The sequence below is a fragment of the Eleutherodactylus coqui genome, chromosome 2, assembly GCF_035609145.1.
Source record: "Eleutherodactylus coqui strain aEleCoq1 chromosome 2, aEleCoq1.hap1, whole genome shotgun sequence".
In the NCBI taxonomy this organism is placed as follows: domain Eukaryota; kingdom Metazoa; phylum Chordata; class Amphibia; order Anura; family Eleutherodactylidae; genus Eleutherodactylus; species Eleutherodactylus coqui.
Genome location: NC_089838.1, coordinates 296,327,585 through 296,399,673, shown reverse-complemented (window position 1 = coordinate 296,399,673; position 72,089 = coordinate 296,327,585). Strand labels below are relative to the sequence as shown.

The 72,089-nt window shown below is 45.1% G+C and overlaps 1 pseudogene; it reads left to right on the top strand.

The window, feature by feature from the left end:
- Positions 1 to 27,908: 27,908 nt before the first annotated feature.
- LOC136610214 (nodal homolog 2-A-like) lies at positions 27,909 to 46,236 on the top strand (annotated as a pseudogene).
- The last annotated feature ends 25,853 nt before the right edge of the window (positions 46,237 to 72,089 follow it).

Genomic DNA, 72,089 nt, shown 5'->3' with positions numbered 1-72,089 from the left:
ACGACCTCGCATACCTGTTTTCTCCTGTATTGCGGATGACTGTGGCGGCTCGTCAGTCATGTGTAGTACACTTTTTAAAATCTTTGTTTTTTTCCCCCGCCGTCGCTAGGCGATGACACAGGTACCTGCGGCATATCCGCACTGTCAATTGTGGATGGGCCACTGATCGGTCATCGTTCATTGACTTCAATGGAAGCAGTTTGTGCAAAAAAATAAAACATGCTGCGATTTTAAGTCCATTTATGTGAGCAGATATGCAAATGTTCAATTTTTTCAATGTGTGCGGGATACCGTGGATTATCTGCGCGGGTGACGTTCGAGGATTCTACAATTCAAATACAGTCGTGTAAAGCCGGCCTTAAGAGGGCTTTATGTCTGCAATCCAAAAAAGAGGATGAGATATACAGAAGGAGTGTAAACATGGCGTTAGACGGGGCTCACCCGAGCGTGTGATAAACCACACATGTACAAGCGGTAAAATACAACATGCTGCATTCCCTTTTACATGCGTATGATACACAATGAATATACGCAAGTGTGAATGGATCCGTGGAAATCAATGTACTTTCAATACACTCCATTCACCGTGTATTATGGGCACATATATTGCACAAGTAATGCGCAGTGAAAATACGCTTGTGTGAGCCGGCCATTATAACTATCACTGAGGAAATCTGCAGTACTAGAAAAAAAGACAAAACATTTTCTCCTTTCATCTTCCCACCTTTCTGTCACAAAAAATATATAATAGTTCACTTATATGATTCATACCCTCTGGATATCTCTAAGTTTCACTGAGGCCTGTACAAAACATGCCTCACTGAACCGGGAACTATACTATCACAGAGAGCGCAGCCTAAAACAAAACTTTATTCAGTTGGTTAAAATATAATCTCCAGCTCAGGGTGTGTGTTCACGGATGAGTTATGTGCGATTGGGATGTGGAAGAAACTCACGTGCAAAGAACACAATTTACAAGGGTTAATTCACACGAACATTTTTTTTCTAGGACTGAGGGCGCCTTCACACCTGCAAGAAAATCGCGCGATGTGAGTGGAAACATGGAATTATGAAACCCGTGCTTTTCAATGGCTTCATTCCCATCTGCGGTGCTTTCTGTCCTGCGGTGTTGCGAGATTCGTAAATCGCAGCATGTCCTATCTTTCTGCATGTAGCTCTTTTTGTTATCATCCATGTTTCCCTATGGAGTCTTTGTTTTAATGCATTGCAACACACCAACTTACGATTTTTGTGCAATGCGTTTTTGACATTAGAAACTACTATTGCCTATCGAGAGAAAACACACAGGCGGCAGCGATTTTTTTTTTTGCAAGAAAAAGCATTGATGGCACTCAGACCTCTCAAAGCAAAATTAGGATTTTGCAGCGGTTCTCACAGCGATATAGCGATCACCAGTGTGAAGGAGCCCTGAGAGTCTAGATTAGAGGTCCCCAACTCCAGTCCTCGCCGCCCCTTTAGGTCATGTTTTTAGGATATCCTATGGTTAGAACCCCTGTGGCAATGTCTAAGGACTGACAATAATTACATCACCTGTGCAATACTGAGGAAATCCTGAAAACATGACCTGTTGGCGGTCCCTGAGGATGGGAGTTGGGAAACTCCGATCTAGATAGAAAAATTGCAGCATGTCCTATTTTCACGTGATATTACGCAGGATTTTCTATGGTAGGGGGTGAAAAATGCCCCTGCATGTAGAAGAGTTTTCATGCAAGTGTAATGCAATAGAAAAAAAATTTTTCCTATTGAGACATGCGATGTGTTTTTACCACAAAACATCTCACTCACATAAAACTGCCCCAAAAACAGGTTGAAGAGTGCTATACGGTTCTGAGTTTCTATGAGCGATCTCACACTTGCCCATGTGAATGCACCTTCAGGAACAGATATGCATTTGCATGCACCGAATACTACAAGATAGTTTGTGTTGATAGTTACACCAACAGCCTTAGTTCAGTCTGACAGCCACCATCTGGTGTATCATGTATTCATCTGTTTCACTTATTTAAAACACTATTTTCCTTCTGCAGATTAATAGTTTGCTATCTGACCTATCCAAGGATTGAACCGGCAACCTTCAGGTCATGAGCGAGAGCTTAGGACTGTATACTGCTGCCTTAAAGGGGTTGTCCCGAGGCAGCAAGTGGGTCTGTACACTTCTGCATGGCCATAATAATGCACTTTGTAATGTACATTGTGCATTAATTATGAGCCATGCAGAAGTTATAAAAAGTTTTATACTTACCTGTTCCGTTGCTGGCGTCCTCGTCTCCATGGTGCCGACTAATTTTCGCCCTCCGATGGCCAAATTAGCCGCGCTTGCGCAGTCCGGGTCTTCTGCAGTCTTCTATGGGGCTCCGTGTAGCTCCGTGTAGCTCCGCCCCGTCACGTGCCGATTCCAGCCAATCAGGAGGCTGGAATCGGCAATGGACCGCACAGAAGAGCTGCGGTCCACGGAGGAAGAGGCCATCTTCAGCGGTGAGTAGAGAAGTCACCGGAGCGCGGGGATTCAGGTAAGCGCTCCGGTGAGCTTTCTTTACCTCCCTGCATCGGGGTTGTCTCGCGCCGAACGGGGGGGGGGGTTGAAAAAAAAAAAAACCCGTTTCGGCGCGGGACAACCCCTTTAAAACTCTGCCCCACACGAGGCTCAGTACACAGGTGTGTACATCTACTAGAGCTCACTTTCTCTGTACACTCGTTTGGCAAAGCTTTGCCATAACTTTCCTTCTCTGGCCAGAGCCCGTGCGACGATCACCTGCCTGCAAATGTGCTTATGTTGTAATGCACTCTGTGGTTTAATAATAGTGCAGTCACTGATGAGAGCGATACATTATTATTGACTCCATGCCTTCCTAGAACTGATATCACCCGGCATTATGGATCATTACCCTGTGAGCATGCTGTGCCACCTCTGATGATTGGTATAGCATGCAGTAATTGCCTCTAATCTCCCAACCTCACATGTTTCTTTCTACCAATGCTGTTAGCTATGAGGTGCCACACCCAGTGTGGGGTTTATATAACCCAGTGCCCGCCCCCTTGTCAGCCTATCATTATTTGCCACCTGGCTAGTGCTTGTTTTGGAGAAGAGGCGATCTCTCTCTGTTTTCAGGGTTAAACTCCACTATTGTTTATCCCCCATGTCCGCATCCTCTAGATATCGGGCGCCAAGATGAAGAATCCAAGAGGCTGCTGCATTGATGTAAATGGAATTGGTGATTTATTTTTGTACGAAAACTTACAATCTGGATAAGCTGGAGGTTTGGGCAGAAAAGGGGCACATGAGGTTTAGGCCGGCTTCACATGGCCGTATTTGCATGTACAAAAAACGCAGTGAATTGAATCTATTGATTTCAAAGGGTTCGTTCACATGGGCACTTTTTTTTTTATTTACGCATTTTCGTTGCACAAAAAAAAACCAAAAAGCAGGACGCTCTATTTTCCTGGGCATTTGTGCACTAAAAGTACCCGTAGGAATCAATAGGGATACGTGAAACGCTGTCATTGCGCAGGAAAAAGAAAACGTCTTGAACTCATTAAGACTAATAAGCCATTTCATTGGGCAGATCAGCGCTTTTTTTGGCGCGCACAAATGCACGTGTCTTGCAAGTGCAGTTAGTACAGTAAAAAAAAGGTTGCACGCTCACAAAAAAGCAATGTTCATTCCGCAAAAATGCGGCACTCCTACACGCAAAAAAACCCCACATGCGCTCATATAAAACCGGCCTAAGGGTGGATTCAGGCGACCGTATATATCAGCTCGGTTTTCACGCCGAGCCGATATATGGTGTCCTCATCTGCAGGGGGGGTGCACGGCTTGCCATAATATGGTCAAGGGCAATAGCTTTACACACCCCAGATCTGGCAAACGTTTTACCATACGAGGCTGGTACAGCTGTTGGTCCACATTTGTTATATATATGATGATTAGCTGTCCATGCGGACTTCAGTATGTTGGTGAAACCACCACTGAGGTTCCTAAGAGGATAGCTAACCATAAGAGCAATATTAGAACAAAAAACCGGGATTTACCAATCCCGAAACACTTTGAGGACTACAATCACTCTGTTAGCCAGATGCGCTTCAGGGTTATCAACTCGGTTGATAAAGATGCAAGAGGTGGTGACGGAGCGCAGGCTAAAACTCCTTGAAGCAAAATGGATTTTTACTCTTGATGCGTTGGCCCCTAATGGCCTTAACCTCGATTACAATCCATTACCATATTTGATATGATTGGTTGCTACTAGAGATGAGCGAACGTACTCGTCCGAGCTTGATGCTCGGGCGAATATTAGGGTGTTCGGGATGCTCGTTACTCGTAACGAGTACCACGCGGTGTTCGGGTTACTCTCTGAGACGTTAGCGCGCTTTTCTGGCCAATTGAAAGACAGGGAAGGCATTACAACTTCCCTCTGCGAAATTCAAGCCCTATACCACCCCCCTGCTGTGAGTGGCTGGGGAGATCAGATGTCACCCGAGTATAAAAGTCGGCCCCTCCCGCGGCTCGCCTCAGATGCCTTCTGAGTTAGCTGAGGGACAGTGCTGCTGGTGCCGAAGCTGCTGTAGGGAGAGTGTTAGTAGTAAGTGTAGGCTTCAAGAACCCCAACGGTCCTTCTTAGGGCCACATCTATCCGTGTGCAGGCTGCTGTTAGCAGTGTTGCCCTTTTTTTTTTTTTTCAAAATCGGCTGTGCAGAGCATTGTGCCCTGCAGTAATACTACAGGGACAGAAGTGGTGGTTAGGCAGGGAGAGTGTTAGGAGTGAGTGTAGGCTTCAAGAACCTCAACGGTCCTTCTTAGGGCCACATTTAACCGTGTGCAGAACTGTGCAGGCTGCTGTTAGCAGTGTTGCATTTTTATTTTATTTTTTTAAATCGGCTGTGCAGAGCATTGCGCCCTGCAGTAATACTACAGGGACAGAATTGTGTAGGCAGGGCCAGAAGACATATATTATTGATTGAATATACGCAGTGGGCCTTTTCTTTAACAAAAAAAAGGGAAACATTCTATTTGGCCTGCCTCTGACAGTCCTCAGCGTTCTGGGTACGTGTGTGGTGGGTGCAGAACGTAAACAAAAATCATACGCAGCCAGCTACGTTTAACAGCAGGCTTGCGCCAATTTATTTCCTGCCTGGGAAATCAAATCACTGGTAATACAGCATGCTGAGGGGTAGGGGTAGGCCTAGAGGACGTGGACGCGGCCGAGGACGCGGAGGGCCAAGTGAGGGTGTGGGCACAGGCCGAACTCCTGATCCAGGTGTATCGCAGCCGACTGCTGCGCGATTACGAGAGAGGCACGTTTCTGGCGTCCCCACATTCATCGCACAATTAATGGGTCCACGCGGGAGACCTTTATTAGAAAATGAGCAGTGTGAGCAGGTCCTGTCGTGGATGGCAGAAAGTGCTTCGAGCAACCTATCGTCCACCCACAGTTCTGCGCCGTCCACTGCTGCAAATCGGAATCCTCTGTCTGCTGCTCCTCCTTCCTCCCAGCCTCCTCACTCCACTACAATGACACATGCTCAGGAGCGGGAACACTCCCAGGAACTGTTCTCGGGCCCCTGCTCAGATTGGGCAGCAGTGGTTCCTCTCCCACCAGAGGAGTTTATCGTCACTGATGCCCAACCATTGGAAAGTTCCGGGGGTCCGGGGGATGAGGCTGGGGACTTCCGGCAACTGTCTCAAGACCTTTCAGTGGGTGAGGAGGACGATGACGATGAGACACAGTTGTCTATCGGTGAGGTAGTAGTAAGGGCAGTAAGTCCGAAAGAGGAGCGCACAGAGGATTCGGAGGAAGAGCAGCAGGACGATGAGGTGACTGACCCCACCTGGTTTGCAACGCCTACTGAGGACAGGTCTTCAGAGGGGGAGGCAAGGGCAGCAGCAGGGCAGGTTGGAAGAGGCAGTGCGGTGGCCAGGGGTAGAGGCAGGGCCAGACCGAATAATCCACCAACTGTTTCCCAAAGCCCACCCTCGCGCCATGCCACCCTGCAGAGGCCAAGGTGCTCTAAGGTCTGGCAGTTTTTCACAGAGACGCCTGACGACCGACGAACAGTGGTGTGCAACCTTTGTCGCGCCAAGATCAGCCGGGGAGCCACCACCAACAGCCTCACCATCACCAGCATGCGCAGACATATGATGGCCAAGCACCCCACAAGGTGGGACGAAGGCCGTTCACCGCCTCCGGTTTGCACCGCTGCCTCTCCCCCTGTGCCCCAACCTGCCACTGAGATCCAACCCCGCTCTGAGGACACAGGCACTACCGTCTCCTGGCCTGCACCCACACCCTCACCTCCGCTGTCCTCGGCCCAATCCAGCAATGTCTCGCACCGCACCGTCCAGCTGTCGCTAGCGCAAGTGTTTGAGCGCAAGTACGCCGCCACGCACCCGCACGCTCAAGCGTTAACCGTCCACATAGCCAAATTTATCAGCCTTGAGATGCTGCCGTATAGGGTTGTGGAAACGGAGTCATTCAAAAGTATGATGGCGGAGGCCCCGCGCTACTCAGTTCCCAGTCGCCACTACTTTTCCCGATGTGCCGTCCCAGCCCTGCACGACCACGTCTCCCGCAACATTGTACGCGCCCTCACCAACGCGGTTACTGCCAAGGTCCACTTAACAACGGACACGTGGACAAGCACAGGCGGGCAGGGCCACTATATCTCCCTGACGGCACATTGGGTGAATTTAGTGGAGGCTGGGACAGAGTCAGAGCCTGGGACCGCTCACGTCCTACCCACCCCCAGAATTGCGGGCCCCAGCTCGGTGGTGGTATGTTCGGCGGTGTATGCTTCCTCCACTAAACCACCCTCCTCCTCCTCCAACGCAACCTCTGTCTCGCAATCAAGATGTGTCAGCAGCAGCAGCGCGTCGCCAGCAGTCGGTGTCGCGCGTCGTGGCAGCACAGCGGTGGGCAAGCGTCAGCAGGCCGTGCTGAAACTACTCAGCTTAGGAGATAAGAGGCACACGGCCCACGAACTGCTGCAGGGTCTGACAGAGCAGACCGACCACTGGCTTGCGCCGCTGAGCCTCCAACCGGGCATGGTCGTGTGTGACAACGGCCATAACCTGGTGCCGGCTCTGCAGCTCGGCAGCCTCACGCACGTGCCATGCCTGGCCCACGTCTTTAATTTGATGGTTCAGCGCTTTCTGAAAAGCTACCCACGCTTGTCAGACCTGCTCGGAAAGGTGCGCCGTCCCACACGGACGCTGCCACCCTGCGGACCCTGCAACATCGGTTTAATCTGCCAGTGCGCCGACTGCTGTGCGACGTGCCCACACGGTGGAACTCTACGCTCCACATGTTGGCCAGGCTCTATGAGCAGCGTTGAGCTATAGTGGAATACCAACTCCAACATGGGCGGCGCAGTGGGAGTCAGCCTCCTCAATTCTTTTCAGAAGAGTGGGCCTGGTTGGCAGACATCTGCCAGGTCCTTCGAAACTTTGAGCAGTCTACCCAGGTGGTGAGCGGCGATGCTGCAATCATTAGCGTCACCATTCCTCTGCTATGCATCTTGAGAAGTTCCCTGCAAAGCATAAAGGCAGACGCTTTGCGCTCGGAAACAGAGCCGGGGGAAGACAGTATGTCGCTGGATAGTCAGAGCACCCTCCTGTCTATATCTCAGCGGGTTCAAGAGGAGGAGGAGGAGCATGAGGAGGATGAGGAGGAGGGGGAAGAGACAGCTTGGCCCACTGCTGACGGTACCCATGCTGCTTGCCTGTCATCCTTTCAGCGTGTATGGCCTGAGGAGGAGGATCCTGAAAGTGATCTTCCTAGTGAAGACAGCCATGTGTTGCGTACAGGTACCCTGGCACACATGGCTGACTTCATGTTAGGATGCCTTTCTCGTGACCCTCGCGTTGCACGCATTCTGGCCACTACGGATTACTGGGTGTACACACTGCTCGACCCACGGTATAAGGAGAACCTTTCCACTCTCATTCCCGAAGAGGAAAGGGGTTCGAGAGTGTTGCTATACCACAGGACCCTGGCGGACAAGCTGATGGTAAAATTCCCATCCGACAGCGCTAGTGGCAGAAGGCGCACTTCCGAGGGCCAGGTAGCAGGGGAGGTGCGGAGATCGAGCAGCATGTACAGCACAGGCAATACAACAGTCTTTAAGGCCCTGGACAGCTTTATGGCTCCCCAGCAAGACTGTGTCACCGCTCCCCAGTCAAGGCTGAGTCGGCGGGAGCACTGTAAAAGGATGGTGAGGGAGTACGTAGCCGATCGCAAGACCGTCCTCCCTGACGCCTCTGCCACCTACAACTACTGGGTGTCGGAGCTGGACACGTGGCCTGAACTTGCGCTGTATGCCCTGGAGGTGCTTGCTTGTCCTGCGGCTAGCGTCTTGTCAGAGAGGGTGTTTAGTGCGGCTGGGGGAATCATCACGGATAAGCGTACCCGCCTGTCAACCGACAGTGCCGACAGGCTTACACTCATCAAGATGAACAAAGCCTGGATTTCCCCACACTTCTCTTCTCCACTAGCGGACAGCAGCGATACCTAAGCAATACGTAGGCTGCACCCGCGGATGGAAGCATCGTTCTCTCTCACCATCCAAAACGGGGACATTTCTGCTTCATCAATCTGTGTATAATATTCCTCCTCCTGCTCCTCCTCCTGAAACCTCACGTAATGACGCCGAACGGGCAATTTTTCTTAGGGCCACAAGGCTCACTCATATAATTTTTCTTAAAAGTTTTTAGACGTTTCAATTCTTAAAAGCGTTGAAACTTTAACTTGAACCAATTTTTCGTTAAACTGGGCTGCCTCCAGGCCTAGTTTCCACTTAAGCCACATTAACCAAAGCGATTAATGGGTTTCACCTGCCCTCTTGGTTGGCCATGGCCAATTTTTCTGATGTACATTAGTACTGTTGATACAGCAATTTTTGTGGGCCCTCGCCTACAGTGTAATCAAATGAATTTTTAGCCCACCTGCATTACAGCTGACGTTACATCCGCTGTGTTGGGCAATGCAATGGGATATTTTTATGTACCGCCGGTGGCTTCCTGGCACCCACCCATGCTGTGGGTCCACAGGGAATTATAAATGCATCTGTTTCCACTTCTAAAGAACCCCAGTCTAACTGGGGCATGCAGTGTGGGCCGAAGCCCACCTGTATTAAGCACGACATTACTACCTCAGCTGTGTTGTGCAATGCAATGGGATATTTTTATGTACCGCCGGTGGGTTCCAGGGAGCCACCCATGCTGTGGGTCCACAGGGAATTATAAATGCATCTGTTTCCACTTCTAAAGAACCCCAGTCTGACTGGGGCATGCAGTGTGGGCCGAAGCCCACCTGCATTAAGCACAACATTACTACCTCAGCTGTGTTGGGCAATGCAATGGGATATTTTTATGTACCGCCGGTGGCTTCCTGGCACCCACCCATGCTGTGGGTCCACAGGGAGTTCACAATAGGGAGTTGTACCTGCCTGTCTCTATGAATTAAAAACCGCCGTCTGACTGGGGCATGCAGACACCTTGACAGAATGAATAGTGTGTGGCACATAGGTTCCCATTGCTATGCCCACGTGTGCAGCTCCTGATGGCGGTGGCACAGGATTATATTTCTCATTGCTTCTGTACAGCATTGTGGGCTATCGCCCCGCCCCTTTTAAAGAGGGTCACTGCCTAGCCGTGCCAACTCTCTGCAGTGTGTGTCTGCGGTTCCTCGTCATGGCAGACGCACTTATAAATAGACATGAGGGTGGTGTGGCATGAGGGCAGCTGAAGGCTGCGCAGGGACACTTTTGTGTACGCTGTGGACACTGCGTCGTGCGGGGGGGGGGGGGGGGGGGGTTGGGCAGCATGTAACCCAGGAGAAGTGGCAGCGGAGTGTCATGCAGGCAGTGATTGTGCTTTGTTGGAGGTAGTGTGTTGCTTAGCTAAGGTATGCATTGCTAATTAGGGCTTTTCAGAAGTAAAAGTTGTTGGGAGGGGGGTGGGCCCACTCTTGCCGGTATTGTGGCTTAATAGTGGGACCTGTGAACTTGAGATGCAGCCCAACATGTAGCCCCTCGCCTGCCCTATCCGTTGCTGTGTCGTTCCCATCACTTTCTTGAATTGCCCAGATTTTCACACATGAAAACCTTAGCGAGCATCGGCGAAATACAAAAATGCTCGGGTCGCCCATTGACTTCAATGGGGTTCGTTACTCGAAACGAACCCTCGAGCATCGCGATAATTTCGTCCCGAGTAACGAGCACCCGAGCATTTTGGTGCTCGCTCATCTCTAGTTGCTACATTGATTTTTCTGTATATATAATGGATGCTTAAACTCGTGTTTTCATACTATGCTTCATGATCATTGATTTAAATTTTTCTCTTTTTCTTTGTATAGATCACCTTGGGTGGCGCAGTGGATGTCTACGCAGTTTATATTTTTGAAAGCCCACATGGGACCTTTATGTGTACATATGATTATTTTGAATAAATGCATTAGCACTATAAATTACGATCCGTGTGTGTGTCATACATATGCTGGAGTATCATATCCATGTATATGGGATTAATACAGGACCGATAGTATAGAGTAATTTCTACGAGTGGTCTATCTATTAATCATTTGCGATTCCATTTGGCCTCATTGTATGGTGGATAACATCCAGAGATTTAGATATGAATGGTTGTAAATTGATGCTAATAGAATAGCTTGGTTATGTAAAGTATGTGTTCCTGCAGTGATTGCGGCTAGATTTACTATACACATATGATGTGCACTGACTAGATTACTAAAGGCTTTGGTAACTGGTGTAAATAGACTCACTGTTTTATCAGCGGTGTATTGGGCTTTATGATTGGAATACTGTATGCCCAAGATATCTGATGCGCTGGAGACATATGCAAACTTAATACATTGACATACAGCAGAGATAGACCAAATGGTTAGTAGTGCAGTACAGGAACATAATAGTGCTCGCACCCTATACGCTTCTGACGTACATTTACGCTGATTACGTAGTGGGTACATGATCAATCACGCGAGATCACTGAATTCTCACGCATGCGCAGTAGCAGAATATGGGGACTTAACCTAAATAGAGATTACAAGCAGTACCTATGTGAGATTACACACAGAGCTTTTTTTTTTTCTCTCTGGGTTCACAGCATGAGGTATGACACCACAATGCTTATGCAATTAATTATGCATTCATTATCTGCGTCTCCACACTGACCCACCCAATGGTTTGTGATCTTTTTTAATTGTTTAATGACACATTGTTTGTGATTGGTGAAGGTGGAACTATGGGTACTATTTATGTCAGTAGTTTGTATACGGCACTTAGGACTTGACAAAGACCCTTGTGCTTAGGGTTGAAACGTTGTATGGGCACAATAAAGACATCGCTTTAGCTTAATTCCCTGGAGTGCTGCTCTTCTCTATTTCGTTTGGCTGATGTACATCTGATCCAGGGTCCAGGATCGTGCTGAGCGTGCACCTTACATTTGAGATCATCCTTCCTTTCAAGTTAAGGTGTTGTGAGTGCTGTGGCAAATTGACTATCTTTAATTGGTACTCAAGAAGAACATATCAGAGCTTGAGTGGGCACAAAGGTGGGCAATTAAGGGAATAAATGGAATGGGCGGACTACAATGCCCAGAGAGGTTATCAAAATTGGGGTTATTTAGTATAGAAAAAAGACGGCTGAGGGGCGACCTCATAACTATGTATAATATATCAGGGGACAATGCAGAAATCTCTCGCCATCATCTATCTATTTATCTGTTTATCCATGCCTGAAAGCGCTGCGGAATAAGTTGGCGCTATACAAATAAAGATTATTATTATCTATACCCAGGACTGTGACTGTAACAAGGGGGTGCCCTCTACGTCCAGATCAGACCTACAGTATACAACTTGGCAGTAGGTGGGGGACAAAATTAAAACTAACAAAGGGGCTGCAGATAGGTTTGTGGCAGCTAACTTTATTAGTAAGCCACTAATAACTGATCATCTCTTATTGTAAATGTAAGGTCACAGACTGTCCTGTTTATATATATATATAAAAAAATTTTTTTATCAAGTTATATATACATTTTTATATCCTGTCTAATATATACATATATTTGCAATATTAACCCCTTAATGACACGGCCCCTTTTTTCTTTTTCCATTTTCGTCCCCCCCCCCCCCCCTTTAAAAAAAAAAAACATAACTCCTTAATTTATCCATCGACGTCTCTGTATGGGAGCTTGTTTTTTGCGGGACGAGTTGTTGTTTTCAATGGTGCTATTTAAAGTACCATAGAATTTTTTTTAAGTTTTTCAGTACATTATAAGTGGAGTAAAAAGAAGAAAAAAACGACATTTCGCCATCTTTTTGTGCATCTTGCTTCTACGGCGCACAAACGGCAACAAAAGCGAAATGCTAACTTTTCTATGGGTCGGTGCGATTAGTACGATACCAAACTTGTGTAGGTTTTTTCTTACTATACTACTTTTTTTTCAAAGATTTAATTTTTTTAAATTATTTTCTGCGATCATTTTGTGCGCGTAATAACTTATTTTTCCGTCGGCGTAGTTGAGCGAGGGCTCATTTTTTGCAGGATGTCCTGTAGTTTCTGATAGTACCAATTTGTAATACATACGAATTTTTGATCACTTTTTATTGCGTTTTTTTATGGGAGACAGGGTAACTAAAAATAAGTGCATTTCTGGCGTTCTTTATTTTTTTTTCCGACAACGTTCACCGTGCGGGAAAAATAATGCCCTACTTTGATAGATCGGACTTTTACGGATGCGGTGATACTAAATACATATTTTAATGTTATGATTTAGATTTTTTAATAATACATATGGCAAAAGGGGGGTGATTTAAACTTTTATAACTTTTTTTTTACAATTAAAAAAACTTTATTGATTTTTTTTTACTTTACTTTGAAGTCCCCCTGGGGGACTTTAATATGCAATGCTTTGATCGGTCCTGCAGTATGACGTAATGCTATAGCATTACGTCATACTGCAGTTTAACAGGCAGTCTATTAAGCCCCCCCACAGGGATGGCTTGATAGGCAGTCTGGTAAGGCAGCCCTGGGGCCTTTCATTACACCTGCATGGCTCCCCCGATCTCACTGCGATTTTAAGTGGTCAATAGCCGCGATCGGCTGACGCCCGCACTGCATGAAGAGAGGTTACCCCGCAACCTCTCTTCATACATAGCCCACCGCTCCATGACGTACCAGTACGGGAAGGGGTTAATAAATCTTATTTGTATAGCGCCAACTTATTCCACAGCACTTTCAGCTAATTTATTTATTGGAGGGAGCCACTTCCCTTTTTCCAGACACTGAGGTGCTGTAGCATTTACTGAGTATGGCAGTTTTCTGTAATCCCAGCCATTACTGTGGGATGTCCGCTGTTAGTTACAGCTGATTGTATGGACACCGCTGCAGAGCCCGCACCATCACTGTGCCATACTTTTACGGCACATTGCAGGAAGTACTTCTGCATGTGATCTAGATGTGTAGGATGGGATGATGCCACCATTTTATAACCCCTTGGCACCACAACTATTTTGGGCATTGAAGAGATAGCGATTGTTTTAGTTTTTGTATGTTCGCCACTTCAGTCGCTACTACTAAGGCCAATGATTGGCCGTAAGGTTCATGTGCTTAGACTATGCAGAAGTGAGCGGATTTGACCGTTGTGGAATTTTCTGTGACACCTGAAAGTACTTTATATGTTATCTGCAGATTGCTAGTACTTAGATGCATAACTACATTTATACCAAGTGAATGCCCAAATACTTAGTTTGTCTGTCAGAGGCAAGTGTGGAAAGCAGGAATTGTATGGAATGCTTAACCCCTTCCTGGCCACTGTTGAATGTCTTCAGACATAAATCACTGACGCATGCACAGTTCGAAAGACATCAGGCTTAGTATACTCACTGTATTCTGCCAGCTGTTCCACTGCCCGTGCCGCTCAGACGTCACATGATGTAGTCACTGGCTTTAGTCAGCAGATGGCACCATTGTATAATGGCAGAAACAACAAGGCCTGTAGGAAACCCTCCGTCCAAAAATGGATTGGAAAGGGTTGAAACCAGCTTGTCGCCTTGTGAACGCCCCTGGGGATGCCATGTATTTCTGCCTATTAAACTGTGTCTGCGGTAGGGCTTAATAGAATTCCGCCTAAAATATAATATACCGCAATATCAAAGTGTTGCAATATAAGTGATCACACAATCACTAGTCAGTCCCTTATCAGGACTAAAGTAAAAAGCGAAAGTAGGTTGAATAAAGTTTAATTACACAAAATGAAAGATTAAATTAAAAAAAAAATTCCCATTTTTAACTTTTTTTTTTGTATCACCGCATCAATAAAAGTCCAATCTATTAAAATAAGTAAATTTTTATCCTGCACGGTGAATACCATTAGAAATAAAATGCATAATGCCAGAACTGTGCTATGTAGTTACCCCACTTTCAAGAAAAGGTGAACAAAAAGACATATGTACCTCAAAATGGTATGAATATATGAGGCTCCGGGACCAGACGGGTGTACGGGTGAATTTTTCAAAAGATTAAAAGATCACACTACTCCAATACTTGAGACTTTATTAGATGGTTATATGTGGGGCAGCCCTATCCCCTGTGATATGAATATAGCCCATATTAAGCTGATACCCAAACCTGGAAAAGATCTAACTGATGAACTCTTATTGACCAATTTCCCTAATAAACACTGATTTGAAACGCATGGCCAACATTATGGCAGATCGCCTAGCCACCATCATGATATCTCCAATGCAAACAGGCTTTACCAAAAGGACGCTCGACCATTATAAGTATATGGAAGATCTTGACAATCCTCAATGACATTACATTACAGCCGACGACTCATTCCTCTCTGGCTCGTCTTATGATAGATGCGGAAAAGGCATTTGATAATGTCTTGTGGTCATGGCTGAGGGAAACACTGGACAAAATGGGCTTAATGCGCCCCTTTTGCTCCTAATTATGGAAGCTCTATTCTTCCCCTCAGGCAAAAATTAATACACTGGGTTTTCTCTCCCTAAGATTTCCTCTACAGAAAGACACTAGGCAAGGATGCCCCTTATCCACACTATTACTCAACCTGGCGATCAAACCATTACACAGTGGGCCATCATACCTTAAAAGTTGGACAAAGGTGATATTTACGAATTTAATGGTGAAAATTGGTGGTTTTACGTATTCAGGGATGCCGAATAAGAATCCGATTAGTTTGTTACGATAATCGGTGACATGGTCGTATGCTGGGCAGCTGGCTGGCCAGAATTCCTATATAAACGCGGTCAAAAGAATAAATTTGTTATTAGCCTATATAATCTTTTATTGAAAAAACAAATATTTGCAAAATTAAACATTTTCTTTCAAGTAATTTCTGTATTGTTCATAGTTGTAATAATGTAATATATAACGTTATGAATAGAGATGAGCGAGTCTCGCTCTTCTTGAGTATCTGCATTCTCATCCGAGCAGGGTCGGGGGGTGGAGATCTCACTCCCATCCCCCCCACACACACCCCGAGCCTGCTCGGACGAGAATGCAGTTAATCGAGAAGAGCGATGCTCGAGTAACTGCCTTTCCGAGCGTGCTCACTCATCTCTAGTTTCGGATTCTGCTGCTGATGCTGATGATTTCAATGGCAGGTCTGACTGACTTGAGTATGAGTCGAGGGGAGATTTTCAGCCCATTTTTTTGGGCTAAAAATCTCGACTTATACTCAAGTATATACAGTATTTAAACTTTTTATGGATTTTAATGGATTTGGAGCGTTAATGTCTTATTAACTAAATCTTACAGATCTAGTTATGTTATAATCTTACGGAAATATACTACCAAAAATTCTACAATACTTAATGTTCAGTACTGCGCGGCGCAGACAAATACGCATTTGCTATATTTGGTACATTTGAACACTCGTCATTATCAGAGAAAGTATATTATAACTGGGTATTATGCAAGCATCAGCAAAAATAAATGACAGTATCCTTTTCTATACATATAAATGGTTATTTTAATGAAAAATATAACGCCGGACTCGTCCAGACTAATTCTGTAGGTCTAGTGGAAAAACAAGTATCCATATTGAAAGAGCTCTTATTTTTAGGTCCGCTTACACCCTATTTTGTAAAAACTGATAATTTTAATAGCAAACTAATAAGCAGAATTCTGAAATCCATCCCTTAAGTAACTATTTTCAGTAATCATGTCTATATAAAACACAAATAACTGTATTACACAGATCATGTAAAACGAAGAATAAAAACCGCAAATTCACAATCAGAAATACAAGAATAAGATGCGACTTAAAACGATTGCATCAGACGAGTGGTGATCGGAAACAACCTGGCTCTACCCATCGGAACAGATGATTCCCTCATCTTTATTAACACACAGTTATGAGCCCCATTTATGAAACTTGATTTTTGGACTTTTGCCCACTGTTATAGGAATTCTCGCCCACAGTGCGTTAGCACGACTGCTAGAAAAGAGCATAGAGATCGAAGGCATAAAGGTCTATGCTAGTCACAGACGACATTTTACTAGTATTTGCCCAATCAAAATCCGACCTTCCATGGGTTTTTACTTTATTAGAAGCTTTTGGAAAACTATTGGTTTTCAAGGTAAATACCACTAAATGCGAACTACTGGACATTTCGGGCAAAATTACGGACACAGATCTTGAGAGCTACCCTGTTAGCATAACCAAAAACTATATTAAGTACTTAGGTATAAATATAGGCAAGGGACCAGAATCCCTTTATGCATTGAATTATCCCCCAACAATAATTAAAATAACAAAACAGCTAGACAAGTGGAGTAATCTTCTGCTCTCGTTCTTGGGCAGATGTCATGTAATAAAAATGATTAGTTTCCCAAGGCTCCTTGACCCATTGCAAACAATACCACTCGTACTCCAAAGGCGTGATTTAGGGAGACTGCACATGGCACTCTTAGCTTTTGTGTGGAGGAGGGCTCAATTTTCCAGACATCCGATTATATAATGTTGCTAGCCTCATGAGACACTCCTTAGATTGGCTATGGGGCTCCAGCGAGTATTCAAATACCGACCTCGAAGCAGGATTGTTTGACCCGTGGAGCCTAAATGCCCCCTTACATACAAGTTACACTAACCTCCCTATTGAATACACACACACCATCATGGCAAAAGACACCATAGCTGCCTGGAAAATAACCCGCAAGATGTTCGAACTGGTGTTTAAAATTTCCAGACATATGAAACCACCCAGAATTTAAGGAGGGGAGGGAAAACAAAATGTTTGAAATGTGGCGACATAGAAATCATGAAGTCCATTGTCTCTTCAACCCAGAAACCCCTAGGTATAAGACTCTTAGAGAACTGTGTGAGGAGTATAACTTGCCCACGTCCCATTTCCTACCATTCGCACAAGTACAGAATTTTATACGGGAAAGACTAGCTAATGTTTCAAAAGAAACACGACTTAACCCAATTGATATCTTGGTTAAAATCTTTCATATAAACAGTCAATCTTAAACTTGTATACCAGACTTAGAGAGGGGTGGATGAAGGAAAACCGCTCTGCGCTGTTCAAAAAATAGGCACGAGATCTTCAGGATCCAGATCTACCTGAGGGAATAATTAAGAGTTGGAACTCTGTGAGACAAGCGGTATCAAATGAACGATTGCAGGGAACATACTTTAAGCTAATCCATGGGGCAATATACGGGTTCGAGAAGCCTCAGAATCCCATCGGCCCAGCTAGGCTGCAAGCTTGCCCTAGATGCTCTAGATCAAACTCTGATTTTCCACATGGCATCTGGCAATGCTCTAAAATCAAAAAATACTGGAACCAAAAAGCTGATACAAGATATGAAGGGGGGGAGGGGGGACACTACAGCTGACACCACAAATTTTCATACTCCACCAACTACCAGATAAAACAAGAAAGGCCAAAATTACCCACACTATTCCATTGATCAGCAAAAGGTGCCTCTTGAATAGCTGGCTGCTAGCCAAGCACCCGGGGATAGAGGACATTATTCAACAATTAAAACATCTTTTGAAAATGGAGAGAGTAAAGAGGGAAAGTTGCGTGGAGAACCAGGCCCCATAATTCTTCAAAAAGTGGAGGGAATTAATGAGGGTCCTAACGAAATCAAGGAGTGCATGTATTAGTTTATCAGCACTACGTTGTATTATAGACAAACGACATGAACCAGCTGGGAATTCTAAAGATTACTTGACAAAATATGGAGGGGATCGCTGCGGGGATACACTGCAATTTAGTTTATTTAATTCTTAGTTATACAGTTTATTTAATGAAGGAGCAGAACAATGGAGCATGCTGCGATTTTTTTTTTTTTTCCCCCCGCATGTCGGGGAAAAAAAACAAAACACATTTGCATGCTCTAATTTGTTTTGCAGATGCATCCCAATGGGCGTCTAGAGCTGTGGATAATCCGCGCTCCGTGGACATTGGGCCTAAGTGTTTGCGACACTTTCTGCACCTAGCTGGACAATTCAGCATGGCTTAGCAAGAAATGGGTATAGATGAAATGTGTCTGTGTTCAGCTAACTTTTAGCACAAAGTGAGCAAAACAATGGAATGCATAAAGTTAGACACACGTGTTTAAAGATGCGTCAAATTTATCATCCAGTATTAGTCACCGTGATAAATTTCACACATTTTTAGACTGCTTGGTCTAAATTTATACTGTCTATTAGTAAATCTGCCCCGAAGTGAGAAATGAACAAACTGCAGCCTAAAACCTGAAGGCAATGTGTACACATAGAAATGTGTAGAAATAATCCTAAGGCTGGGTTCTCATACACCGGCTTCCTGGCGGAAATCTCGCGGTTTGGCTGCAGTGAAAAAACGCGAGATTTCCACTGGGAAAAGCGCTGCTTCAAAACGTGCGGCACTTAGCTGCGGGTTTTGAAGCGGCCTGGCCGCTTGCTTTTCTGTTGCAGCCAGCGCTCCCATAGAGGAGAGCGCGGCTGCAGCAGAATAAAAAAAATGGACGCGCTGCGGCCGTCAAATCCGCAGCGCCGGGTTTGCAGCGACGGATTCGGCATCACGTGTGGATGAGATTTCTGAGATATCTCATCCACATAGCTGGCTAATCCTGGGATTAGCGGACGCAGGCAGATTTGCAGCAGTGAAATTCCGGACAAACGGCATTTCCGCAGCAAATTCGCCCTGTGTGAACCCAGCCTAACCCTCATAGTAGGGTTAACCAAGATACTATTATTTCATACTTAAACAAAACCTAATCATAACACTACTATTTTATACTTTACCAAAAAAATGCTAGACAATCTATAGAATACCTGCAATTCACAATTGACCTGTAACATGTGCAAGACAGCTTTTAATATAATTTATAAACCTCTTCATATAGATGAGGTATATTAAATTCCTCTGTATCTACTACAGTGGGTCCGGCAAGTTCGCAGACCCTTTCACTTTTTTCATATTTTTTAGTTGTGACCTTGTGTAAATTAAAAAGGGGGGGGGGGAAGGTTTTCCCCATCGTTCTGCACTCTATAATGACAAAAATGACATTACAAAATGTTAGAAATCTTTGTAAAAGTTTTAAAAATGGAAAACTAACATTTTTCACCGACATAAGTATTCACACCCTGTACTCAGTACTCAGTTGGAACACATTTGACATGAAATTGCAGCCTTCAGTCTTCTTGCATATGATGCCACAAGGTTTGCACGCCTGAATTTGTTGATTTTCTGACTTTTTCTACAAATCTCCCTAAGCTATATCAGGTTGAATGGGGGCCATCTGTGGACAGCCATTTTCAGGTCTCTCTAGAGATTTTCGATTGGGTTCAAGTCAGGAATCCGGCTGGGCCACTCAAATACATTCAGAGTTGTCCCTAAGCCCCTCCTGTGTTGTCTTGGCTGTGTGCTTAAGGTCATTGTCTTGTTGGAAGTTGACCCTTCCAACTAGTCTGATGTCCCCTGTGCTCTTGATCAGGTCTTCATTAAGAATAACTCTGTAATTTACTCCATTCAGCTTTCCATGAACCCTGACCGGTCTTCCTTTCCCAGAGAAACACCCCCAAGCATGATGCTGCCACCACCAGGCTTCACTCTAGGGATGGTATTGGGCAGGTGATGAGCGGTGCCTGGTTTTCTTCCATACATATCGCTTAGAATGGAGGCCAAAAAGTTTAATCTTGGTTTCATCAGACCAGAGAATCTTGTTTCTCACAGTCTGAGAGTCCCTTAGGCTAGTGTCTAACTGGCATAAGTGCAATTGAGCCACAAAAGTGTGTTTTACTGTACTTTTTTAGTGTGCAAATCTTGCGCATTTGTGCACTAAAAACACACAACCATAGAATCATAGAATGGTAGAGTTGGAAGGGACCTCCAGGGTCATCGGGTCCAACCCCCTGCTCAGTGCAGGATTCACTACATCGTGCCAGACAGATGTCTGTCCAGCCTCTGTTCGGTTCTCCTTCAATGGAAGTGTTCATACTCCCATTCACTGAAATGGGCAGTTAAGCTAAATGAGTTCAATATGTGCTATTTTCATGCGCAAATGCTCAGGAAAATAGAGCATGCTGCGTTTTTGGCACAAGCCAAATGCACAAAGTATACACATGTGAATGAATCAATTGAAAGCAAGTGGTTTTATTCACTACATGTTGCGTGTGCAAATTCTGCATGAACAAAATGTTGTGCTAATACGTTTGCCAAAAAGCACCTAAGGCCTGTCTTGCACAAACTCCAGGAAGGCTTTCATGTTTCTCTAACAGAGGAAAGGCTTCTTGCTGACCACTGTACCACAAAGCCTAGATAGGTGTGGTGCTGCAGTGATGGTTGACCTTCTGGAAGTTTCTCCCATCTGCACACAGCGTTTTTGAAGCTCAGCCATTGGGTTCTCGATCACTTCTCTTACCAAGGCCCTTCTTCCCCAATTACTTAGTTTGGTGGGTCGGCAGCTCTAGGAGGAGTCCTGGTCGTTCCAAACATCTTCCATTTAAGAATTATGGAGGCCACTGTGCTTTTGGGAGCTTACAGTGCAGAAGAATTTTTTTTGTGCCTCCACAATCCTGTCTCTGAGCTCTACAGGTGGTTCTTTCCTCCTCATGGTTTGGTTGTAGCTCTGATATGCATTGTGAGCTGTGAGACCTTATATAGACAGGTGTGTTTCTTGTAAAATTATGTCTAATCAACAGAATTTCCCACAGGTGTACTCCACTCAAGGTATAGAAACATCTTAAAGATGATCAAGACAAATGAGAGGTCCCAGAGCTAAATTTCAAGTGCCCTATCAAAGGGTCTGAAAACTTATGCCAATGCAAAATGTTAGCATTTTATTTTTTTTAAATTACAAAGATTTCTACCATTCTGTTTTCACTTTGCCCTTATGGGGTATTTAGTGCAGAATGATGGGGGGAAACTTGAATTCTTTTTAATTTGCACAAGGCCACAACATAACACAATGTGAAAAAAGTGAAAGTCTGAAGTCTTTCCGGACCCACTGTATATACGAACAGCTGTTTTCATCTGCATTGGGGTTATTAAAAGTTCATTATCTCATTAGGCTTGTGGATTGCCCCTCGGTCGTCTGTTCCAGGACTTCCAGGACCTTCAGTAAACATCCTCTAGTGTTTTGACAACTGGCTGAACAGTTTCTGTTTAGTCTAAAATGGAATGTCACATGTGAAGGCTGGGAAGATTAGCATACAAAAAAATGGAAAAAAAATCAGGAATTTAAGAGCATTTTGTATCTTTCCAAATAGGTATTGTCTGTATATAATCGTAGTCATTGTACATTGTCTCCTACAGAACATTAAATGGATATTGTCTTGAAATGTATATGATATGTTAACAATTTACGTCTGTAATTTTGGGAAGTGAGTGGAGACAGACCACGCCAAGGAAGTGTTAAAGCGACCCTCCAGTCCTGGGCAAACAGAGATGGCTGCTCCTCTTCTTTGACTACCTCCCCCCTGACCCTACTATGTAAGGCTTTTGACTTGGTCTCCTGGCAGTATTTATTTTTGTTCTTGAGGGGATGGGCTTTGGGTCACGTTTAGATCTATCATACAGTCGTTATACTTCTTCCCTTCAGCCTCAATTAGTATTTGTGGCTTTGAATCTAATACTAGAGCAATAGAAAGGGAAACTAGGCAAGGGTGTCCCCCCTCAACCTGGTTTGCGCTAAGCAATTGAGCCCCTGGCATTCCTGCTCAGGACCGGTAAGGGCTTTTGCATAGGAGGTCAAGAACACATATGCTTTATTCACTGATGATATTCTACTATTCATCTCCTCCCCTCTTACCTCCCTCATATACCTTATCCTTGATAAGTTTGGCTTGGTCTCGGGTCTGAGTTAACCGGACCTTACAACTTGGCCCTCCTATAATCTATCTTGGCTAAGGAGGATCCATTTGGTAAAAATTACATGGCTTTCAAACATGTTGTATGTATTTTGTACTCTACCTGTCCCTGTCCCTACAGCAGACCTGAAACGTCTTAATCCAATCTTCTGCAGTATTATTATGTGGCTCCGGTAACTACCGGTACCATATTTTCCCATCACCATAAACCTATACGGCTAAATATTGAATCGCTTCTGGTCTCTCCTTACCCCCTCAAACAAATGTTCTGGTGTAAATTTAAGAACCAACCCCTACTCCTGTGCCCAGCCCTGTCTTACTTTTTGATACTATTGGATAGACTGTTAAAAAGGCATAATTTGGTTTCTAAGCACCTTCCAATGTCTAGCCTATTTGGCTATTCTGCTTTTCCTCCTGGTCTGGACTCAACCAGCTTTGAGCGGTTGATCTACAGGGGTCTCACTAGAATTGCGGATGACGTTGAGATATTTCCATTCGGTTCACTCTATACCAGACTTGGAATTATTTCATTTACAACACATTAAGCACTATATCCTCTCCTTAAGTGAAAAGATCATTAGCTGACATGTCAGTATTTGACGTACAGTTTTATGTAGTTCTGGGATTATTATGAAGCTTTACTCTTAACTTTTTAATGCTATAGGTAAACTACCCTATATGCATAAATGGGAGGCAGATGTGGGCGAGGCGCTTTCAGTCTTGGAATGGCATAAAATTGCAGCTTCAACCACTAAGCTTTCGATCAATGTATCAATTATGGAAGCGGGTTACAAACTTGTAATGTGATGGTACTTGACCCCCAGGAGTTTGTCTCCTATGTTCCATGGGGTATCAGATCTTTGCTTTGAGGGGTGTGGGGGCAACGGCACTTTTTTACATATTTAGTGGAATTGCCATAGACACCATCACTTCTGGTGTACTCCTTTATATTCACCACTACAGATTTAAATCCGCTTGGCAGGCACTGCTGGTTAGAAGTCCCGAAACACAAAAAAGTGACAAGAATAGATAGAGGAGGCATCCAGAGTGTGAGAGGGGGGCAGGCATGGGAATTTTTTTATTTATTTATTTTTTGCCGGAGTGGTCCTTTAAGCACCAAGCCACAGGAATTTTTTCATTTTGTGTGGCCGCATTCAGAGAGTATAACCTTTTTATTTTTCCATTGACCGAGCCATATGAGGGCTTATTTTTTTGCAAGATGAGTTGTATTTTTCAATAGCACTATTTTTTGGTGTACATATAACTTCTTGATTAACTTTTACTAAGGCTGCCTGTCCACGGGTGTTGCGATATCCCGCAGCGGATCTCCGCCACCCGGGAGCAGGAGCCGGCAGATGGATTGCTTCTGTCAGCCTATCTGACAGATGGGCTGACTGCGGAGAATCGCGGTAAATCGCAGCATGCTGCGGATTGCCGGCCGCGAGCGGAGAATCGCGATGACTCTCCGCTTGTGGACGGGGGGCTGTGCTCTCCATAGCAACGCTATGGAGAGCGTTCACTGCGGCCAGAGTATTGCCGTGGGGAACAGAATTCAAACCCGCCCATGGACAGGCAACTTAATTCTCTCGGAATGGAAAAAATAAATTCTGCCATTGATTTTACGTTTTAAAACTTTGCACTCTTTACTGTACTAATGTGTTCCTATTCTATGGCTCAATAAAATTACAGCGATCCCACATACCTGATTGCATTGTTTAGATTTTACTATTTTTGCATAATATGTCTCGTGGAAAAAGTATACATTTTTATGTTGCCGCATTCAGAGAGACATAACTTTAATTTTTCCATCCATGTAGCCATATGTGGCCTGCTTTTGTGTGTGTGGAGTCATATTTGTTTAATAGAGCCATTTAGGGGTACATGGAACTTATTTATTCAACGTATAACTTTTTTTGGTGGGCAGAATGAGAAAATAACAGCAAATCAAACTTGTTTTTCCATCTTAAATTCCCTCTGTGCTCAAAATGCAAAGTGTTTTTATTTATGTTTAACTACTTTTAAATAATAATGGCACATCTCCTGCAAAAAAAATAAATAAAAAGTATTTCACCCCATTCCACGATCCATTTATCTTTCTGTTTGTGCAGCTTTATGAGGGCTTGTTTTTGCAGGACAACATGTAGTTTTGATTGATACTGTTTTGGTTTGCATGAGACTTAGGGCGCATTCAGACAACCGTATATCGGCTCGTTTTTCATGCCTGGCCGATATACGGTGTCCCTTTCTGCAGGGGGAGGAGGCTGGAAAAGCCGGAAGCAGTGCACTGAGCTCCCGCCCCCCCTCCCCCCTTCGCCACCAGGGACTTACACTGCAGCACTGATGATTGCTACGATAAGGCATGGCAGGACTTCTCTCCTGCTATGCCTTATCGCTTATTACAGTGATATTAGGCAATGGCAATACAGGACGCCGGTATCTGACATCCTGTTGCATAGCAACCAGCTGGGCTCTCTGTGATAACATTGTGAGAGCCGGCTGAAGTTCCCTCTGTGAACCCTTTCCCTGCCGTGATATACTTAGATCACGGCAAGGAAGGGGTTAACAGCGGGGGGGCGCATCTCCGATGCCCCTCGCTGTCACAGCGGGAGGCCGGCTACTAGTGACAGCCGCCTCCCGCTGTGGGATAGCGCGAGATCTGCTATGATCTTGCGCTATCCCTATGACGTAAGGGTACGTCATTTTGCGGGAAGTACCTCCCAGTCATGACTTGGGTGGAAGGGGTTAATGCAAGGCGGTCCATGACATGCATCATGCATTAAAGGCATGGAGGCTTAACAGGTTAATTACTAAAAAATCTTGGAAAATAAAATTAAAATGTGATTATGGACTCAATTCACATCTTGACAGACATTCTGAAGATTGTCTAATTTACCCAAGAACATGCACATACACTTGGACAGTAATGCAGTCAGTCAACAGGATCAGGTATCCCAAAAAAAAAAAAATCTCAGCACTCTGTCAGGGAATGGAGGTCACCATAATCGATCCATATACCGTTTTTTTCCATGTATAAGACGCACCCCCTACTTTCCCACCCAAAATTAAGAAAAAAAGATTAACATAAAACCGTCCATAGTACTGTTCTACGTTTGAATCCCACTACAGGTCCCTAGATACCAATTCATATAGAACATAGATAAATGTTAATGTTAAAAAGTAATAAAAATATATAATCTATCACATAGAATAAGGATACCTCCCTACATGATCTTAATGTAGCTAAATGTCATATATTAACAAATATCTTAAACAATGAGTGTTATTAAAAGGTTTTTCTATTTATAAAAATATATAAAATTTGATATTTTAAGATTTGTCTATATGTTTACATTTACTTTTATATGACATATTTAGCTACATTAAGATCATGTATTTGCGAGAAAAATGTTAAGGTGCTGGAAGTTTGTCTTTGCTGTCTCCATTTCTTAGGACAGAGATGCGCAAAAGACTAGAGAGGCTAAAAAACGCATACGTTAATGTCCGGTCTGCTTACGGCGGCTAGAGGAGAACCATGCATAGCCGCTGTGTACGGATTGTACAGCAAAAGTGGTGCGAGAAGAGTGCTCCTCTGCCATGGCGGACATCCGATCCGTAATTCGTAAGGAAATTGAAGCCTCTCTTTCCTCTCTTCCTCTTCCGCCCCCCATGAAAAGGGTGTGGCGGATGCATACGGAAGAGTCTGACTCTGAGGAAGGACTCTTGGAAGACTCTCCCTCGGAATCTATGCCGCTAATGGAAGATGAGAAGTATTTTTTCACATCAGCGGATCTGGGTCATCTGTTAAATGCAGTCAGACACACCGTGCAGGTGGAGGAAGAGGTGCCGCAGCAGCCATCATTCCAAGATAGTCTGTTTCAGGGCTCCAACCTCAACCTAAACCCACATTCCCAGTAAATGACATTCTGAAGCAATTAATTCTGACAGAATGGAAGCAGGCGGAGCAAAAATTCTTCTTGTTAAAAGAATTTAGAGACCGTATGGTCTTCGCATCAGATGACATCGATTTCCTGGAAACCACCCCCAAGGTGGACCTGGCCGTGGCCAGGGTTTCGAAAAAAGCAGCCCTCCCCTTTGAGGACGTCTCACAATTGCGGGATCCACTGGACACCAAGGTGGATTCAGCAATGAAAAAAGCCTGGGAGATCCCAGCCCTGACCATTAAGGCTAATATCACAGCCACGTCGGTGGCAAGGTCCATGACAGTCTGGCTGGACCAGCTCCAGACGCTGGTCACCCAGAGGGGTTCCAGGGAAGACATCTCCAGCTGCCTTCCCCTCCTCCAACAAGCAACCGGATTTCTGGCGGATGCCTCTCTGGAGTCAGTGAGGTTCGAAGCCCGTTCAGCGGCCCTCTCTAATACAGCCAGGAGAGCCGTCTGGATCAAGGCCTGGGCGGGCGATAACACAAAGAACAGGCTCTGCGCCCTGTCTTTCCCAGGGCATAGGATCTTTGTGCCTTCTCTGGATACTTTTTTGGAAAAAGCATCAGACAAGAGTCAGGGGCTACCCACGGAGAAGTCCTTCAAGCGGCCTCCATCCTTTATTCCCTACAGGACATACAAGGGAAAAGGTAAGACTGGACGCTGGTCCTACCCCAAGGGCGGAAAGGGTGAGATACCGCCCTCAAAAACCCTACAGGTCGGGGGTAGGCTGATGGGGTTCGCCCTCAAATGGAAGGAGGTTACCTCCAATCCCTGGGCCCTACGCCTAGTTACGGAGGGCTACAAAATCGAATTCTCCTTCTCCCCTCCTTGGAGGTTTGTGGTCACCCCCTGCCAGTCACCCTCGTCTGCTCAGGCCCTCCAGCTGGGGGTGCAGGAGCTGTTATCCTTGGGGTCAATCATTCGGGTTCCCACAGAGGAGCAGTTCAGGGGTTGCTACTCCCCTCTGTTCCTCGTTAAAAAGCCCAACGGGTCTTATAGAACCATTATTAATTTGAATTTTCTAAATAGGTCCATCTCGTACAAAAGATTTTAAATGGAATCGGTACGGTCAGCAATCCCCTTAATCGCACCGGATACCATCATGGCCACCGTGGACTTAAAGGACGCCTACTACCATGTCCCCATTCACGCAGATTTCCAGCAGTTTCTGCGGTTCGCTCTGGTGGTTGAGGGATCAGTCTCACACTTTCAGTTTACGTGCCTGCCGTTTGGGATTTTCTCCACACCCCGGGTGTTTTCCAAACTAGTGTTGGAGATGGTGGCGGCACTAAAAACAAACAAAGTGTTGATAGTCCCGTACCTAGATAATTTCATGATCATAGCAGGATCAGTTACAGAGCTCCGGTCCCAGATCGATCTCGCACTCCGCCTGTTTGAATCATTGTGCTGGATCGTCAACACCGTTAAGTCTAGTCTCCTTCCCGAACAAAAGAAAAAATTCCTGGGGGTTATTCTGGACTCTCACTGCCAGTGCTCGTCCCTCCCCCTAGAGAGGCAGAAGGTGATACTAGATGAGTGTCGGGCACCTACTCTCTCTCCACTAAAGTCTCCCTTAGGAGAGGCATGAGGGTCCTCGGCCTCATGACATCCTGCATCGGGGTAGTCCCTTGGGCCCAATTGCACTGCAGAAGCCTCCAGGACTACATCCTGAGTAGCTGGAATAAGTCACCCGCTTCCCTGGATGAGATAGTTCTCCTTACCCCCAAGATAAAGAGATCCTTGGAGTGGTGGATGTCCACTACCAACCTCGCCAGGGCCACAGTTTGGTATCCCGCATCCCCAGTATCCATTTTTACCGATGCGAGTGCAACTGGCTGGAGGGCCCACTTAGGTCGTTATTACGTCCAAGGGGGCTGGAACCGGGAGGAAGCTATTCAGTCCTCCAACTATAAAGAACTTTGTGCTGTCTGGAAGGCTGTTCGTGGCTTCGAGGCAGAGGTCAGAGGTAGACACATACAAAATCTTTTCAGACAATGTGACAACTGTGTCCCTCATTCGTCACCAGGGATGCATGCGGAACCCCCGACTCCAAGGCCTAGCGGACGCCTTCCGTCACAGCATTCCACTTAAGGGGCCCAGAAAACTCCATGGCGGATCTCCTCAGCCGCAGGAAGATAGATCCGGGGAAGTGGACTCTACATCCGCACGCATTTTGGCTGATTATAGAGAAATGGGGGACACCACAGGTGGACTTGTTCGCCTCACAGGAGAACACCAAATGTCCCTGTTTTTTTCCGAGGGGAGCAGACGGGGCTTCCCTGGGAGCAGACGCTCTGTCCCAGGCCTGGGATTGGGACCTCGCCTATGCCTTCCCACCCACACCCCTGATCCCACTGGTCCTGAGAAGATTCAAGGGTCCCCAGGTTCTGTCATCCTGGTGGCCCCATTCTGGCCCAAAAGACCCTGGTTCCTGCTCCTGGCCGCTCTCTCGACCCAGGACCCTCTACTTCTTCTGCACAGAGACTACCTCTTGCAGCAAGGTCCTCTGATATGCCCAGGGGTCCGAAAGTTCAGGCTGGCGGCCTGGAAGCTGAGCAGGTAAAATACCTAAGCCAGGGTCTATCAGAAAGGGTAATAACTACCTTATGCGAGACTCTCAAAAGATCCACTAGAGATATATACGCTAGGGTTTGGGATACCTTTTCTAGGTGGTTGGGTCATAGTATCCATAACCTCCAACAACCTAACATTAGCCAGATATTAGAGTTCCTGCAAGATGGGTTAGATATGGGGCTAAGACCTAGTACCCTTAAGGTCCAGGTGGCCGCTCTTGGAGCCTTCTTTGACTCCCCCTTGGGTGGCCATAGATTAATTAGAAAATATCTCAAAGGGGCAGTCAGACTTCACCCCTTTGTGAGGGAAACCATGCCTCCCTGGGACCTTAACCTAGTTTTACAGGTACTCTATGCACACCCCTTTGAGCCCCTGGAGGAGCTATCAGTCAGGATTCTTTCTTATAAGGTAGCCTTCCTAGTCGCCATCACATCCGAGACGGATTGCGGAAATCCAGTCCCTCTCCATCAGGACTCCGTATATGACAGTCTTCCCAGATAAAAGAGTTCAAACCTGACCCCTTCTTTCAGCTTAAAGTCCTCACGGACTTTCACAGGGAACAGTGCATAGTCCTTCCCGCCTTCTGCCAGGAACCCTGTAACACCACGGAACAGAGGTTCCATAATCTAGACGTTAGACGAGCAGTCTTGAAGTACTTGGAGGTCACGCATTCCTTCAGAAAGTCTAACAACCTTTTTATTCAATTTCACTGTCTGGGCAGAGGAGGGGCCGTTACTAAAGACTCCTTAGCGTGATGGGTCAGACAGGCTATAGAAGACGCATACCGATCCCAGGGGATTTCCCTCCCAGGCAACGTTAAGGCCCATTCCACCAGGGCGGTCGCCTGTTCCTGGGCGGAAAGAGCCCAGGTGACAACCGACCAAATCTGCAGGGCCGCCACGTGGTCAAATACCCACACATTCACAAAACACTACTGACTGGATTTAGGGGCCAGCCGTGATATGGCCTTTAGGCGTAAGGTTCTACAAGTGGTGGTCCCCCCCTAAAAAAGCCCTCAAATTGTTGGCACTTCCCCAGGTGTATGCTGTCAGGATGACAAGGGGAAGACAGGAATTAGGTCCTACCTGTTAATTCCTTTTCTTGAAGTCATCCTGACAGCATAGGGGCTTTTCCCTCCCCTTGAGTTATGTTTACATGAAGTAACGTACTGTATTATGATTTCTATATTAAAAAATATTGGTTGAGCAAAGCCTGGTCACTGTAGTCATTTGGTACACACTGGTGAGCCGGTGGTGGGAGTTACCTTTTGTGTTTTTCCGCTTCCTGTCCCAACAGGTGTCCAGCGAACAACCTCCAGGTGTATGCTGTCAGGATGACTTCAAGAAAAGGAATTAACAGGTAGGACCTAATTTCTGTCTTCGAGGTGCTGGTCGGGATTTAACCCAGGACCCCGCTACGCACCCGGTAAGTCCTACTATTTTTCAGGTTTTTTTTTTATGTGATCCTAAAACTGCCTACAAAGCGCTGTCCAATATTATTTTATTAGTCAACAGGATCAGGCACTGGAAATTGTTCCTGTGCGGAGGTGTCTGTCTTTCAAGACATGCCTAAACTTGTGCAGTGTTTTGGATTCTACTAAATGTCAACTCACATTTATTAAAACACCTTTGGCACCTGTTGAGAAATTAAATGGTGACACTAACTAGACAAAGAAGAAAATAAAGGCAGATGAAGAGACAAGGGGAAGATGGTGTCCAGAGTTGAGAGAATGGACAAAGTAATGGTTAGTTCTAAGTTTTGTTTCTTAGAGCTATTGTTCATCTGCAATTACACATGCACTAAAAACTAGGGGCTAGTAATGCTAACAAAGTGTCTGTCTACCTAATCAAGGTGGCCATACGCCTCAGATTGTTCTTAGCTGAACAGCTATTCCTTACGACCCCCTCCCTCCCATAGACATGCATGCTCCGCATGTGTCTTCAATAGGGAAATAAGCTTCATCAAATGTTTATTTTCCACTGGAAGAAAGCATCAGATATGTTGTAATTCAATATGCTTAAAGGGGTTCTGTCATTACAATCTGTATTTTTTTTCTCCAGTAAATCTGCCCCGCTGGCACAACCTGTGGTAAATAACACATATAAAAGGTTTTTTTCAGAGGTAGTACTTACCTAGGCTCCATTTTTCACCTCCATGCTCTGTTTACATCTTCAGCCCCTCCTGCTAGGAGGTCATCTCCCAGCACCCCTTGCTGTGCTGACCACTTCCGCCCTCACAAAGCTACTTCCGCCCATCCAGTGCAGTGAATAGTCCTGCCTGCAGTCTACCAAAATCTGCTAGTGTTTCTCCCTGGGTCTCTGAACACCCAGAGTTTCCCAAGGGCCTCCAGATCTTCCCTGCAATCTCACAGTAGCCACTCACAGTAGCCACTCACAGTAGCCACTCACTGTAGTCACTCACTGCAGTCACTCATAGCAGTCACTCATAGCAGTCACTCACAGCAGTCACTCACAGTAGTCACTCCACATGGTAAAAACAGGAATATTCCCCATGCAATGTATTGTATGAGTGTATGTATATATACATTTATCTATGCGTATATGTATCAAGATGTGTGTGTATAGATATATGTATGTATGTGTGTGTATGTATATATATATATATATATATATATATATATATATATATATATATATATATACACACATACATACACACACACACATATAATATGTATAGTAATATATCTACACACTGCATAGGACATGTACGTTCCACGCTTACACCCATGTGCGGCTGCCCTCAGAGAGACAAAAAAGTGCACAAAAGTGCGCAACTGCACTTACATCTGTATAAAGCTGGTCTTATTGTATGTATATATGTATGTCCTGTTGTACCACCTCTAGCTTGGATACAAGATGTGATACAGGGGGCATGCAGGCTCTAGTACCCTGTTGTACCACCTCTAGCTTGGATACAAGATGTGATACGGGCGGGCATGCAGGCTCTAGTACCCCATTGTACCGCCTCTAGGTTTGATACAAGATGTGATACAGACAGGCATGGAGGCTCTAGTACCCTGTTGTACCACCTCTAGCTTGGATTCAAAATGCGAAACGGACGGGCATGGACGTTCTAGGACCCTGTTGTATCGCCTCTAGCTTGGATACAAGACGTGATATGGGTGGGCACGCTGCCACTTGGGATGCATTATGCATTGACACTTGGGGGTCAGGATAACAGCATGCTGACAATAGAGGGCAATGTATAGCTTTATGTCTTTGGTGATGTTAAATTCATTCTCTGTGGCTGATTTTACACAAGTGAGCACTATATCAGCACGAGAAACTCAAACCAATATCTCGCATGGCAAATATGCGAGTGTGTCTGCCAGTGCAGTGCGCCTTGTAAGAACAATGCATTGCGATGTGTGTATGTGTGTAAAATATATACACATACATACATACATACATATACAAACACACACCTCGCTGTAGGAGCAACTGTAAGAAACAAAATAAATGGTGGGAATACGGCGGCCGCCTGATCTTTCACGCACATAGTATTCATAGGGCAGGTCCTATATTTTCTCGGTCAAGTATTAACGAGAGAGAAACCACAGTAATCATAGGCTTAGTTTTGTCCCAATATACGGCCGTGACAATCATGGCCGCATAAGGGAAGAAAATTACATTCGCCTGAAACCGCCATATACACACACACAGACAAATAAAGCTAGATAGATATATGTGTGTATATACACATAAACATATAGATGAATAGACGCGGATGGATAGACGGGCAGACGGATAATTACAGACGGATAGATGGATAAATACAGATGCATAGAGAGATAAATGTAGACGGATAAATACAGACGGATAGACGGATAAATACAGACGGATAGACACAGACGGGTAGACAGATACAGATAGCATATATATGCATATAAATATATATATATATATATATATATATATATATATATATGCATATATGCTTTTTATATATATACTTTTATTTTTATATATATATATATAAAAAAGCATATATGTGTGTGCATATATATATATATATATGCATATATATATGTATATATATATATATATATATGTGTATATATATATGCACACACACATATATGCTTTTTTATATATATACTTTTATTTATATATATATATATTTATATAAATAAAATATATATATGCTTATATGCAGAAGCTTGCATTTCCATTGGCTAATAGAAATATATTCTGCCTGACAACAGTGTCAGGGATACATTTCTATTGGCCGAGAGGCAGCAGAAGCTTGCATTTCCATTGGCTAATAGAAATGTATTCTGCCTGACAACAGTGTCAGGGATACATTTCTATTGGCAGAGAGTGTGCACGTGTAACGTGCTCCCAGGCGAGCGCGAGCGCGCCGCAGACTCGCGCATGCGCAGTCGTGTGCCGCGCTCCCAGGCGAGCGCGAGCGCGCCGCAGACTCGCGCATGCGCAGTCGTGTGCCGCTGTCTCGCGCGTGCGCAGTCGTGCCGTTGTCTCGCGCGGCTACCTTCATTCCGCGCTTCCTCACAAGACAATGTACGCACACGTCACTAGTGACGTATGCGTACATTGACCTGAAGGAAGCGGAAGGTAGGCAGTGTACGCTTTTTGACCGGATGGAAGAAAATCGGGTGCTGGAGGTCACGTGACCGAATTGACAAGCGGCTCCAGGAGAAGATTTGGGATAAGAAGAAGAGGTAAGCAGGCTGCCTGGGGAGCAATAGGTAAGTATAAAATTTTTTGTTTTTAATGACAGAACCCCTTTAAACCTTCCTTCCACCAAAATCTGCTGTCACTGAGAGCTGGGATACCGCCATATACTATAAATGGTCATCTGTTCCTGGCAAAACCAGCTGGTCCGGCTAACGTGGGTCTAATGTGTATAGCCAGGGATTCACAGAGAGGAAGCCCACTGTGAATTCTAATGTGTATAACCATCTTTAAAGGGGATTTCTAGAACGCTAATCATGACCTGGCTTTAGGATAGGTAATTAATATTGCAGTGATGGGGGGCCATTGCTCAGGCCCTCTGCCGATCAGCGCTTTTAAGAAGCGGATGCGCTTAAGTGAACACCATAGCCTCTTCATTGCATACTAAAAACGCAGTTGAAAATTGTATAGTGGCTGGACCTGGTAACTGAAGCTCAACTTCATTCACTTCAATGGGTTTGAGCTGGTCTTAGACCATGTGCCATGTGTCCAATGAACGTGACATCACATACATGAGAAGAGGCCACAGCTTCATCAAATAGCTGACTGGTGGTGGTTCTAATAAGATGTTGACCTTGTTTCCTGAATTTAGGTCATCGATATTAGAGTCCTGGAAAACCCCTTTAAGCATCATGCGCACAACAGACGTGTGTGTGTGTGTGTGTGTGGGGGGGGGGGGGGCGGGACATGTATAGAGGCATCTGAAATCTCAGGCACTCTATATACTGCCATATGGTGTTGCTGTAGAGCATGGTAATATGGAGATATTCTCCGCAGAAACAACACGTCAAGGAGTAAATACCTCATTAATACTTCATTGAATGCAACATGCAATGTTATAAGTTGGGAGGCAGATGGAAGAACAGTAGAGCCCTATACACTTTAATGGGCGCCATATTATGACTGTGTACAACATGGAGCCATAATATGGACATGTGTATGAAAACAAATTATTAAAAGTATCCAATCACAAGTGACAGTGAGGGTGATCAATGAGTGAAGGAGGTTGCCACAGGAGGTGGTGAGTTCTCCTTCAATGGAAGTGTTTAAACAAAGCTGGACAGATATCTGTCTGGGATAATTTAGTAACTTCTGCACTGAGCAGGGGGTTGGACCCGATGACCCTGGAGGTCCCTTCCAACTCTACCAGTCTATGACCAGCTGATGTCTTAAGTGGTTTCACACGCCAAAAAACCCCTATTGTATTATATATAGATTTATAGTTTAAATACACACACATACACTAGGCTCATGTCACAGTTTATTTAATCAATAGTTTTTATAAAAACAAAACCTTAAACTAACCCCTTAACGACTACTGAGGTACATATATACCACTGGTAGCTAGGGGTGTATGTACTGTGCTCAGGAGTTGAGCCCAAACCATACACGGAGGGTGCCAGCTCCTAAATAGCTGATGCCTGCCTGTAGTGGCCAGGATCAGCGATAACTTCGATCCCAGTTATGGCCCATTTACACTTGACAAGACAATGCACCATAGTTTGTCCCAGTGATGATCGCGCTTATGTGCTGTCACACAGGAGCGGGTATCGCTGGCATCGTTCTTCCCCCAACCGCCTCCATTCACTGTAAGTAGACAGTCATTCAGTTTTCTGCATTATCATGGGGCAATTATCGTTTAAACTTTCCATGGCAGGGTGGGAATTTGAGCGATGCTCATCCCGTGTAGAAGGGCCATCATTTAAACACTTAGTTGCAGCAGTCAATGCTGCCTGCAGTATCTAAAGCTCCATTTAGATACAATGGGAGCTGCATAATTCTCATTTGCCAAGCGGGTGACATCATCACCAGGTCATTTGCGCTCGTGCAGCCTGTTCAGACTGCATGATTATCATTGAGAATCATGCAGTTCTCGTTCACTAATGCATGAGCCAGCGACGAGTTTTATGCCGGCTGAAACTAGACGATGAACGAGACGGGCACGATTTTCATTTGTCATTAGCTCCAATTTAAGCTGAAGGAATATCATTCAGTTTCGTTCATTTGAATGATTTCCTGAACGATGATCATTCCATCTAAACGCAGCTAAAGCCATGAGATGGAGACGGGTTGTTGGTTATAAGTTCTTTGCGTCTTTGTCTGGGTCCAAGAATGTGACTATGATAATGTACAAGCACTCATGTAACTTGTATGTATATGATCCATTAAAAAGGTTAATTTCATTGTTTTGCTGAAAAAACTGATCTATAAAGGGATTGTTTACTTTAAACAATCTCTTTTTGTTAGAAAGGTCACCCAACAATAAGCTATTATCCGGCTGTCTTGCTTCTTGAAACCAGACAGCAAGTATTCACTTCACCTGCAGGACCATAACAGGACACAGTAAATGCTCATTGAAATCAATGAATTGTCCATTTAACTCTTTGAAATACTCTCTGCTCTGGACAATACATGAGGATCCTGTACTGGGTAGGGGGCAAAGTGTTTCTATTCGCTCTTAATTCTTTAGTAGCAGTATTTGAAACTGGATATTTAAAAACACATGTCATATACCCAATGGCCAGCACAACTAGACAGCTATTCAAGTCTTAGCAGCTTAATAGTGTAGGAGTACACAATCTAAGCCACCATAAGGGTATGGTCACACGGGCGGAAAAGCTGCAAAATATCCACAGCATTTCCACATCCAAAACAGAATCATAATTCGCACCACTAGTGTGGATTTTGACTAAAAATCAGCTGTGTATCCGCAGGTGATTTCAGCATATACTGCGCTCCCCCTCATGCGCAATACTTGCGTGGCACTCAGCACCCTATACTTAGCGCTTAGCTGCTTGGCAGGTGATGTGGAATTGACCTCACCTGATCAGCAGCTGGATGCTCACTAGATGCTGCCAGGTACCTTACAAGTGAGGGGAGTGCTGGATCTGTGGATTTTGACTGTTTTAGACGCAGAAATGCAGCAGAATTTGCCGTTGCGGAAATTTGGCCGCTTTTTTGGCTCATGTGAACATACCCCAAGTCTTTTCTTAATTACTGCAGCTCACTACTAATCAGTCTTCCCCTTACTAAACTCTCCCTCACTCCAATCTATCCTGGATGCAGCCGCCGAGCTCATCCTTCTGTCCAGTCGTGTCACTGATGCCTCCTTCCTGTGCCAGTCACTTCACTGATGCCTCCTTCCTGTGCCAGTCACTACACTGATGCCTCCTTCCTGTGCCAGTCACTACACTGATGCCTCCTTCCTGTGCCAGTCACTACACTGATGCCTCCTTCCTGTGCCAGTCACTACACTGATGCCTCCTTCCTGTGCCAGTCACTACACTGATGCCTCCTTCCTGTGCCAGTCACTACACTGGCTGTCCATCCACTATAGAATACAATTTATACTTTTCCCCCTCATGCGTAAAGCTCTTCACAGTGCTTCACCGCCCTAATCTCCCCACTCATCTGTGCCTAGTATCCTATCCTTGCTCTCTATTCTGCTAATGATTGAAGACTTGAGAGACTTTTCACACAGCATGGAGTATTCCATGGAGTGTGGGATGCTATACATATAAACTGTGGTCAAATTGAGCTGTGTGTTGGCTAAATCTGTATGACTGCAGGGGGCGGTTCATTGTGGCTACAAGGAATTGCAGTCAGTAGGACAGGGAGCATGTTATCAGGTGGAGTACAAAAGGGGTCTGGTTTAGGAGATATGGTATGCCTCCCTGAAGAGGAGCATTTTTAGAGCACGCCTGAAGTTGTGTGAGTCATGGATTGCCCAGATAGTCTGGGGTAGCGTGTTCCAGAGGACTGGTGCTGCTCTGGAGAAGTCTTAGAGGCGGAAATGAGAGGTTTGAGTTAAAGGGGCGCTTAATCTGATTTCATTGGCGGAGTGGAAGACTGGGTGGTGGATTAAGATGAGGGGAGCAATGTAGGGTGGTGCACAGCTAACTACAAATTTTGATACAGGATTGCTGGCAGAATTTGGTTATTTTCAATTCTGCATCAAAATCTGCACAATAGCAGTGTAGATTTTGTTGCTAAATATTCCATCCCATGTAAAAAGGCCTTCAAACATTGCCTGGAAATTGAGCATCAAAATTCAGGATAATGCCCAGTCGTAGGGCTGTGTAAAACTGCACACAATCAGCCAATGAACAACCAAACGTTCACTCATTGAGTGATCAGATTTTTTGCAAACCTAAAAAGTTATTCTTCTCAACAGCAAATCTATCTATTCTATATGTACACAGTGATGATTTTTTAATGGGAGCCAAACAACAATATTATGCAGTCAGAATTGCAATGTTGCAAAGCTGAAACAAATGAGTGCCAATCATATTAAACGTCTAAATTGGACAGTGTCAAAAGGCCCTTGACCTCTTAATGACAGAGACATTTTTTGCTTTTTCATCTATTTTCTCTTCACCACATGCAAAAAATCTCAACTCTTATTTTTCCTAATGGGTATAGCTCTCCAAGGGGTTTTTGTGCAGGAAGAGTTGTGTTTTTCACTGGTACTATTCGCTGTACCATATAATGAACTGACAAACTACGTGGAGTGAAATGAAGAAAAAAAATTGCAATTGTGCCATCCTTCGGGAGAGTCTTGTTCTTACGGAGTACACACTGCAGCAAAAATGGCATAAACTTTATTCTATAGGCCAGTACGATTATGATACCAAATTTTTCTTCTCTTGCTATAAGGCTTTTAAAAAATAAAATGTCTTTTAAAAAATTTCTGCTTCCATCTTTTGACCTCTGTAACGTTATTTTTACATTAATTCAGCTTGGTGAACTTTTTCTTGCAGATTGGGGTGACCAAAAAAGGAGCATTTCTAGTGTTGCGTATTTTTTTTCTAACGACCTTCATCATGTAGAATAAATAATACGTTTTGATAGATTGAACTTTTATGAACTTTTCAATATGCAATGTTAGTTTTTTCTGTTTGGATTTTTTTAAGTTAAAAAAACAGGAAAAGGTTTTTTAAAAAAAATTAATCTTTATTTTTTACCTCTATTTGGTCCCATAAGGGAACTTGACCTTGTAATTCTTTTCTTATTTTTACCATGTACTGCAATATTTCAGTGTTGTGATGTTGCAGTATATGGTATTGCGACAGGCAATATATTAAGATATGCCGCGAGCAAGTCCTAATAGGCAGTAATACATGGAGGCCTTCTAAAGAGCCCCAAAACTACCGTGACACTGGGACAGCACCCTGTGATTTCATTTATTGTCTGTTTGGGACTTCTGATTGGAACAATTAAAGGGTGAACAATAGAGATGAGCGAACGTACTCGTTTGGAGTAATTACTCGATTGAGCACCGCGATTTTCGAGTACTTCAGTACTTGGGTGAAAAGATTCGGAGGGGGCGCCGGGGGGAGGCGTGGCGGCGCGGGGGGTAGCAGCGGGGAACAGGGGGGAGCCCTCTCCCCCCCCCCCCCCCACTCCCCGCTGCAACCCCCCACTCACCCACGGCGCCCGCCGAATCTTTTCGCCTGAGTACGGAGGTATTCGAAAATCGCGGTACTCGGGTGAAAAAGGGGCGTGGCCGAGTACGCTCGCTCATCTCTAGTGAACAACCAAGACTGCTACCTGCCCCATATCAGCACCACATACATAGGATGTACATCTTGGGCTACAGTGGGGTTACAGCTTCTTTACATTGCCCAATTACTGGCCATGACAGTTCATCTGAATGATTGTTTGCCCAATTACTGGGCCATGTTGATATGACCATCCAACTTTTCGCATTCCAATAATGCTCCCTCTCTAAAACTCTAGTTGAAATCTCTTACAATTGTATCGTAGAGGCGTCTAGTGGTCAACAGGCTCCTACACAAGAGGGATCACTACACAGAAACACTTTTAGGGCTAATTACACCAAAACTCTAATAATTTGCATATCTGCGTGCTGAGTTTTGCGGCAAATTCTTCTAGGTGTCTAAATTAAGTTTTTCTACAAAGCGTATATCTGTACATGCTTAGATACCAGCTGGTGACTGACCCACGCAGCTTTATGTGTACTACCCTATTTATAGAAAAGATGGCTGAAGCATTATATACAACACCCACTGCTACCTCGTGTCACCCCTATTTTCTCATAGACTGTAAACTCTTATGAGCTGACCCCCTATGGTTCTAATTATTAGTTTATTACTATATGTAATGCCTGATTTTTCTCGGTCCATGTACCCTCTGATTTGTGCAGTGCTGAGGAATATGTTGGTGCTAGATTTATAAAGGTCATTATGGATAACAAAAAGTGGACACCAAGCCAGTTTTAGGTCTAATCCAGAACACTAATACCAAGTGTTGACTATACGAATTATCCACTTACAGTATACTGAAGCAATCACTTAGCTTTATTTGATTATCCGATCTTCCAACGCTTAGGAGCAAATTAATCTTCACTAATTCTCAACTATTGCTCTACAGCTACTATGATTTAAGAATGATCCGGAGCGTCTGAGCAATGAACCAATGATGTAGAGTAGTTCAGACTCTGGGCATTGGCGTAACAAAATAAAGTTAACCAGATACTGGCATGGGCTGGCTTGTGGCACATGACTTTGAATAGGTTGTAAGTGTGACGTGTAATAGGTGTGATGACTCCTCTATTCTATGTATAAAGTCAGACACTGATCGCTCACATCAGATTGAATCCTCTCCAACAGAAGATCAGGGCAGACATGGCTTTACTGTGCATCCTTATCTGCTTAGCACTTAAAGGAGATGTCCCGCGCCGAAACGGGTTTTTTTTTTTTTAAACCCCCCCCCCCGTTCGGCGCGAGACAACCCCGATGCAGGGGTTAAAAAAACCACCCGCACAGCGCTTACCTGAATCCCGGCGGTCCGGTGACTTCAATACTTACCGCTGAAGATGGCCGCCGGGATCTTCTACCTTCGTGGACCGCAGCTCTTCTGCGCGGTCCACTGCCGATTCCAGCCTCCTGATTGGCTGGAATCGGCACGTGACGGGGCGGAGCTACACGGAGCCGCTCTCTGGCACGAGCGGCTCCATAGAAGAAAGCAGAAGACCCGGACTGCGCAAGCGCGGCTAATTTGGCCATCGGAGGGCGAAAATTAGTCGGCACCATGGAGACGAGGACGCTAGCAACGGAGCAGGTAAGTATAAAACTTTTTATAACTTCTGTATGGCTCATAATTAATGCACAATGTATATTACAAAGTGCATTAATATGGCCATACAGAAGTGTATAGACCCACTTGCTGCCTCGGGACAACCCCTTTAATTACGTAGCTCTGGCCATTCCTCTCCAGAAATGCAATGGATTTCAAGATTCATGTCATAGCAGGAAACCCTCTCAGAGAATAAACTACCAGCTCTACACGATGCAACTTTATCACTCATTCATCACGGGGAATACATCCGAGCTCTCTGGATTGGAGCACCCAGCCCTCCAGGAGTCCGACACCATCCGGAGTCTCAGTGCCAGGAGTAAGTACTTTTTTGCTGATACCTTACTTTACTGTAGAAGGTTAGAGCTCAATACAATATTATATTTGTAAAGTTCTATACTTGTATTGACACTTTGGCTATAATTAAACTAAATAATAAAGTTTAGCTTGCAAACACTCAGGTCAATTGTGGGTAGGGCACTGTTTGGTGGACTCACTTAGCGCCCAACATGCTCATGAAATGTTTCCTACTAGATTTTCTCTCGAATATCCATCATGATATAAAGAATATGCTAACAAAACATATTCAAGAATATTTAACAAGATCTCACAATATGTTTCAGTTGTATGTACTCTAAAAATACTCATTTGGCAATTAACACCTTCCAGTCTGCAATCTGACCACTTAGTTCAGCAGATTGATGGCTGATTGCTTTTAACATAACACTGCAGTTCTCTGCACCAAACAGTCTTGGTGATAATTTGACCTTTACTAATGTGACAGAGAAATAATTATGGTTGTTACTAAAATGGCAATAAGGCTTAAAACCTAAATGGTTATGCAGTAAAATCTTCATATCTGGTATATTTATACTTGAAAGAATAAGAATAGAGATGAGCGAATCTACTCATTTCGAGCAATTGCTCGATCGAGCACCGCGATTTTCAAGTACTTCAGTATTCGGGGGGGCGGCGTGATGGAGTGGGGTGTAGCAGCAGGGAACAGGGGGGAGCCCTCTCTTTTCTCCCCCCCCCCACCCACTCCCCACTGCAACCCACCACTCACCCATGGGGCCCCCCAAATCTTTTTGCCCAAGTACGGAAGTACTCGAAAATCGCGGTACTTGGGCGGTAAAGGGGCCAGGCCGAGTAGGCTCGCTCATCTCTAAATAAGAATCATTTAATGTGATGAATGTAATTTGTTCTACCAACTACATTAGAGTACAAGGATAGTACCAAGGAAAGTTGGGTACAAGGGGAAAGTAACGAGGAAAGTTGCATTTTTTTCAATGTAATTAAAAAGGTAAAAGTACTTCTTTGCTCTCCTCCAATGTCAGAAGGCTTAGTATCCTGTTTAGAAATAACCAGACTCCTCCAGCACCCAAAAACCCATAGGTCCAGCCTATCCCCAAGTCATGGGAGCAGCACCACACATGCACTGTTTTATCTCTATATATTAATTTCATAAATAATTATATTAATAAAGACTTTGGATTCCAGCATGTCAGAGTACATTGCAGTGTTTTCTCTGTTGTCTTATGGAAGAGTGGAGGGAGCTGATATTTGATTGCTAATACATAGCACTGTGGGCTTATCAAGGCTTCTTTGATTCTAAACCCCCTAACATTGCAGGAGCACAAAGTACGTACTTTTTGATGTTTATATTTAAAGAAACTGGACAATTTGTTTTGCTTATTGCTGCACCCTGTTTTTTTCAATGTCAGTGTAATATTTTTTTTAGACTGTGTTTTGACTATAAAACGGAGATAAATTGAAAATATATTTTTTTGGCCTGAATATATTGCTAAAAAAAACACAAAATTGGTAGACTATGAAACTAAGAGATAAAAAGGAAACTTTAGAATACATAAATACAAAAAATGTTTTTAACATTACCATTCAATAATGAAATCTTAATAAAATTTGGGATATTAACCCTTTTAGAACCAAGGGTCATTACAGCATTTTGAAATAATGTAATCTAAAGTTTCCTTCTTATTTTCATAGTCTACCGATATTTTTATTTTTTTTTTGGCTTTAATATATTGCAAAAAAGGATATTTTCAATTATATTTATAGTGAAAACAGACACAATGTCTAAAAAAACAAATTATTACACTGACACTTAAAACACAGGGTGCAGCAATAAGTGAAGAAATTGTCCAGTTTCTTATTTTTTTATCTTTAAATTTAACTTATTTTCTGCTCCTGCAATGTTAGGGGACTTACTTGGTATCCAGTTTAGAAACGAAGAAACCTTGATAAGCCCACAGCGCTATGTATCAGTTTAATTAATCAATCAAATATCAACTCCCTCCACTCTTCCATAAGACGACAGAGAAAACCGTGCAATGTAGACTGACATATGATGGAATCCAATGAAAGGGCGAATGCACACGGGTGGATTTGAATTGCGAAATTCGGAGCAGGTGACTGCTTCTGTATTCCGCAGGAAATACCGCCCATAGCATACGATGATTCTTCATGTACACGAGCGGAAGCCAATTGTGGTTTCCACTCGCGGATGAAAAACACAGCATGTTCAATTTTCTTCTCAATTCTGCAGTCTGACCCGTGGCCCATCCACAATCGATATTGCAGATGCCAAGGATTCCGTGGGAAAAGCAGGAGTTTAAAAAAAAATCTGTACTGTGCATGTCTGACGGTGAGCTGTGAAAACCATCCGCAGCCCTGTAATTTGTTTTTTTTTTATTTTATTTTCTTCGTTTTCACTATAAAACGCAGACAGGCTGGAGATTTATTCTAGCCTGAATACCCTTTAAAGAAAAAAAACAAACAATAAACAAATTATATAATTGGTAGACTATGAAATCAAACTTTAGAGTACATTAATCTAAAATGCTTTAATGACCCTTGGCCTTGAAATGGTTAAAATATCAATTTTATCATCATTCGACTTCAGTATTCGATATTAATGTTAAAAAAAATTGTTCATTTATGGTTACACAGATAACTTTCCCTTCTATTAAGTTCAGAAGTAGATGATGGAGATAAACTTAGGTTAAGGTACTCCTTTCACATGATTAGATGTGATTGGCAAGAACCTCATCAGACCAGTCCATCTGTTTGCTTTCTTCTGCTCTTTGGTGATGGATGACTGGCTGGCAGGCTGTAGGATGCAGCTAAACACATTATGTCATTACATTTTGTGTATTCAGTTTAGGTCTTGTACCAGGATAGAAAAACAGACCCCTACATGTCTGAATACACATCTCATGATGTGACATTTGGCCAAACAGGTTTTATTTTGTCTGGTCTGTAGCTGAGAAGACACGAGAAAAGGTGAAAAATAAGAATTAAACAAGACAGTTCTTGGGACACTTTGCTCTGACGGTCTGGATTCTAATAATGTTTTGTGTATTCTCCAGGTTGCACTGAAGAAGTAGACCGCTGGATGATATCTTTCGATATATCTTCTATTTCAAGCAGCACTGAAGTAAAGTTGGTAGCGCTAAGAGTTCATTTCCCATCTTTTGAAAAAGACACACATCATTACAGTCAAGATCTACCACTTCAAGGAAGGCCAAGAGAAGCTCTTCATAGGATCTTTCAAGGCTGATCCTACAGCCAAAAGGAATAAACCTTGGAAGATCTTTAATCTGACCAGAATTCTGCACAATTCCATCTACTGGGGAGAGCTAATGGCAGATTACGCTTCAGCAGAGGACCTTGTACCCAGCAAAGCTGTGGATTCGGATCAGATTCCACAGCACAATATAGAGCCTTTCGCCGAGCCAACTTTCTCATTAGACAGAGCAATGCTTGTTGTCTTTGCCAGGGAGAAGCCAATTAGACATTTTGGCTCTCCCAGCCTTATCCAGACTGTAAAGTCTTCGAAGTATGTCATGGCTGAAGGAACAACCAAAGGAAGTGGGTTACGGAGACATAGGAGGAACCACCAACTAAGATACCACTTGATAGTGAACAGCATGCACCTCAGAACCATGGAAGTGGGTGGACCTTTCTATAGAAGAGTAGACATGTGGGTGGAGTTTGACAAGATTGAATGGGGCAACAGAATTGTCTACCCAAGAAAGTACAATGCTTATAGGTGTGAGGGAGCATGTCCAATTCCACTCACGGAAAGCTTTCAGCCAACAAACCATGCTTTTATAAAAGTAAGTATCAATCATGTATAACTAAAAGTTGGAGTTCTCCAATTTAGCTAGGACAGTATTGTGACATGTTCATTCCTTATTACTAATACTTATAAAGTTGTTACATATTTCTTGATAACAAAAATACAGATGGAGCAATCCTCAGCTGCACTGGCATACTACATAATTATTTCAGCACACCTATTCTATTTGTGTAGCCTGGCAGTCATTACAAAGCAATTGCTACACAAATGATAGTTCTGTGAGTTAAACAGATGTAACATACTAAACATTGGTTCAGCAATTGCTACATCTGAATATACTTAAAAGGGTTATGCAAAGATAGAAAGGTATTCCCTATTCATAGGATAGGAAATAACTTTATGATCAAAGAAACTCCAACCGCTAGAATCCCACTGATCCAAAGAAAGGGGGCCATAAGGGTCACCACATGCATGCACACTGCCCCTCCATTCATTTTAATGAAAGTAATAAAGATTGTGCTTGGACTGGCCAATCTCCATTTTTTCCATTGCAATGAAAGGTCTAACAGCTCCCATGCATGACCTCCACTCCATTCATGTGAGGACTTTCAGGAGGCTTATTTCTCAGATCAATGTTGTGTGTGTGAAACCACCCTGAAGGAGTTTTCCCACCATAGACTATAATGCAAAAACCCACTGCAACCAGGTAGAGATTGATAACTTCATCACCATTGAATTCTATTCATCATTGAGTAGAGAATGTACACGCATGTTCATGACAGCATTGAAGTATAAGGGAGGTATGAACATAGCCAAGGAAGGATCCATAGCGACTTCAACAGGTGGAATAGTAATCAAGGAATACCTGCTCTCACGATAGGTGGGACATCGATCTACAAGAAATTTATAAAATCTCATCTGGACATGTCAGAAATGTTAAAGAGCCTTTTAAGAGACATAGGTATATTATATAGGTAAAATACTTATAGCTGATCTGTCATAGCTTGTGTTACGTAGGCTCTGTTTACATAGGAGATCGGAGACGTCATTGGAGGTTTCATTGGGATTCCCGCCACTTTTGACAGGCAAGAATAATGCAGCCTGTGAGGCCATCTTTACTGTTAAGTTTGGTAAAAACCTCTTTAGACACTAATGGACCCGTTATAAGTCAATAGGTGTTATGATGGATTCGTGATAGAAGACCTGCACATTGATATATATCATAAAATGCCACCAACCTCATTCTAATATATCGCTCGTGTTTTCAGAGTTTGGTCAAGTTGTATGATAGTGAAAAAGTCGAGTGCCTTTCCTGCGTCCCCGTGAAGATGAGCGCACTTTCCATGCTTATAAGCAAAGATGGAAAAATCTCACTGAAGCACCACAGGAAATGGTTGTAGAGGACTGCGGATGTAGCCGAGGGATTCCTGACATTTAGTTGAATTTACCTGTCTATGTAAATAATATAAGATATTTATATAAAGATATATAGTCAATAACTTATACTGTGGACATTTGTCTTTTTCTTATTATTACTTGTTTCTATATATGATTTTTAGCATGAGTGCAGCTCTTGTACATAAAGGCATTATACAATCACTAATAACAAAAGTTGTCCATAATAGAAATACTCAAAGGGGTTGGGACAACATAACATGTACAAAGCTCATGCATAGGATTGACCTGACCCCCCCAAATTAATTTGATGCTTCTGAGTCCAGATTCAAAATTTGCACCAGGCCACCCCTTCCACCAGCCATCATGTTCCATCTATGGTACTGAAACCTTCCAGTGTAGGTAATGCTTTATAGTGTCCTTTAGACATCTGGCTTTGGATGCTTTTGCAACCTCTGCACTCTCTAGAAGGTATAACATAGGGACTTACCCAACAACTCTTTATATGCAAAGAAACAGTCCAAGTATGAACAAGGTATACATGTGAAACTTCATGAACTATGACTCAAATTTGAAGTCCTGGACGCCTTTAACAAGTTTATAGACTTCACAATCACTGTGTGCCCATACCCCATAATTTGCACTCGTGAAGATTAAACATTATTGGGGTATTATTGACTCCAATTAAGACTTCCAGCACACATTCTGAGCCACCTATTGTAATCCCAAGCCTGTTTACTAGAGATGAGCGAGCACCAAAATGCTCGGGTGCTCGTTACTCGAGACGAACTTTTCGCAATGCTCGAGGGTTCGTTTCGAGTAACGAACCCCATTGAAGTCAATGGGCGACCCGAGCATTTTTGTATATCGCCGATGCTCGCTAAGGTTTTCATTTGTGAAAATCTGGGCAATTCAAGAAAGTGATGGGAACGACACAGAAACGGACAGGGCAGGCGAGGGGCTACATGTTGGGCTGCATCTCAAGTTCCCAGATCCCACTATTAAGCCACAATAGCGGCAAGAGTGGGCTCCCCCCCCTCCCAACAACTTTTACTTCTGAAAAGCCCTCATTAGCAATGGATACCTTAGCTAAGCACCACACTACCTCTAACAAAGCACAATCACTGCCTGCATGACACTCCGCTGCCACTTCTCCTGGGTTACATGCTGCCAATTCCCCCCCCCCCACGACCCAGTGTCCACAGCGCACACCAAACTGTCCCTGCCCAGCCTTCAGCTGCCCTCATGCCACGCCACCCTCATGTCCATTTATAAGGGCATCTGCCACAGGAAAAGCAGGCACACACTGCAGAGGGTTGGCACGGCTAGGCAGCGACCCTCTTTAAAAGGGGCGGGACGATAGCCCACAATGCTGTACAGAAGCAATGAGAAATCCAATCCTGTGCCACCTCCATCTGGAGCTGCCCACGTGGGCATAGCAATGGGGAACCTATGTGCCACACACTATTCATTCTGTCAAGGTGTCTGCACGCCCCAGTCAGACCGCGGTTTTTTTTATAAATAGTCACAGGCAGGTACAACTCCGCAATGGGAATTCCGTGTGCACCCACAGCATGGGTGGCTCCCTGGAACCCACCCGCTGTACATAAATGTATCCCATTGCAGTGCCCATCACAGCTGAGGTAGTAATGTCGTGCTTAATGCAGGTGGGCTTCGGCCCAAACTGCATGCCCCAGTCAGACTGGGGCTCTTTAGAAGTGGAAACAGATGCATTTACAACTCCCTGTGGACCGACAGCATGGGTGGGTGCCAGGAAGCCACCGGCGGTACATAAAAATATCCCATTGCAGTGCCCAACACAGCGGATGTAACGTCAGCTGTAATGCAGGTGGGCTAAAAATTCATTTGATTACACTGTAGGCGAGGGCCCACAAAAATTGCTGTATCAACAGTACTAATGTACATCCAAAAAATTGGCCATGGCCAACCAAGAGGGCAGGTGAAACCCATTAATCGCTTTGGTTAATGTGGCTTAATTGGTAACTAGGCCAGGAGGCAGCCCAGTTAAAATAAAAATTGTTGGAGGTGAAAGTTTTAACGCTTTAATGAGCATTGAAACGTATAAAAATTGTTTAGAAAAATTATGAGTGAGCCTTGTGGGCCTAAGAAAAATTGCCCGTTCGGCGTGATTATGTGAGGTTTCAGGAGGAGGAGCAGGAGGAGGAGGAGGAATATTATACACAGATTGATGAAGCAAAAAGGTCCCCGTTTTTGATGGGGATAGAGAACGATGCTTCCATCCGCGGGTGCAGCCTACGTATTGCTTAGGTATCGCTGCTGTCCGCTGGTGGAGAAGAGAAGTCTGGGGAAATCCAGGCTTTGTTCATCTTGATGAGTGTAAGCCTGTCGGCACTGTCGGTTGACAGGCGGGTACGCTTATCTGTGATGATTCCCCCAGCCGCACTAAACACCCTCTCTGACAAGACGCTAGCCGCAGGACAAGCAAGCACCTCCAGGGCATACAGCGCGAGTTCAGGCCACGTGTCCAGCTTCGACACCCAGTAGTTGTAGGGGGCAGAGGCGTCACGGAGGACGGTCGTGCGATCGGCTACGTACTCCCTCACCATCCTTTTACAGTGCTCCCGCCGACTCAGCCGTGACTGGGGAGCGGTGACACAGTCTTGCTGGGGAGCCATAAAGCTGTCAAGGGCCTTAAAGAGTGTTGGCCTGCCTGTGCTGTACATCCTGCCTGATCTCCGCGCCTCCCCTGCTACCTGGCCCTCGGAACTGCGCCTTCGGCCACTACCGCTGTCGTATGGGAATTTTACCATCAGTTTGTCTGCCAGGGTCCTGTGGTATAGCAACAGTCTCGAACCCCTTTCCTCTTCGGGTATGAGAGTGGAAAGGTTCTCCTTATACCGTGGGTCGAGCAGTGTGTACACCCACTAATCCGTAGTGGCCAGAATGCGTGTAACGCGAGGGTCACGAGAAAGGCATCCTAACATGGTCAGCCATGTGTGCCAGGGTACCTGTACGCAACACATGGCTGTCCTCACTAGGAAGATCACTTTCAGGATCATCCTCCTCCTCCTCCTCCTCAGGCCATACACGCTGAAAGGATGACAGGCCAGCAGCATGTCTACCCTCACCAGTGGGCCAAGCTGTGTCTTCCCCCGCCTCCTCATCTTCCTCCTCCTCCTCACCGCGCTGAGATATAGACAGGAGGGTGCTCTGACTATCCAGCGACATACTGTCTTCCCCCGGCTCTGTTTCCGAGTGCGAGGGTAGCTGAACCACCAAATTAAAGACGTGGGCCAGGCATGGCACGTGCGTGAGGCTGCCAAGCTGCAGCGCTGCCACCAGGTTACGGCCGTTGTCACACACGACCATGCCCGGTTGGAGGCTCAGCGGCGCAAGCCAGCGGTCGGTCTGCTCTGTCAGACCCTGCAGCAGTTCGTGGGCCGTGTGCCTCTTCTTTCCTAAGCTGAGTAGTTTCAGCACGGCCTGCTGACGCTTGCCCACCGCTGTGCTGCCACGATGCGCGACACCGACTGCTGGCGACGTGCTGCTGCTGACACATCTTGATTGCGAGACAGAGGTTGCGGAGGAGGAGGGTGGTTTAGTGGAGGAAGCATACACCGCCGCAGATACCACCACCGAGCTGTGGCCCGCAATTCTGGGGGTGGGTAGGACGTGAGCGGTCCCAGGCTCTGACTCTGTCCCAGCCTCCACTAAATTCACCCAATGTGCCGTCAGGGAGATATAGTGGCCCTGCCCGCCTGTGCTTGTCCACGTGTCCGTTGTTAAGTGGACCTTGGCAGTAACCGCGTTGGTGAGGGCGCGTACAATGTTGCGGGAGACATGGTCGTGCAGGGCTGGGACGGCACATCGGGAAAAGTAGTGGGGACTGGGAACTGAGTAGCGCGGGGCCGCCGCCGCCATCATACTTTTGAAGGACTCCGTTTCCACAGCCCTATACGGCAGCATCTCCAGGCTGATAAATTTTGCTATGTGCACGTTTAACGCTTGAGCGTGCGGGTGCGTGGCGGCGTACTTGCGCTTGCGCTCAAACACTTGCGCTAGCGACGGCTGGACGGTGCGCTGAGAGACATTGGTGGATGGGGCCGAGGACAGCGGAGGTGAGGGTGTGGGTGCAGGCCAGGAGACGGTAGTTCCTGTGTCCTCAGAGGGGGGTTGGATCTCAGTGGCAGGTTGGGGCACAGGAGGAGAGGCAGTGGTGCAAACCAGAGGCGGTGGGGTGCTTGGCCATCATATGTCTGCGCATGCTGGTGGTGGTGAGGCTGGTGGTGGTGGCTCCCCGGCTGATCTTGGCGCGACAAAGGTTGCACACCACTGTTCGTCGGTCGTCTGCACTCTCAGTGAAAAACTGCCAGACCTTTGAGCACCTCGGCCTCTGCAGGGTGGCATGGCGCGAGGGGGCGCTTTGGGAAACAGTTGGTGGATTATTCGGTCTGGCCCTGCCTCTACCCCTGGCCACTGCACTGCCTCTTGCAACCTGCCCTGCAGCTGCACTTGCCTCCCCCTCTGAAGACCTGTCCTCAGTAGGCGTAGCAAACCAGGTGGGGTCAGTCACCTCATCGTCCTCCTGCTGCTCTTCCTCAGAATCCTCGGTGCGCTCCTCCTTCGGACTTAATGCCCTTACTACTACCTCACTGATAGACAACTGTGTCTCATCGTCATCGGCCTCCTCACCCACTGAAAGGTCTTGAGACAGTTGCCGGAAGTCCCCAGCCTCATCCCCCGGACCCCGGGAACTTTCCAATGGTTGGGCATCAGTCACGATAAACTCCTCTGGTGGGAGAGGAACCACTGCTGCCCAATCTGAGCAGGGGCCCGAGAACAGTTCCTGGGAGTCTGCCTGCTCCTCAGAATGTCTCATTTTCATAGAGTGAGGAGGCTGGGAGGAAGGAGGAGCAGCAGCCAGAGGATTCTGAGTTGCAGCAGTGGACGGCGCAGAACTCTGGGTGGACGATAGGTTGCTGGAAGCACTTTCTGCCATCCACGACAGGACCTGCTCACACTGCTCATTTTCTAATAAGGGTCTACCGCGTGGACCCATTAAATGTGCTATGAATGTGGGGACGCCAGAAACGTGCCTCTCTCCTAATCCCGCAGCAGTCGGCTGCGATACACCTGGATCAGGAGCTCGGCCTGTGCCCACACCCGGACTAGGGCCTCCGCGTCCTCGGCCGCGCCCACGTCCTCTAGGCCTACCCCTACCCCTCAGCATGCTGTATTACCAGGAATGCAGAAACACAACACTGTAATTTAATTTGCCGCTTATTGGCCTGTGGTTGTAGGCTGAGTTCGCTTACGGAACGCCAGGAAATAATTTTGCGCAAGCCTGCTGTAACACTTAGCTGGCTGCGTATTTATTTGGAGAACTAATACCCCCAGCAGACACGGAGCCAGAACACTGAGCAGAGTGACAGGCAGGCCAAATAGATTTTTTTCCAATATTTTTTTAAAAGGCCCACTGCGTATATTCAATCTATAATATATGTCTTCTGGCCCTGCCTACACAATTCTGTCCCTGGAGTATTACTGCAGGGCGCAATGCTCTGCACGGCCGATATACCAAAAAAAAAAAAAATGTGCAACACTGCTAAAAGCAGCCTCCACACTACTGCACACGGTTAGATGTGGCCCTAAGAAGGACCGTTGGGGTTCTTGAAGCCTACACTAACTCCTAACGCTCTCCCTACAGCAGCTCCAACACTATAGCACTGTCCCTCAGCTATCTCACAACGCATCTGAGGCGAGCCGCGGGAGGGGCCGATTTTTATACTCGGGTGACACCTGATCTCCCCAGCCACTCACTGCAGGGGGTGGTATAGGGCTTGAACGACGCAGGGGGAAGTTGTAATGCCTTCCCTGTCTTTCAATTGGCCAGAAAAGCGCGCTAACGTCTCAGAGAGGAAACTGAAAGTAACTCGAACATCGCGTGGTACTCGTCACGAGTAACGAGCATCTCGAACACGCTAATACTCGGACGAGTACGTTCGCTCATCTCTACTGTTTACGCCTTAATGACCAGGCCAAATTTTAGAAATCTGACATGTCAATTTAACATAGAATAACTCTGCAAATGTTGACATTGCTTTTTCGCCAAATATTGTACTTCATTTAGGTGGTATAATTTGTATGATGACTTCGCTGGAAAATCCACTTCCGCTCCCAATGCTCTGGCATCGAGAGAGAGGGGAATCCGCAGGAATTCTGTCTCTGGGACACTATTGGCGTATGAAAAATGTTTTATGCAACCAGACGACAACTTTGCATTGGGTTGTGACGGGAACTCTGGTTCTGGGACTCTACAGTACATCAGTTACTTCATTAACTTTGTTGTGATTGGGCCTCTTTGTTTTTGCCTATTTCTTCAATCAAAATGTCTGTCGATCTGTGTATACTTGTCATCGAAGGCCATTCAGCGCTTGCAGTACAGGACCTTTGATGACACAGTCATGGGATCACTTACAAATTTTTGAAATTCCAACTTTTTTACTGCAGTATTAGGTCAAGAGGTGGCGACGTCCAGAGTCGTCCTTCGGACAGTGATTTCATATAGACTATGTTCGAGAGGAGAACACATCTCTTTTCTTAAGTATGGCATAAAGTATCACTGGGAAAATGTCAAATGTCTTACTGGACGAGGAAAGCACTTGGACGAAACGTGGATTGGACAAAAGAAATTGGATGAAATATCTTAGTGGACGAGGAAAGCAATAGATCTATGGATTGGAAAAAAAATTGGACGAAATGTCCTGAAACCATACAATCTAAACCACGATAAGGGTATGTTCACACAGGCGGAAAAGCTGCAAAATGTCCGCAGTGGAAAATTACAGCGCATTTGCACATCTAAAACAGTCACAATCCGCACCACTGGTGTGGATCTTGACTCAAAATCAGCTGTGTATCAGTAGCCGATTTCAGCATATACCGCGATCTCCTCCCGCAGAATAATTGTGCCGTCAGCGCACCCATCCTGCCACCCAGCACCCTCTAGTGTGCGCTGAGCTACTGGCCACAGGTGACGTAATCTTTCCGTTGATGTAGCTCTCCAAGGTTTTTTTTGAGGGAAGAGTTGTGCTGTTCAATGGTTCTATTCGCTGTACTATGTATAATGAACCCAAAAACTTTTATAAATGTCTAAGTGGAGTGAAATGGAAAAAAAATTGCAATTATGCCATCCTTGGGGGGGGTGTCTTGTTTTTACGGAGTACACACTGCAGCTAAAATGGCAATAAATGTTTCTTCTTGCTATACGGCTTTTAAAAAATAAAATGTCTTTAAAAAATTTCGGCTTCCATCTCCTGACCTCTATAATTTTAACATTAATTCAGCTTGGTGAGGACTAGAGATGAGCGAGCTAGCTCATCTGAGCTTGATGCTCGTTCAAGTAGCAGCCTACTCGAGCGAGCACCATGCCGTGTTTGAGAAAATTGAGAAGTAAAAAGTGTCCAGTATGCTTAGCAAAACTTGACAACTCCTATGCTAAAACATTATGCGCTTCCTGTTCAGGAAAATTCTGCAGGAGAAAAAAAATCTTCCCTCATGTCCAAAATCTGGTCAGTTGTCCAGAAAGTACCTTTTGGACCTCCAACCAGGGCACTCGGGGGTCACAAGAAGGTCCGATACGGCAGTGTCAGAGTGTGACTCTGACATGGCGGAAGAATTTGATTTTGAAGATCTTGGGGAAGTGTCGCAGGGGGAGAAAAAATATATTTTTTCCGCCACTAACATGAATCAATTATTAAAAGCAGTTCGCAGAACCATGCAAGTGGAGGAAGAAGTTCAGCAACCTCACACAGCGCAGGATGACATGTTCGTGGGTCTGCTTCCACAACATAAATCTACATTTCATGTAAACGCCAAAACTGATCCTTAATGAGTGGAATTGCGTGGATCAAGCTCCGTTGATTTCCAAAGTATTTAAGGAGCGTCTTATTTGCGACGAAGTGGCTATCTTTGATGAAACGCCGAAGGTTGACACAGCTATCTCTATTGTGTCTAAGAGAACTGGGCTACCCTTTTGAGGATACATCCTACTTAAAAGACTCTATGGACAACAAATGGACATAACCATGCGAAAGGCTTGCTCCACGTCCAGTCTGATTATGAAGTCTAACATTGCGGCCACTTCGGTGGCTCGCTCCATGGCGCTTTGGCTGGATCAGCTTGCTTCTTTGCTTGACCAGAAAGTCTCCAGTGAAGAGATTGCGGGCGGCATCCCTCTGCTTTAGATGACCACAGGATTTCTGGCGGATGCTTCTATGGAGTCCGCCTTGGAGCCCGAATGGCAGCCCAATCCAACATGGCCAGAAGGCCATTTTGGGTAAAGGAGTAGTCGTGAGATATAACCTCCAAGAATAAGTTGTGTACCCTACCCTTTCGGGGTTCACGCATCTTCGGACCGGACCTAGATCACCTGCTAGAAAAGACAGCAGACAAAAACCAGGAACTGCCAGCCATCAGACCTCCCAAAAGACCCTTCACTCCACGTTCCTCAACTACAACTTACGTAGGGAAGGGAAAGACTGGAAGTTGGTCTTATCCGAAGGAAGGAAGGGGTAAGGCTTTTACTGTTGACCCTCAGCCTGCATCTTCGTGCCTGTTGGGCGGAAGATTAATTCATTTTTCTATCAGCTGGTGAAGCATAACTACTAATGAATGGGTTTTACATCTGGTGGTGGAGGGTTACAAGATTGAACTAGAATCTCGCCCTCTGAATAGATTTATTTTAACCTTTGTACAGTCTCTAGCCCTAGAGCAGGCTCTATTTAGGGGGGTACAGAACCTACTGTATCTCGGTGCGGTTATCCCTGTCCCCAAAAGGGAATGGGGGAAAGAGTTTTACTCCCCTCTCTTTCTGGTTCCTAAACCAGATGGTTCGCATCGCACCATAATTAATCTCAAGGAATTAAATTTATTGAGTGTAGAAAATTTAAAATGGAGACTATTAGAACAGCAACCACCTTGATTGCTAGGGATAATGTAATGCCTATGATTGACTTAAAAGATGTGTATTATCACATCCCCATTTATGTCAACTCGCAAAGATTCCTGAGATTTGTGCTGAGAGTGGAAGGGGAAATCTGTCACTTCCAATTTATCTGCCTATTCTTTGGAATTTCCTCTGCTCCACGGGTCTTTTCCAAAGTGGTGATTTCCTGTTGGTGGTGGATTCCCCGACCATTGAGATCACACTTGGGTTCCACACTTCAGCTATTTCAGGACCTGGGCTGGATCATTAATGACCCAAAATCCAACATGGAACCGGAAACCCGGAAAAAATTCTTGGGAGTCATTTTGGATTCTTGTCTCGTCCCTTCCTCCCCTAAGGAAACAGCTCATTTTAGATGAATGTTCTGCTGTATATAAAAAATCTAGAGTATCAATAAGAGAGGCGATGTGGATCCCGGGGATAATGACTTCATGCATTGGTGTGGTTCCCTGGGCCCAGTTCCACAGCCGTGATCTCCAGGCACTTATCCTCCAGAATTGGGACAAGTCACAGTCCTCACTTGACAAAACAATCCCTATTTCTGCTTGGGCTAGATCCTCACTCCGCTGGTGGTTGTCATCAGACAAACTTTCGCGGGCATCCGAATGGAATTTGGACCCTGTGATAACAACAGATGGCAGCGCCAAAGGGTGGGGGGCCTACTTTGTAGGTGGTCATAAACAGGGTACATGGGACCCTCATGAGAGATCCAGTTCATCTAACTTTAGAGAACTTAATGCGGTTTGGAAATCCCTATGTAGCCTACAAACAGTGTTCGGGATGAAGTATGTGAGTACTTTTTCTGATAACATGACGGCAGTGTCACTCATTTGCCACAAGGGTACCACCAGGAATCCTCTAATTCAGCGTCCGTCGGGAAGGATCCTTCAGTGGGCGGAACTTACAACCAGGTCACTGTCGGCCTTCCACATAAAAGGAGCTGATAATTCAGCCGCGGACTTTCTAAGCAGGAATGAGGTGGACCTAGAAGAGTGGGAACTCCATCCCGAGGTGTTCAGCCTACATGTGACAAAACGGGGGATACCCGAAATAGACCTGTTTGCGTCAAGCACAAATACCAAGTGCCATCCATTCTTTTCTCGAGGCTCGGAAAAACAAGCCCTGGGCACAGACGCCCTCTCTTACGCTTTTCCCCCTATACCTTTGATTCCGCTCCTCCGAAGGAAATTACTGCGGTCAAGCCTGTCAGTAATTCTAGTAGCGCCTTATTGGCCCAAAAGACCTTGGTTTTCTCTCCTGAGATCTCTGTCAGTGGGAGAGCCTTTCCATCTTCCGTCAAGACCAGATCTATTGCTGCAGGGTCCTCTCTTTTACCCGGAGGTTCACAAGTTCAGGCTTATGGCCTGGATCTTGAACGGGTAAAATTCTTAGGAAAGGGTCTATCTACCAATGTGGTTTCCACGATTTATTCTAAAGTTTGGAAAAAAAATTCTCAGAATGGATGGGTCAGGACATCCAACAGCTAGATCAACCAGATATCCATAGAATTTTAGATTTTCTCCAGGCGGGCCGGGATAAAGGGTTGAGTCCAAATACCCTCAAAGTCCCAGTGGTGGCTTTGAGGGCATTCTTTGATCTTGCGTTTGCTGAGCACAGGTGGATTAGAAAATTTCTTAAAAGGGGCGAGTAGACTGCGTCCATTTATAAGGCTTATGGCGCGCCCCTCTGGGATCTGACTATAGTCCTTCAGGCCTTATGCGATCCCCCGTTTGAACCTCTTAGAGACCAATCCATCACCTTGCTGACCAATGATGATGCCACACATTTTGTCTGGTTTAAGAAGTGACATGACCTTTCTTGCAACTCCTGATGCTAAATTGATTGCAAGGAAGCAGGAATCATTGAATGAGACGTTGATCTCATTAAAGCTCCATGTGAACACTTTGGGCGAGTATTACTCCGTTCAACGTATTCCTAGAGGTTTATGCTCGCAGATTCGACCTGTGCTTATGTCCAAGAATCCAGAATTCTGTGACAAACTCATATTGATCTCTAACAAATACTCTTTTGATCTAATTCTATTGAATTTAGAGTTTTTACAAGCAGAAATTACATCATGCACTAATGAGATCAATGCAATTGAACAGGATCTAAGAGGTCAATTTTCTCCCGAGGATATGAAAGCGCATATTGACTGGCTTGATAACATCTTGAAAACGTATAATGAAGCAAAATGTCAAAAGACCAAAATGGATGCGCAATGCAGAAGATTATAAAGCAGGACGAGTATTTAGTTGGCAAATATCTCAGAATACAGCAAAGGATAAGATGATGAATATCCAGTGTAAATCTAGGAGATGTCGGGTGCCCATACGTTTTCGTTGGTCATCAGCCGGATCTGATTCAACGGTTGATTCAGGAGGTAAATTTCCTCCAGTGGCTCTAGTTTTTTAGAGCAGCGCCCCCCACCAGAGTGTTTCCACTACACCAGCGTGGAAGAGGAGAGGGGGGAAGCACCATCAGAGAGCACAGAAGAGGGTCCAGGCAGATGACTACTCGAGCCGGAGCGAAGCATCAATCCCTGACAGTGACATAGTTGTCAATATTTCATCATGAAATCTGACAGACATACAGGTACAGGTGCTGGCTAAAGGTCTATCGTTTTGTCCAGTACGCGAGACTGATTGTTTTTCTCTTGATATAGACTGTAGAGCATTTTTTAAAAGGCTAAGACTGCGCACATATTTTTCATCTGTTGTTGAAGGGGGTGCAGTGACTGGTGCGCAGTCCAACCCCCGTGACTGTTTTACGTCGGTTGGGGTTTGTCTGCACACCAAGAGCCAATTTCAACCACCTGATTGTGATCATGCAGTTGCCACATATGTAAAATTGGTGACACGAGATATTACAGCCCTGAAAGCTCGTAGCTATAGGCATATTAGAGATAACTTGAGTAGGGAAGAACGAGCGGCAATCAAAGATTTAGGGCAGAACCACGCAATTACTATTCGCGCGGCGGATAAGGGTGGGGCAATGGTAGTCATGGACACTAAGATGTACCATGACGAGATACTGACAAAGCTGTCTGATCCTGATGTCTATGAATGTCTGAAGAGTGATCCAACTGAGAGATACATGAATGAACTTCGTGAAGGTCTTAATGAAGCTCTGTTGATGGGTATCATTGATACAGCTTTTTGATTTTTTTATGTCCATCCCATCCGGTTGTCCCGGTACTATATACCCTACCCAAGATCCATAAGGACCTTAGGGTGCCACCTGGACGCCCAATTATATCAGGGAGAGGTTCTCTCTTCAATGCTATATCTCGGTTCTTGGATAGGGGACTACGACAGTTTGCGATTGACGCACAGTCGTACATACGTGACAACAGATTTTTTAAATAAATTGACTAACATCCGGTCAGAAGAAGGATCATTGATTGGATCTTTTGACGTTGTGTCATTATATAAGAACATCCAACATGTAGTGGGTCTACAAGCCATGAGAGAATATCTGCCACAGTCTAATATGTCCAATAGATGTATTGAATTTATTAGGTCTCTGCTCTCTATGATTCTGGAACACAACTTTTTTCTATATGACAAAATGTTTTATCGACAAAAACAAGGCACAGCGATGGGGTCGAATGTGGCCCCAACCTACACTAATGTATTCATGCGTTATGTTGAGGAACATCATCTATATGCCTCCCCCACCTGGGCTTCTGTCCGGGTGTAGTCGAGGTATATAGATGATGTTTTCTTTATCTGGGAGGGGACGATTGAAGAGCTCATGAGGTTTCATGATGAGAGCAATAGCTTAGTGCTGAATCTGAAATTTACACTTACATACTCGGATATTTCAGTTCAGTTTTTGGATGTATTGGTACGAAAGGAAGGGTCTAGTTTTAAAACTGATTTGTTCATCAAGAGTACAGACCGTAATAACCTATTATATTATACCAGTCAGCATCCACCTGGTTCAATTCAATCTTTACCCTGGAGCCAATTGCTCAGAGTTAGGCGTATTCTACATGATGATTGGGTGGAACCACGTTTAGCAGCCATGGGTGAGAAATTCATTCAAAGGGGTTACCCTAAAGAGTTGGTAGAGGGACAGATGATTAGAGCCTTTGGTGTTAACAGAGAGGATTTGCTATCGCAGGTGAAAGAACAGAAATCTGAGAGAGTTCCCTTTGTGGCCACTTTTGGTGCACGGAGTGGCCACATTAGAGGAATTATCAATAAGCACTGGCACCTGCTCTCGCACTGTCATCCTGAGATTAAGGAATTCCAACAATTACCACTTATGTCATACCATAGGAGTTGAAATTTGAGGGATGATGTGGTTCACAGTGCGAGAGTTGATGACTGTACCCCACAACAACTGTTATTAATTCCCCTTAAAAGAGGCAATTTTGCCTGTCGAAATTGCAATAACTAATAACTTACTCAGAGGTGACAAATTTACCCATCCGCACACGGGGAGACCGTGTAAAATTAAACATTATACATGTCGGTCGGATTTCGTGGTATATATGATCATCTGCCCATGTGGGTTATGTTATATAGGTGAGATCTACCATTACCCAAACATTTTTATGATGCTGGACATTCCATCAGCCAGTTAAGATTGAGTTAACGATTCGGTACCCAATAACATCAGGGGAGGTGATCGAGAAAGGCGTCTTAAACTACTTGAAGCGAGGTGGATATATATATTAAACACTGTCCAACCTAGAGGGTTGAACGTTGAGTACAACCCTTTACTTTACTCATTGTGAATTTTCTAGTAACCGAAGCTACGTTGTAGGTATGCATATATTCTGACTGAGTCATCTGAATATATTGTAATGTTTTTATTTTTTTGTTTTACAGGGGTGCAAGGGTGGCTGAAGATCCTCCGGCTTTGCGGTACGTCTGAGGACACCATGAGAGCTATATTGATGGGGTTATTCATAAATGTTTGTGTTTTTTTCAATAAAGTTATGTTTGGTACTTCAGTATGTATTTTATATTTTGTGGGTTAATTAGGTGGCATTATGGTTTTCTTTGTACCATAGGTCGCATAGTGTAGTCTATGAATTATGCGCAAATCTCCAGTGATGAGGGGTTACCCCTATTGCGGCATATCATATACATTGGGCGTTAAGGATTATATAATTTTATGCCTAAATTATTGCCGTTAAGTATATATTAGATATTTGCCTATTTTAAGGCTATTGGTAGAAATGTGTTATCATGCGGTTAGCATTAAGGGGTCGCCGCTAGGGGAGTGGCGTTATTTTGCACGATCATAAAGTTTGAGATCTTGGTGCCGATTGATAGTCCTGCAGCGCCGGTAGCACATGAGAGCAATTAGATACAACACATGACATGGAGGAGCGATCACGTGTGCAGCGGTCATGTGACCGCAGAGAGGACCGGAAGTGACGCGCAGGTTCCTGGCAGAAGTTGCCGGCAGGCTACGTCTTTGTAATATCCCGGTGGCTTGCTGAGGTGTACGCTTGCGCAGGATATGACTCAAGGAGCAGACTCATGCGCAGTTGAATACTATAGATGCCATAGATTACAGATTAGTTACTATGCTCCTGGTGTACCTTGGACGTAATAGAGCCACAGCTGGGATGGATCGTTGGCCTACCCATCTGGATTCTCTTCACCTGGGGGTAATTTATATGCTAATGTTTTTATCTGTGATTGGTGTGGGTTTTCACATGTTTTGTATAAATAAGTGGATATGTGTCTTTTTTGTCATTGGCTTGAGAAAGACAGACTGCGTTCAGTCGAAACGTTGCTTTGTATGCAAGGTCGTGGCAATAAAGAAAAAAGTTGGTGAGAAGATTAAGTTGCTTTTGGAGATTTTCTGTACCCCTGATGCTGCTTCAATAACGCTATGTACTATTGCTGACCTATAAGGTAGCCCTCCTTGTGGCAGTCACGTCGGCTAGACGCGTGGGTGAAATTCAGGTCCTTTCACAGAGGGCCCCCCATATGTGACTACTCATCCCGACAAGATTGTATTTTCCTTAGACCCTTACTTCCAACCCAAAAAGTCTTGTCAGATTTTCACAGAGGCCAGCCAATTGCTATTCCAGACTCCTCCAGCGTATGCTGTCCTGATGCCTTCAAAAAAGGGAATCAAGTCTGTGATGCCTGTATTGAGAGTCAGCTTGAAAAAAGACTCCATGTGGAGTAGAAACATTGCTGCCCCATTTTTTTTGAATAAAGCCAACATTTCTGGACCATCGGTGGTGCTGCTCTTCTATGCTATTTCTGGACTTTACTTACACAGCACTAACAGAGCAAAGAAGTGAGGACAGTGGGGGATGACAGCAGGGAGAATTCAAGCAGCTTGTCGCACAGACACAGACGCCAGCTGGGAGGTGAGTATGGAGGTTTTTTTTATACCTTGTATATACTGGAGTATAGCTCTGCTTTGACTCAATAACTTTTACCATTTTTGTGTTGTAAAACCTATTGTCTCGGCTTATACTCGGGTCGGCTAATAGTCGAGTATATACGTTACTTAGGTTTAATGGATTATCCGGATCTTACACTCCCAGACTGGGTTCACACAGGGCGGATTTGCCACAGAATTTCCCTGCGGCTGCTAATCCTGGGATTAGCCGGCCATGTGGATGAGGTTTGTCAAAAATCTTGTCTACATGGGGCGGACAATCTGTCGCGGCAAAGCTGGCAATAGCCGGAGCTGCGGCGCGGATTTCCGGGACTTAGCACGTCAATTTTTTTTTATCGTTGCGGCCTCGCTCCTCTCTATGGGAGAGCTAGCCATGATGGAACAGCATGGGGCGTTGCAGCTCCCAAACCTACAGCTAAGTGCTGCGGGTTTTGAAGCTGCGCTTATCCCACGTAAATCTCGTGTTTTTTCGCTGTGGCATAACCATGAGATTTCCACAGTAAAACTATCCCATGGGAACCCAGTATTAGGAGCAAATTGATCTTCACTAATTTTCAACTATTGCTGTATAGAGCGTCTCATGAATGAACTAATGATGGAGTAGTTTAGACTTTTTTGCATTAGTATAACTATAAAACGCGATTACCCCGATACTGCCATGGGCTGGCTTGTGGCACATGATTTTGAATAGGTTGCAAGTGTGACGTGTAATAGGTGTGAAGACTCCTCTATTCAATGTATAAAGTCAGACACTGATCGCTCACATCAGATTGAATCCTCTCCAACAGAAGATCAGGGCAGACATGGCTTTACTGTGCATCCTTATCTGCTTAGCACTTAATTACGTAGCTCTGGCCATTCCTCTCCAGAAATGCAATGGATTTCAAGATTCATGTCATAGCAGGAAACCCTCTCCGAGAATAAACTACCAGCTCTATACGATGCAACTGTATCACTCATTCATCACGGGGAATACATCTGAGCTCTCTGGATTGGAGCACCCAGCCCTCCAGGAGTCCGACACCATCCTGAGTCTCAGTGCCAGCAGTAAGTACTTTTCTTTACTTGCTGATAGCTCAATACAATATTATACTATATTTGGAAAGTTCTATACCTGTATTGACACTTTGACTATCAACTAAATAAGAAAAAGTTTAGCTTGCAAACCCTCAGGTCAATTGTTGGGAAGGGCACTGTTTGGTGGACCCACTTAGCGCCCAACATGCTCATGAAATGTTTCCTACCAGATTTTCTCTTGAATATCCACCATGATATAAAGAATATGCTAACAAAACATTCAAGATTATTTAACAAAATCTCACTATGTTTTAGTTGTATGTACTCTACAAATACTCATTTGGCATTTTACACCTTCCAGTCTACAATCTGACCACTTAGTTCAGCAGATTGATGGCTGATTGCTTTTAACATAACATTGCAGTTCTCTGCACCAAACCGTCTTGGTGATAATTTGACCTTTACTAATGTGACAGAGAAATAATTATGTTTGTTACTAAAATGGCAAAGAGGCTTAAAACCTAAATGGTTATCTAGTAAGATCTACAGATCTGGTATATTTATACTTGAAAGAATAAGAATCATTTAATGTGATGAATGTAATCTGTTATACCAACTGCCTTAGAGTACAAGGATAGTACCAAGGAAAGTTGCATTTTTTTCCAACGTAATTAAAAAGGTAAAAGTACTTCTTTGCTCTCCTCCAATGTTAGAGGGCTTAGTATCATGTTTAGAAATAACCAGACTCCTCCAGAACCCAAAAACCCATAGGTCCAGCCTATCCCCAAGTCATGAGAGCAGTACCACACATGCATGGTTTTATCTATGTTTTAATTTCATAAAAGGACTCTACCATATGTCAGACTACATTGCACTGTTTTCTGTGTCTTCTTATGGAAGAGTGCAGGGAGCTGATATTTGATTGCTGAACTAAAGGGATACATAGCGCTGTGGGCTTATCAAGGTTTCTTCATTTTTAAACCAGATACTAAGGCCCCCTGTCCATGGCCATGATTTCGCCGGCGGTAAATCGCTGATCAATTACGCCGTCTGAAGCTTTCCATAGCGTTGCTATGGAAAGCGCCGACCCCTGTCCACGAGCGGAGAGTCATTGCGATTCTCCGCTCGTGGCCGGCAATTCACAGCATGCTCCCGAATCTCACCCACAGGATACCGCAACGCTCGTGGACAGGGGGCCTAAGCCTCCCAACATTGCAGGAGCACAAAATAAGTACTTTTTGTTGTTCAAATTTAAAGAAACTGGACAATTTCTTTACTTATTGCTGCACCCTGTGTTTTAAATGTCAGTGTAATATTATATATATTTAAATATATTTTTTTAGACTTTTGGCCTGAATATCTTGCCAAAAAAGTAACAAAACATCGGTGAACTATGAAACTAGCAAAAATAAAACTTTAGAATAAATAAATACAAAAAATGTTAACTTGATCATTTAATAATGAAATTTGATACTTTAACCCTTTTAGGACCTAGGGTCACTAAAGCATTTTTAATTAATGTAATCTAAAGTTTAATTCTTATTTTCATAGTCTACCAATAACACAGGTCTGCGATGAAAAAATTGTAGCATTTTTAATTAGTGCGTTTAACAGTATTTTTTGTGCTGATTACGGTAAAAATAGTGAAAAAATTCCATCACCCCAAGATAAGTCACAAATTTCACCTGAAATTTTCTTATTTTCAGGGTTTTTCAGGTTCGGTACGCGTACGACAACGAATCTAAACTGTCTGCTAGGCGTGACCTTGACTGCAGTCAGTGACTCAGTGTGGAGCCAGCCACTGTGGTGGACGCATCAAACAGTTTTGTGATACGGTATTTAGAAGAAATGGCTACTAGAAGATGTGTCAACTCTCCTAACTGTTTGTTATATTTGTGGGTCTTATACCGTCAAGAAGCAACAAAGGAACATTTCTGATTTTGTTCAGAAGGTGTATTTTGCATACTTTGGTATGAAATTAGGGGACCAAGATAAATCTTGGGCTCCCCATATAGTGTGTTCTGTGTGTGTTGAAGAACTGAGACAATGGTTTCAAGGTAAGAAGAAATCATTTCGTTTTGGAGTACCCATGGTTTGGAGAGAGCCTAAAAATCACAGTGATGACTGTTATTTTTGTTCTTGTTCAGTGCAAGGTTTCAATTTAAAAAACAGGAAGGACATTTCATACCCAACCAACATACGTTCGGCTATTCGCCCTGTTCCTCATGGACCTGGCTTGCCTATTCCTTCACCTCCGGATACCCTGGACAATATTTTAGACGATTGAGACCAAATGTCACACAGTAGCAGCGATAATGATGACAGCTATGATCCAGGCACCAATGACCCTGAACTTTTCTCTTAATCAGACTTGAACGATTTAATATGAGATCTGGGCCTACCAAAGGATTCAGCGGAAGTGTTAGGGTCTAGACTTAAAGAAAGACATATGTTAGCCTCCGGTGTTTCATTTTCATGGTACCGACTTAGAGAAAAGGAATTTGTCCCTTTTTTTTACACAAGAGGGTGAACTAGTTTTCTGCAACAATGTACCTGGAATCATGGAAATGTTCAACATAACGTATGACCCAGAGAAATGGAGACTTTTCATAGATTCGTCAAAAAGAAGTTTGAAAGCCGTACTTCTTCACAATGGTAACCAATATGCTTCTGTGCCTGTTGGACACTCAGTCCTTTTGAAATAAGGCTACGAAAATCTTGGGTTTGTTCTTAATAAGCTCAGCTACTCTGACCATAAATGGACCATTTGTGGGGATTTGAAAGTTATTTCCATGTTACTAGGTCAACAAAGTGGTTACACAAAGTTTCCATGTTTCCTCTGTGAATGGGATAGCCGTGACAGGAAACAACACTATGTCAAGCAGACCTGGCCAATCAGAAAGGCTCTTATTCCTGGAGTTAAAAATGTTGAAAGACAAAGGTTAGTGGATCCTAAAAAGATCTTACTTCCACCACTTCATATCAAATTGGGACTAATGAAACAGTTTGTGAAAGCATTACACAAAGAAGGAGAGTGTTTCAAGTATCTTTGTGAACAGTTTCCTGGTCTATCAGATGCTAAGCTGAAAGAGGGAGTCTTTGTTGGGCCTGACATAAGAAAACTGTTAAAAGATGAAATCTTTGTCACTGAAATGGAAATGGAAGAAAAAAATGCCTGGAATTCATTTAAACTTGTTGTAACAGACTTTCTTGGAAATAAAAAAGACCCAAACTACAAAACTTTGGTTGCTGAATTGTTACAAAACTACAAAATCTTGGGCTGCAACATGTGTCAAAGTCCATTTCCTTCACTCACATCTGGACTACTTTCCAGAAAATCTTGGGGCTGTAAGTGAGGAACAAGGAGAACGTTTCCATCAAGATCTAAAAGAAATGGAGCGCAGATACCAAGGTCGATGGAATGTCAACATGATGGCAGACTACTGTTGGATGTTAAAAAGGGAAAATTCACAAGAACACAGCCGAAAAAGTACCAAAAGAAGCTTTGATGGAAAAAGAAAACGTTTTAACAAAGACTTATAATAACTTTGCAACACATGTGTAACACTATTATGCTTATTTTAGCTAGGTATTGTTGTTTTTTTTTGCTTTTACTTCATGCTAAAATAATAAAAACAAATAAAAAAATTCAGTTTTTTGTATTTTTTCCAAATACTTGAACTTTATTTTGTAGGCAAGCCTTACGTGATAGAAAAAAACCCATGTCATTTTTGAAATCTGTGCATAAAACTACATAAAGATGATTTAACAAAATCAAAACAATTTTTTTTTTAAGTTTTTTTTGCAGACCTTTGTAATTTTAGTTGTTTCTTTTTTTGCAAGATATTCAGGGCAAAAAAAATATTTTCTAATTATCTGCATTTTAAAGTGAAAACAGACACAAAGTCTAAAAAAACCCCACAAATTATTACACAGACACTTAAAATATATTGCTAAAATATGTTCGTTCCTCACCATGGACACACTAAATACACTCGTGGTCGCCCTCATCCACTCCCACCTCGACTACTGCAACTCGCTACTCATCAGCCCCCCCCCAGACTAGACTCGCTCCACTCAAATCCATACTAAATGCGACAGCTAGGCTCATTTTTCTATCCAGCCGTTACTCAGACGCCTCTGCACTATGCCAGTTGCTGCATTGGCTGCCCATCCACTGCAGAACTAAATTTAAACTGTTCTACCTCACCCAAAAAGCTCTGCATGGCACCGCGCCACCATACATCGCTTCCCTCCTGTCAGTACACCACCCAGCCGGCTCACTCCGATTCACTAACACACTCAGACTAAACACCCCTGTAATACGAGCCTCTCATGCTCGCCTACAGGACTTCACCAGAGCAGCACTCATCCTCTTGAACACTCTACCCCAAGGCATCTGAGCAATTTCCAATGCGCGAAATTTCAGACAAGCCTTAAAAACGCACCTCTTCAGGCATGGTTTTACTGTGCATCCTTATCTGCTTAGCACTTAATTACGTAGCTCTGGCCATTCCTCTCCAGAAATGCACTGGATTTCAAGATTCATGTCATAGCAGGAAACCCTCTCCGAGAATAAACTACCAGCTCTACACGATGCAACTATCACTCATTCATCACGGGGAATACATCCGAGCTCTATGGATTGGAGCACCCAGCCCTGCAGGAGTCCGACACCATCCTGAGTCCCAGTGCCAGGAGTACTTTTTTGCTGATACCTTACTTTACTGTAGAAGGGTAGAGCTCACTACAATATTATATTTGTAAAGTTCTATACTTCAACTAAATAAGAAAGTTAAGCTTACAAACCCTCGGTTCAATTGTGGGTAGGGCACTGTTTGGTAGACCCACTTAGCGCCCAACATGCTCTTGAAATGTTTACTACCAGACTCTCTCCCGAATATTCACCATGATACGAAGAATATACTAAGAAAACATATTCAAGACTACTTTTTAACAAGACCTCAAGATATGTTTCAGTTAAATGTACTAATGGCACTTAACACCTTTGAGTCTGTAATCTGACCATTTAATTCAGCAGATTGATGGCTGATTGCTTTTAACATAACTAGAGATGAGCGAACGTACTCGGATAGGCACTACTCGTCCGAGTAATGTGCCTTATCCGAGTACCTCCCCGCTCGTGCTGAAAGGTTCGGGTGCCGGCACGGAGCGGGGAGCTGCAGGGGAGAGCGAGGAGGAACGGAGGGGAGATCTTTCTCTCCTTCTCTCCCGCCCGCTCTGCCCCGCTCCCCGCTGCGACTCACCTGTCAGCAGCGGCAGCTCCCGAACCTTTCTGCACGAGCGGGGAGGTACTCGGATAAGGCACATTACTCGGACGAGTAGTGCCTATCCGAGTACGTTCGCTCATCTCTAAACATAACATTGCAATTCACTGCACCAAACTGTCTTGGTGATAATTTGATCTTACTAATGTGACAGAGAAATAATTATATGTTTGTTACTAAAATGGCAATAAGGTTCCAAATATAAGTACCAGTAAGGCAGACAGGCAGCTAAATGGTTATCTAGTAATATCTATATATCTGGTATCTTTATACTGGAAAGAAGTTAAAAATCTTTTAACATGGTAAATGTAATTTGCTCTACCAACTGCATTAGGGTACAAGGGGAAAGTAATGAGGAATGTTGCATTTTTTTCCAAGGTAATTAAAATGTTAACCCTTTCCAATCCAATTTGTACCCTGGTTTTCCTAGGGGGCTTACTCTTTCTGCCGTTATACAACGGCACTATATGCTGGCTAAAGCCAGTACTGCATGGGGTGACAAGTTGTATAGGCTCAGACAGCAGAGAGGCTGGCAATATTCAGTAAGAGAACCCCGAGGGACGTCTTCCAACATTGGAGCTGTACAGCCTTAAATCATAATGTCTTTAGACGTCACAGTGGATTGAAAAGGGTTAAAAGTACTTTCTCGTCCGTATCATTGGGGGCCACAGCCTAGACCATGGGATATAGCCACTGCCCTAGGAGGCGACACTAAGCAAAAAAGTGTTAGCTCCTCCCCACCTGGCTATATCCCCCTGCAGGCACTCAGCTAATTAGTCTTTAGCTTAGTGTCTGCTAGGAGGCAGACATGGAAAGAGTTATTCACGGGAATCCGGGGAGTCGGGGCTTTTCCCTGGCTCTACTGGCCTCCCGGGGGAGACGCAGGCAGGGGGTGTCTCCACCACTACTGCGGCGTCTCACCCAGAGAAGAAAAAGGGGCCCGACCATGCAATGCGCATCTGAGTCGGTTACCCGCCAGCCATAGGGCTCCCCCTCCCTGGAGTAGCGCACTGTCTGACGGTGACGCATAGGGGGCAGCACTGCTGGAGCGGTCGACGCACGGACAGGCTGTGGCCCCCAGGACAGGACACCCCGCTTGGGACTCCATACGGACAGCGGCGGCGGCAACATTCCGTCTGGGACTCCACACGGACAGCGGCGGGACTCCACACTGGCCGCAGATTACCTGAAGGAGCATCGGGACGGCGACGGCAGCAGCGGCGGCAGCTCTCCCGGCCAGGAATAGAAGCGAGCATGTTGCAGGACGCAGGGGCGCCGGCCGGCAGGCCACTTCCGGGCACGGCACTCCGGGGGGCGGAGCGCCGTCGTCACGGCGGGAAAACGTCACTTCCGGGTCGCGGGGACGCTTCCGGGGCAGGCCACGCCCCCTCCGACCGCGGCAAGTTTAAAAGGGGCAGCCAGACAGAGGAATGGCCGCTCTCTGCAGCTGGACACTTCGTCTGTCGGCACTTCTGAGCCCAGCACTGCGCAGCTCTCTGAGCACACAGCAGCCGTCCAGCCATTCAGCCCTGCAGTTTCCTTCTGCTATGGAGAAAGCACCCGGACAGCAGCAGCACCTCCTGTCTCGGGCACCAGCAGCTGTAACAACGCCGCAGCAGTCCCTGCCACAGCACCTGCCAGGTCACCAACGCTACGAGATCGTGTGGTGGACCCGCGTCGACTCCCGACAGCATCCAAGCGTCAGGACCAGAGGCTCCAGCTGGACCGGGGGAACCGCAGAAACAGCTGCTAGACCGGGTAAGCCCTGCCCAAGGCAGCACTTCGCGATGTTCTCCCCTCGCCCTCCCCGTCCCCCCTGCAGGCATTCCTGTAACGGTACGTAGCTTACCCGCTACCTGGAAATTGTTTTCTGTTGCCATGTCTGACCCTAGATCAGAGGGTTCCAGCCCGGCCAAGGGGAGGGTGAAGCATTACGCTTGCACTTCCTGCAGCGTTAAGTTTGCTTGCGGTCAAGTTGACCCCCGCTGGGCTAGATGTGCCGCGGCGCACGCAGCTCCAGGGACCCCGGTGCCCCTTGCCGCCCCTGTGGAGCCAGGGCCCGAACCCTAATGGGCGAGGTCCCTGGCCGCTGCTGTTTCTGGCTTGGCCACATCCTCTGCGGCGATTTTACGCCAGTTAGAGCCCAGCTCAGACGCGTCCTCCTCGGAATACGCACGAGGGAGGGCACACAAGAGAAGGAGGTCCCGTAGCAGCGAGGACACTCCCCATAGATCGCGCTGCACCAGGAGGTTGTCTAGATCCTCCAAGTCCAGACGATCCAGGGACTCTCATGGCTCTCATGGGTCTAGGGAGTCTGTGCATACTTACCACAGATCAAGGCATTCTTCACAGTCCCGGTATTCTGCGAGACCGGCCCGGGCTCGCCATGAGTCCCCTCGAGCGTCTTGCTCATGGGCGTCCCAGGACACGGCCCAAACGGCAGGCAAGGGCAGTGGGTCTGAAGACTACGACCACTCTGCAGGCTCGTCAGTTTCGGAACTAGACGAGGAACAGGTGTCGCGCCTAGCCAGACTAATGGACGGCCTGGTAATATCCATAAGAGAAACCCTCCAAGTAACGGAGGAACCAGTGGAGACTGCTCCTTCCACGGTGTCATTTAGACGGCAGAAGAGAGCGCGACAGGTCTTTTGGATTTTTCGGAGGTCCTTAACAAGGAATGGCAGAACCCGGACAAAAAATTTAGGCAACCCAGGAAGACTTGGGAAATTACATACCCATTCCCAGGGGGTCTGAAAAAGGGTTGGGCGGTACCTCCGGTAGTCGACCCGCCAGTGTCACGACTGTCTAGAAGCACAGCATTGCCAACAGCCGAAGTAGCAACGCTGGCTAATCCTCAAGACAGGAAGCTGGATACGTTGGCAAAAACCGTGTTTCAAGCCACAGGCACTGCCTTGCAGCCGATTTTTGCGGCCGCATGGGTCAGTAAGGCGTCCATAGCCTGGGCCAAACAGCTACGGAGAGACATTGTAGCAGGCGCTCCACCGAGTGAGTTGCTCGAACTGACAGACAACGTCATACAGGCAAACAACTAGACGCAGCCAAGTTCATTGCCCAGGCATCCGCTGCATCAGTCGCGGCAAGGAGAACTCTCTGGCTGAAAAGCTGGTCAGCAGATACAGCATCCAAGATGGCTCTAACAAAATTGCCATTCGAAGGAAACAGGCTGTTTGGACCTAAACTGGATGACATGATAAAGGACGCCACAGGCGGCAAGAGCACGTCGTTATCACAAATGCCGGCAAGAAAGGAGAAGGTTCCATTAAAAAGGAAACCGTTTTTTAGATCCTTTCGGCATTTTTCGTCCCGTCCAGGGTCAGGGCAGTGGTCCCAGTCTACAAGAACCCCGACGGACGCAAAGAGGGGCCCCTCTTTTAAAACAAGACAAACATGGCGATCCCGACCCGGAACATCTAAAACGGCGGGATCAAAGAGCGCGGCATGAGATGCTGCCCCCACCCAGTGTCACCAGGGTGGGGGGCAGGCTCTCCCAATTTCGGGAGACATGGGGGAGGCGCGTGAGCGACAAGTGGGTGCAGGAGATTGTGACATCCGGGTACGCAATGGAATTCACGACTCTCCCACGGAATTCGTTCTGCAGGTCCAGAGTGCCTACCACCCCGGAAGGAGTAGCCAACCTACAGCAGGCAGTACAGAACCTTCTGGCACAGGGGGTTGTGAAACCGGTACCGGGGGCACAAGAGAGGCAAGGGTTCTATTCGAATCTTTTTCTTGTACCCAAAAAGGACGGCAGAGTGAGGCCGGTTCTGGATTTAAGGAGGTTGAATCAATTCATCAGAACAAAACACTTCCGGATGGAGTCAATCAAGTCCGTAATAACCTCCATGCAGCCGGGCAAATTTCTGTCCTCGATAGATATCAAGGACGCTTATCTCCATATCCCGATTCGGGAAACACATTAAAAATTCCTTCGTTTCGAAACACAGGGAAGGCATTTTCAATTTACGTCGCTGCCATTCGGCCTGTCTACCTCTCCAAGAGTTTTTACGAAGGTACTAGCAGCAGTGATGGCGCTACTCCATGCGGAAGGTATATCAGTCATTCCATACCTGGACGATATACTAATAAAGGCACCATCGTGGGGCGCCAACATCAAAAGCCTACACGTCACGATGAAGATTCTAGAAGAGTTCGGCTGGATAGTGAACCGCGAAAAATCATGCCTAATACCGACACAGC